Genomic DNA, 72,089 nt, shown 5'->3' with positions numbered 1-72,089 from the left:
ATTAAAGTTCTTTTCAAATGTAACGCCTTGTTGAATACAATACATGTTCTTTGATAGCGTCAACATGGTTATCATCCAAGATATGCCACATCATTTATGTGATGAAGGAAGTAATCAACAACAACAACAACATGCATCTGAAGTTCAAACATCTATATGTGACATGAATATGATGTGTCATCATAGCATGATGTCGATATAAAGAAGGATCTAGAGGTCGAAGCCGCGATGTGCCAAATGTATGTATGAACTCGACAAATGATATGTGACTCCTCACCTGAAATGGCAAATCAAGATAACGACAATGAAGCAAGAATGATAGGATACGAGCAGATATCGCACGATCAGCGTCTGGGATGATGGAGACATAGTGATGTCGAGACGACAAAGATTGTGGGTAGCACGGAGATCGTAGGTGGGGTAGAAGTAGTAATGGGAACTCATGTCGACCAAACATGCATGAACAAGGACTAAGATGCACATGTGAGTGCCCAAAATACACCAAATGGCCTAAAATGTGCACGTGAATGCTCAAAATACACTAAAACGACCCAAAGTGTGCACGTGAATGCCCAAAATACACTAAAATGGCCCAAAGTGTGCACATGAACAACCCCAAAAACATCAACACATGTGATGCACCTCACATGTGTGAACAAGATTCACCAAATATGCCCACACTACTTACAAACTATCTCAACAAACTCAAGGCATGAGGATGAACTCCATCACTATATGTAAACACCTCTAACTCAATGGTATACTAGCATGCGTGGGAACTACCACTACCACTAGCACAAGCAAGGCTATGGCAAGGATCAGAGTGTGGAATGGCCAAAAGAATCCAAAGGTATTGAGGGTGTGGAATGGTCAAAAAATCAAGGGTTGGGGTGTGAATGGCCAAGGGGTCTAATGGTGTGAGTGTGAATGGTAAAAACAAAACCCTAAACAAAAGGGTGTTATGCCCACTCCTCTATTGTTGTGCGTTTGTTGCCAGGCTGTGCTTCTCTGTTGTTGTCTGCATATATGCATTTCATTGGTTTCTTCATGCATGCATTCAAACTGTCTGTAAATTTGTCAATCTTAGACTGATTCAGACCATTCTTGCTAAACATTCATCAAGATTTGCTTGCAGAAGCTGTCTTGATTGTAGAAAGATTCACAACTGTTTGGCTTGTTTGCTGAATATCTAGCAAGATCTGTCAATCCCTGCAACTCTGAATGTATAGCAGTAGAATCCCTTGGTGTAAATGGTAACACATTGGCTTGCCAATGACCTCAGTTCAGTTCTGAGAGGGATTGCTATACCTTTAAACTTTCTTGCAAAGATCAATTTACTGGACACTTTTTTCTTGCACAAAAACAAGAAAATCAAGAATAGAATGAAGTTTAGGGTAAAGATCACTTATTGATGTAAAGTTTTGTACCAATCTTGCTTAAAACACTTAAGTTCTTCACTCAGCACTATTTTCTTGATAATCTTTATGTGGATTTTCTTCATAATCTATTAACTGTCACTGTTTCAAGGAACTCTGTAGTACATCTACATAAAACTTTGCACAAACTTCAAGAAAGTGCACAAACTTCAATGAACTGGAGTAATCTTCAATTTTCTGTATAGAATTTGCAACTGTTATAATAATCTGCACTAGAACTCTGTTCTGCACAGCAATCTGTACTCTGCACAATAATTTGCACAAAAATTTAAAAATTGCACAGCAATCTTGATGTCTACACAGTAACTGTACTCTGCATAAACTTTGTAATCTGAATATTCTGTACAGTCTGCACCAGTCTTTGAAACTGCAATGAAATTTTTACAAAATTACTTAAGAAACCAAGCTTCTTGTAAATCTGCTCCAAGAACCTCAAGATTTTGGAAAATAGAACAGAAATAGAGGCTTAATGGATTATTAATTGGAACTGCAAGCTCTCTAAGTAGGATAATGCAAGAGAATCTCTCAATTTTGGTTGCAAAAATCTATGTAAATCCTAATTCAAAAATCAAGAAAATCAAGATCAAGAAGATCAAGAACCAAAATCAAGATCAAGATCAAGAAGATCAAGAACCAAATAGTAAACTGGATTAGGGTTCAAAAAATAATGTTTAATACAAATTCAAAAATGATTTACAGAAATCTCTGCTAATCCTATCAAACAAGAAATTAGCAAATCTAAAAATTATGTGAAAATCAATTTAAAAAATGATTAACACAAATCACTCTCTAAGCAAGGACCTAAGCCAAGGACTCTGATACCGTTGCAAGAAACTAGGGTTGGCCACTCAAAGCATGGAGTGACATGTGTGTAGGTCACCATCCTAGGGCAATAGCCAAGAAGGCCATGGAAGCTTGGGCATGAGCACCAAGAAGACATGAATGTCTATAGAGTGAATATGATCAAAAAGGGTACAATGTCCATGAGTTCTATGTCGCATATCGGATCCCCTAAAAGTACACATGTAAATGTCCCTAAGCCCAAGTGCCTAGGCCCCATTCCCCATGTGCATGTGCACCCAAACCTACTTCATTACAATTATGGTACTTTAGCACAATTCTTTTTAGTTGTCCTGCATTAGTTTCATGCTGCTATAAAGCGGATTGTTGCTAATATAGCAGTGCTATAATAGTTTACCTTAGTAGGATTTGTCTATGTAGCACTGATAAGGTAACTACCAAAACTATATAGCATCTCTATGTGCTATGTAGTAGTAGTTTGAATAAGCTACATAGATGCTCCCTGTGCTTTATGGCACTTTGAGTGTGAGAATCTCTCATAGCAGTTAAGGCAAATGTTAGTGCTATATAGTTGCTCTCTATGTTATATAACATTCTCATGGGGGCTACTAGCACTTTAGTATAGCAAAAAATAACTAATATGTGTCTTACAAAGGCTTTGCATACAATTACGTCTTTTGAAGCTTGGAATGGTAGAAAGCCCTCTGTGGCTCACTTCTGCATTTTTTGTTGTCTTGCTTACGCACTTGTGCTTGAGAACACTTGTAGTAGCAAGGTTGATGATGATAAGGTTGTTTTAAATGTATTTTTTGGGGGTACATCTTGGAAAGTAAGGGTTACCGTGTCTATTATCCTGCTCTACCAAGCGGATTCTTGAGGAGAGATGTATTTGTGGAAGATACAATGCAGCTCTTACTTTCATGTTAAAAACATCAAAATGTATGTTTGCAGGAGGACATATTTGACACACTCTACTTCCATTGTTCAATGCAAGACACATTGATGTAGAGAGTTTGGGTAATCGAAGAAATACTGAAAATCAGTCCACACAGGTACAAATCAGCATGTTTTTTAACCCACAAATCTATTGATGAGGCAAATGTGGATGATGTAGTTGATGAGGAAAGAAAGGAAATTGAGAAGTCTAAAAGTATGCCAAAATGGCTTGTACAAACAGTACATGAGAGCAAACTAACAACTTCTTTGCCTAGCAGACCATGTGCAGGCTCTCATCATGCATCTCTTGTTGATGCATGTTATGCTTTTATTGCCAGTTTATGTGATGAAGAGAAACCTGTCTCCCTTGACAAAGCAAAGAAATCTGAAAATTGGATGAGTGCTATGTAATCTGAGTATGATTAGATACTAAAAAATGATACATGGGATTTAGTAAACTTACCTCTTGACAAGAAGGCCATTGGTATGAAATGGGTTACAAGCTCAAACGTAAGGTGGATGGTAGTGTTTGTTGAAATATACAAGTGAATAGGGTGTGTGCGGGAACAAGTCCTTAGTGTTTGGGAGCGATGTGTATGTACATATTCCGAAGAAGGAGAGGGGGAAGCTTGACCCCAAGTCCCGTAAGCTTATTTTTGTGGGCTATAATTCTCTTTCCAAGGGATACAGATTGCATGATCCAGAGAGGGATGAGATTATTGTCAGCCGGGATGTGGTTTTTGATGAGCATGTTCCAGTATCCACTATCGAGGGGCCGCCACTTCTTGGAGACCCAGAGGAGTCTGATGATGATTCCCAGTCCATTGTTCCAGTTGGACAACCACAATCAGCATAGGAGGTTGAGCCCGCAGCTGGAGTAGAGCCCCTCGCAAACAGCAGGAGGCTCCGCGGTCTGTTCGAGCATCGAGGTGGTTGATAGACACCCTTCGGGAGTGAGGTGTCATGGAGCTTCCCGCCGAATGGACCATAGAGGACGGCCCTCGAAGAGGCTGTAAATGTGAGAGAACCTATGAAAAGGTGAGAAGTATCTACTGGGAGAGAATAAAGGGTAGCATGAGGAGATTTAGGAGATGTGGAGATATCCTGGGAAGAGGTGGAGAGAATCAAGCAAAAGAGGTGGAGTGAATCAAGGTAGATCAGTGGGATTGGAGAGAGGGGGAAGCTTGACCCCAAGTCCCGTAAGCTTATTTTTGTGGGGTATAATTCTCTTTCCAAGGGATACAGATTGCATGATCCAGAGAGGGATGAGATTATTGTCAGCCGGGATGTGGTTTTTGATGAGCATGTTCCAGTATCCATCGACGAGGGGCCGCCACTTCTTGGAGACCCAGAGGAGTCTGATGATGATTCCCAGTCCATTGTTCCAGCTGGACAACCACAATCAGTATAGGAGGTTGAGCCCGCAGAGCTGGAGTAGAGACCCCCGCAAACAGCAGGAGGCTCCGCGGTCTGTTCGAGCATCGAGGTGGTTAATAGACACCCTTCGGGAGTGAGGTGTCATGGAGCTTCCCTCCGAATGGACCATAGAGGACGGCCCTCGAAGAGGCTGTAAATGTGAGAGAACCTGTGAAAAGGTGAGAAGTATCTACTGGGAGAGAATAAAGGGTAGCATGAGGAGATTTAGGAGATGTGGAGATATCCTGGGAAGAGGTGGAGAGAATCAAGCAAAAGAGGTGGAGTGAATCAAGGAGAGATCAGTGGGATTGGATACTTGGATGTAAACTCTATAAATTGAGGCATTGGCCTAATGAGAATATGTTGGTTTTTTATTATCCATGCCTACATTAAGCTATCAGCAGTTAATTACTCACTAATTACATCTTAATTATCATCTAATCTCTTTGTTAATGATGTTGATTTTAGCATTTGATCCACCATAGCTCATCACATTGCTGCAAATTTAACATGGTATCAGAGCCTAGCCTAGAATCCATCAAATTTATGAGCCCATTATCTTGCTAATCACCTAGCTAATGAGGATTAGTAGATAATCAAATTTTACCTCTTCTTTTCAAAGAGCTTCTGTACCCCCATGTGGTGGAGGGGCTTGATCTCCCTCCAGGCTTAATAATAGCCTCCAAGCTCTTAGCCATACATAGTCATACTCCCAAGGCATCAGCCCATTAAAACAAATCGCCAAACCGCCGTCTACATCTGCTGATTTTCGCTAATTTTCCATTCTCATTTTTCTGAGGAAAAAATGAGATCTTGTCTGCTCCATATGAAATAACTCTAATACAAGCTGGTGAAGATAGATTTTGATTTGATCAAGTCTACAGTGAGATCCAAGCTCTTCATCAAATCTGCAGAGCAGCAGGTGACTTTGGTAAAATAGAGATTAAGCATTCAATGTTTGGTCAAATATTGTGTTTCTTGGCGTAATCCTCTACTAGACTAATTACTATTGATGGCTTTGAAAGGATTTGAGATCATTTGAACTCTAAGGCCTCAGATCTGGACTCCCCGCATACTCTGTTTTTTGCACATAAAATAGAGAATTAATTTGCTAATCAGTGATTAATAAATACTAATCACTATTTTTTGGTACAATTGAGGGTTCAAATTAACCATTAGGTATCTGATACAGATCCCTATAACTTCAGATTGTGATTCGGAGATGGTTTGACACTCCAACCATTCCGTACAGATTTGTTACGCTTGGTTTAATGTAATTTTTGGTAAAATTATGCTGATAAATTTGTGGTAATCATCATCTTTTAACCCACACAAAAATTCAAGCTATTCACAGCCAGAGTTGCATTTGGGAATGTGCATAAGAATGAATGCTATATGCATTATGTATTGGGCACATTACATCATTGTAAAAATGGGATCAAACACTACCCTTTTCCCCAGAATAAGGCAAGAGGCAAGACCTCCTGCATAGATTTGGGTTTGCATTGCATAATGACACAAGATAAACATCAAAAGCCCAAAAGAACTGTCAACAATACATTAAAACATGTTGCTCACATGGAGCAAGAACTGACGGACAAGCTTGTGGCCCCAGCCACCATGAAAGAAGAAGAAGATCTCTTACCAAGAGGAGGATCAACACCGAGAAGAAGAGCTAGAGGAAGCATTGAAGGAAGACATGGACGCGTGAAGAGAAGCTGCTACAACAAGAAGACTGAAAGAAGAGGAAGACATGGACGCGTGAAGAGAAGCTGCCACCCACGACAAGAAGACTGAAGACAAGAGAAGATGTGAGGCTCCAAGAAGTTAGGAGCCATGTGAAAATCTCTGAGAGAGAGAGAGAGAGAGAGAAACCCCACAACCCAATGTAACTTGCCCCAACAGAGTAAAGCCACCTCTGAGTCACCGACGATGATGCAGGTCATGTGGTAGATGTATGTGTGAGCACTTTAGTCAAGGTCGCGGGCACTTGTAGTAGCCTTGGACACATAGAGAGAGAGAGTGTCAAGGACTGTGAGTTTAGGGACTTGAGGCATTGGTCACGGACTATCAAGTAAGAGGAAAACTTGGTATAGGGTCCATGTGTGCTAAGAGTATTCACTTGAGGGGAGGTGTGCTAGGCACTGGTCGTCACTCACGGACTATCAAGTAAGAGGGAAACTTGGTATAGGTTCCAGGTGTGCTAGGAGTATTCACTTGAGGGGAGGTGTTGAAATATACAAGTGAATAGGGTGTGTACGGGAACAAGCCCTTAGCAGCAAGAGGCTATAACAACAGAGAATCTGTAAATGTAGGAGAACCTGTGAAAAGGTAAGAAGTATCTACTGGGAGAGAATAAAGGGTAGCATAAGCAGATTTAGGAGGTGTGGAGATATTCTGGGAAGAGGTGGAGAGAATCAAGCAAAAGAGGTGGAGAGAATCAAGCAAAAGAGGTGGAGTGAATCAAGGAGAGATCGGTGGGATTGGATGCTTGGATGTAAACTCTATAAATTGAGGCATTGGCCTAATGAGAATTTGTTGGTTTTTGATTATCCATGCCTACATTAAGCTATCAGTTAATTGCTCACTAATTATATCTTAATTATCATCTAATCTCTTTGTTAATGATGTTGATTCTAGCATTTGATCCACCATAGCTCATCACATTGCTGCATGTGTTGAGCGATACAAAGCTAGGAGTTGTTGCAAAGGGTTACGCACAAGAGAAAGGCATTGACTATGGTGAAACCTTTACACCCAAGCAGACTATCATTGCATTTGTAACACATAAAGGTTGGAATGTACGTCAGTTGGATATCAAAAGTGCTTTCTTGAATGGAGATTTGCACGAGGAGGTATATGTATCTTAGCCTCGTGGTTTTGTTCAGAGAAGTCAGGAATCAAAAGTATGCAAATTGAAGAAAGCTTTATATGGTCTTAAGCAGGCTCCTAGAGCATGGTATGAAAAAATACATGCATACTTGGTTGCACAGGGTTTTTGTAAAAGCCAAACCGACAGCACCCTCTATATTAAGGGCACTAAGGATGTTTTATTGGTCATCGTGTTATATGTCAATGACATGCTGCTCGTAGGCCCTAATGATGATCATATTTCAACTTTTATAGCTGATTTAGAGAACTTCAAGTCTTTTTAGATGTCAGATCTTGGACCAGTGCACTATTATTTGGGCATTGAGTTTTGGCAAAGTAATGATGGTATTGTTATGCTGCAGAGGAAATACATAGATGCATTGTTGAAGAGGTTCAATCTTGAAGATTGTAAACCTGTGGCTATACCTATGGAGCTAGGTTTACGACTAAGTCTTAAAGATGCAAGGGAATCTTTTGATGCTAGTTTGTATCAAAAAGTTATTAGATGCCTTATTTTTTGTGTAACACCAAGCTTGCTATTCAATGTGTGGTCTCAATATTGAGCAGATTTATGCATAGCCCAGGCAAAAAGCATTGGTAGTTTGTCAAACGGGTGTTATGTTACCTAAAAGGCACTAAACACTTTGGGTTATTCTACCCCTAAGGGGGGTAAATCACAACTGCATGCATTTATAGACTCAGATTGGGATGGATGTTATGACACATGAGTGTCCACGAGTGGTTTTTGCTTTCGCCTTGGTGATTCATGGCAAGTCCTCAACCACTATCATCTTCACCGACAGTTAGAGCACTATGCAAGGAATCTAGTTCTTCATGCTTGCACATTGAGGTGCACTATCATTATGTCAGGGAGAGATGCTCTGCAGGGGAAATCAGTGTGGCTGATGTGTCAACACATGACAACTTGGTAGATTTGTTTATGAAGTCTCTCCCATAAGAGAAGTTTGAAGCTTTTCATAAAGCTTTAAAGTTACTTCCCTTTGGGGACTCATCTACATTTCAAAGAGCCTGGCACATCTCTGTACTTCTAGTGCCACCTCACCCCTTATTCACATCATTACTCCTAGGGGAGATTTGTAGCCATATTTGGTAGTTGTGATGTGTGTGAACACACTAAGACTAGCCCTGGCACTTTTTCCCTCTTTAGGAGGTTTTTTCCCCCACGCTAGTATACACCTATCTTGGGGTATACTTATCTTCTTTGTACAACACATTCATTATCTGTCTGTCTATCATCTCATTGTGTGCTCCCTTGAGCTTCTCCACTGTGTGTGTGTGTGTGTGTGTATGTGTGGGTGCATTCCTGCAACCCTATTTCCAACAAACATTTATTATAAGTTGCCTTGCCTTATGGATAAATGTAGTAGGTGTGTTGTGAAAAAGTTAAAAATTTATATGGTGAGTGCAGAGAGGGCAATATCTTATGTCCCGTTAAGTTATTTGAGTACATTGAGAATGTGGCTAAGATAGCAAAGAGAAAAAAGTATGTTGAGTTGTTGCTCAAGGAGTTGCTTGTGTGTAAGGTATTGAAGATAATTAAATAACATACACAGAAGTTTATCATCCACAATTTCAGATACAGGTGGCAATCCGAGTAGTTTCGAACATGTCGGATCATTTCCTGGACGATGCGATTGTTTCGGTTGTGGATTTTGCAGAGAACTCATTCTAGGAGTAGAATGAGATTCAGTCACAACATTTCTCTCTCTCTCTCTTCAAAGACATGATATATGGACCAAGACCAAAAATGGATCAACAACAATGAGACAAAACACTTGTGGTAGAAAAGCCAAACTTTGTATTAAAGGTGGCGGTACAACGAGAGCATTGATGCTCAATGGGCATCTGATAGCGGTAGAATAGCTTAGGGAATATTGGTAGGCTAGGCTATGTCTTGGGAGAGAGATAATTGAAACCTCCACTCTCTTGAAAGATTAGGGTGCTATACCATGCGGGTTGTTGTCACTCGATGTTCTCAACCTCTTTCGTGGTGTCTTCATTGACCCCTCTTGCCCCTTCTGTGTCATCGTCTTGCTAACACCTATCCAGGTTAAAGATCATTTGCATGAGTTTTTAGTATTCACAGTATCTTTAGCATACACCCCAACGTAGTTTGCATGCAATGTGCATACCTTGGGTTGCCTTTTTAGTCGTCTTTGGCTTCTTCTTCTTTGGCAACCACTAATATAAATCACTCAAGAGAGCATCTTCATCCTCAACCACATCACTTTCCAACATGTCATCAACTTGCTGCAACATGGTCCTCTCTCCATCATTTGGTGAATGTTGGATGTGGTAGGCATAATGGTCAAGTCCAAGTCAGTGGTGATGAATTGAAGAAGGAAGTCCCACTCACACACTGATCACAAACTACACTTAAGTAAAACCTCGACCCCAAGAGCCAGTTGGTACATGGTCCTCTCTCGATCATTTGGTGAATGCTAGATGTGGTAGGCATAATTGTCAAGTCCAAGTCAGTGGTGATGAAGTGAAGAAGGAAGTCCCACTCACACACTGATCACAGATTGCAGATCCTAATGTTTTGACCTCGATTAGCCGATCGTTAACGTTAACCAATCCTAACGTCAGATCGCATCTTTTCAAATTGCCATCGAGACGGACTACAAATCCTAAAATTTACCATTCAAATTACCGATCCCAAAATCTCTCATGACCCTAAATTTTGTATAGCTATTAGCCACTCCCATCATCTCGTCACTCTTTTGGATCGCTGGATTTTTTGGATCGCCCTTCTTTCTTAGATCGTCATCGTCCAAGTTTGGACCACATCACTGGCCGATCCAACTGAGAAATCTATATAATCTAGAAGCCCTAACCCGTTCATATTTCGTCGAGGATCTCGACTTAGCTGTGCAGAGACTGCTGCTAAAATTACCTCCAAACATCATGATCGGCTCTCACAGAGCATCCTCTAGAAACTGTCAGAACCTGCAATCGATAGTTTACTTTGCTTCAAATCGTTGATTCTCATATAAAAAGTATATGCAATTTGGGCACTTCTCTTACAGATTCTTTGCATTGGCATAGTGCCCACATGTGCCGGGATACTTTTAGGGTTTCTGCTGGTTTCTTTGCTCTCTGCCAACTTCAAAGGGCTGGCTCCCATAGAGAGGAAGCTACATCCAAGAAAGTTAAGCCAAGGGCCGAAAGAAAAAGCTCAAGCTCAATGGAATTGATTTAGTAATGACCTTAGAGTCTAATACAGATATGGAAAGAATCCCTTCTCTGAGACCACAACCATATGCAAAGGGCAATGTCAAAGAGCCTGAAGGGTCTTCTAGTCAGCAACTACCAAAAGACAAGGCCTACAGGAGAGCACCGTGCAAGGACCAAGTGAGTCGGAGAGGATGCATGCAGTGCCATAGCTCATGGGACCAATATCCAAATTCGATTTAAGGGAGGCCCAAATTCATGATACTCTGAGGCCTAAAGAGGCATTGTTGGCAACCATAAGGGAGATGGAACGAACACATTCAGAAGCCCAATTGACCCATGAAACCAAACTTGACAAGGTCACAACCCAGCTCTTGACAGGGTCACAACCTAGCTTTTAGCCATCTTAAACAAAAATGATAAGGCCATCACAATGCACATTATAGAAGAAGAAAGAGTAGGTCCTTCAAGCCTTGCAAGAGCAACAAGCAGAGGTTAGCCACCTTGAGGCCAATCACAGAAACACTAATGCCTTGTGCATGCAATGGAAATAAGTAAAAGGGATGCAGTTATTAGAAGTCGATAACGAGAGTTGGCCAAGGGAAGTACCCTAGAGCCCGCGAGCCCGGACTCACCCAAGTCGATCGAGGCCAATGCTGAAAAGAATCAATTGATCCTAGAGTTGGCAATGCATTTGCCAAATCTAGTGCTGCAACACCATAGCCCCAACTAGTACCTCATAATCTCTCTCTAAGAAGTATCCCTCGTGTTCATATATCAAGGATATGCCTTAGACCAATCACTAAACATTCACATGCTTACAGAACTACTCTGTGGATTTCAAAATTAGTAAATTTTGAGGTCCTAAAAAATAGAAAAAAATCATGATAATTCCTTTTTCTCGAGAATTTAATATTTTCGCCAGTAGAATACATGCACCTAGTGAAACATGATGATTTTCAAAGGCGACATGTGCCTAGAGCAACTAGCACATATCCATAATTAAAGGATGTGTCCCATTATTTCGAACTATCATACATGGTGTGCCATATTGAAGAACCCATGTGCAGATGAAGATGCAAAACCAACAAATATCCATAATTAAAGGGTGCATCCCATTATTTTGAACTATCATGCATGGTGTGCTATATTGAAGAATCCATGTGTAGAGGCAGATGCAAAACCTATTATCATAAATACAGATAAGTTTGCAAAGCATCTACCATGGTAGATGCCATTATGGATCATGTAGAGACATGGATTCACAAAGAAGGCCTTGCAGATATTCGGGCCACATATAGAGCTCTCTAAGAAAGACCATTGAATGCAATTTATGACCCGATCGGTGTGGTAATCCTTTACCTCCGAATTGTGGCCCAAATCAAAGAGCAGAAAGCAGCCAATGCACTATTCTTTACTACACTGAAAGTGGCCTAGCCTACTTTTGACAAGATGGAGAGGGATAAGGCCCGAGCTAGAGAGGTAGAACTTAATAGCTATGGATGGGAAGTCATGAGGCTCAGGGCCAAAGGGATGGATTTCCCAAACGGTAATGTTGAATCTTTTGAGAAACCACCACAACCGTCCATAGGAAGAAAGCAAGTCAGAAAGAGGAGGTGCGGTCATCCCAATCATCAGAGAACCACACTACAGTGGACCTGCTTGTTGGCAATTTTAATCCCACCAATTTATTCTTTTTGAGGCAAAAGAGAGATTGCTAAAGGAGATTCCCAAGAACCTCTCCCACCTGCTAGCAACCCACAATTATGATGATGAAGCCATCATTTACAAGCTCGCAAGGAGGAATCTCCCTTGTAGAGAGCCCTGATCCATGGTATTCACAAGCTCGAGATCCCACTCATGCAACTCGACCTCGAGCAACCTGTAGAACACGAATGTCGAAGATCACAGAGGATACAAGAGACTGGTAGACAACAAAGCATTTCACAGTGCTACGGGGATAAAGAACCAGTCCAAGAAGTGGTGGCTCCGCTACCTTCCACTTATTATGACGTGTCAAAGTTGATCAACAAATTAATCCAATCTACATGCCATTACATAAGAGTTGGAAGGCGTATGAGGCCAAAAATAAGGTTAACCCTCTCCTCTTCGACTTCCTTGAATTCAAATCTCTACCATTCAGCATGATCCCAATGGAAGAATGAATGTGCACAGTAATAGCACAAACACGACGTCCCAAATGTCGCCATCCAAGCTTCCATAAGGTTCCTCAACACCATCTACATCTATTTATTATAGGACTTCAAAGAAGACAAGGGCCTTATGCAATCGCATAAACACGATGAATCACATGTACAAGGCCTCGTCTTCGACATCAACCTTGGGCCCACACTTTGCCAAATCTTTGGCCTATTCGCATGTGTCCAGATTTTTGGAAGTAATAAGGATGTGAGTCTTCAAAGAGATGTTCTCCTCTGAGTTCATCTTTATAAGCTACAGTTTTTTGTTCACCCACTGGTGGGAAACCACTCCAACATTTAAAGACAGTGTAACACTTCCATATGATGCGATCATCTCGTAGAGATAATTTAAAGATCCTCTCATCGACATGTCCATTATTCATAGAGATAATTTAAAGATCCTCTCATCGACATGTCCATTATTCATAGCTTTCGAGGGATTAATAAATCTTTTTCATACTTCCAAAATCCTTACACCTAGTCTAGATTTGTTCACATTATGTATGACCGTGGTCCTACTTATATATCAAAGACCAAGCACAAGCCTTATAGATATGGATAGAGATAGACAATAAACTCCCACTTAAGTTGGGCAGCCGGATAAAGTCCATTTGTATATATACAACTTTTGATAACGTGAAGAGAAAGAATTTAATCATTTCTCAAGTGCAAAGCTTTCTTTCAATGCAATCTTAGTTTACCTTTAGCTTCAATGCTTTTTTTTTATTTTATCTCACTTACCACGTATCATTCTCTAGCCATCTTTCTTTCTCTTTCTTAAATTTGATTTTTTTAAATCTCATATCATTTCAATTTTTGAAAGGAGAGCTATCTCTTCTTACCTAATGATTTTCTTGAGAGAAAAAATAGAAACCTCCCTCTTAAAAGGTGAGCTTCATGATGAAAACTTCAACATGTAGGTATCTCTCTCTTTCTCTCTCATTGTAAAGAAAAGACAAAAGACATTGTATATAACATACATTTATTTAAGAGTAAGCACGCCTCACCATGCATCTCCGCTGATTAAAATTTAATATTAATTAAAATTAAAGAAATATTTATTTATTTTATAAATACATATGTATATATAAGTATATATATCTAAATATAATAAAACATAATATTATAGATAATATATATTTACATGTGAGAAAGTACACGCACGCATGTGAGACAGAGAGAGAGAGAGAGCATGTGTATATGTGTGTGTACATGTATGTAAGAGAGAGAGAGAGAGAGAGAGAGAGAGAGAGAGAGAGAGAGCATGTGTATATGTATGTGGGCACATGCGCATGTCAGAGAGTATGTGTGGACATGCATGTATATCAAAGAGAGAGAGAGAGAGAGAGTGTGTGTGTTCGTGTGTGTGTATGTGCACGTGCATGTGAGAATGTGTCCATACATATGAGTGTGTGTATATGTATATAAGAGAGTATATGTACGTGTGCACGTGAGTGTACATGCGTGTATGTGTAAGAGAGAGAGTTTCTATATGTGGGAGTGTGGGGAGAGAGAGAGAGAGAGAGAGAGAGAGTGTGTATGTGTGTGTGTGTGTGTGAGACAGAGAGAAACAGACAAACAGAGAGATAGAGACAGAGACATAGAAGTCTATGTGTGAGTATATGTGAGAGAAAAAGTGTGTTTGCATTAGTACATGTGCAGGTGTGTACATGTGTGTGTGTGCGTGTGTGTGTGTGTGTGTGTGTGTGAGAGAGAGAGAGAGAGAGAGAGAGAGAGAGTTTTAACATTTGAGAGTGTGTAAGTGTATGAGAGAGGATGCATATGCATGTGTGTGTGTGTGTGTGTGTGTGAGGGAGAGAGAGAGAGGGAGGGAGGATGCACGTGCATGTGTGTGTGATATATATATATATATATATATATATATATATATATATATTACATGTAAGATTTAATTAATTAAAATTATGTGTATTTTTTTTTGTGAGAGTTTTTGCATGAGAGTGTAAGAAGAGAGAGGGAGTGTGCATGTGAGAGAAATAAACAAAGACAGAATTTCTATGTGTGAGTGTCGAGTGTGAGTGAGTGTGAGTGTGTGCATTTGCATTAGTGCATGTTCGAGTGTGTACATGTATGTGTGTGCGCGCGCGCGCGTGTGTGTGTGACGAGAGTGGAGGAGAGAGAGAGAGAGAGAGAGAGAGAGAGAGAGTGGTGTGACGAGATTGGAGGAGAGAGAGAGAGAGGGGGGGGGAGAGGGTGAAAAGAGAGCGAATAAAAGTATATTTATTAAAATGTAAATATAAATGTGTACACGTGTGTTTATATAAATAAAATACATATATGTACGTGTATATACATGTGTGTTTTTATTTACATTCACACACACACTATATATGTATATATATATGTATGTATGTATGCGCATGCGTGCATGTATAATATATATATCTATATCTATACTATCTATTTTGCACAAGCTTTTGGGAGGGAAGGGGACACATGGCATTTAGAAGAGCGTCAAGAATTGGGGAAGGAGAAAGAGAGGTTGTGTGATGGGGAAGGAGAGGAGCCACATATTGCGGGAGAGAGAGATAGAGAGAGGAAGAGAGAGGGGAGTGGAGTGGAGTGGAGGCCACATATTAGGGAAGGGGGAAGAGAGGAGTGTAAGGGTAAGTTGAGAGAAGAAAATTTAAATAAATAATATAATACAAAACTATAAAGATATATATATATATATATATATAAAAGTATAAAATAGTGTGTGTGTGTGTGTGTGTGTGTGTGTGTGTGTGTATATACATATATTCACTATTTTATATATACAATAACAAAATTAAAGATATATATAGTGAATATACAATAGTATATTATAATAATGATGTATAAATCCATATGCATATAGGAAATATATAATAGTATTATATTAATACTATTAGATATAAACACATTCACACACATGTATGTGTGGAGGGTGTGTGTGTGTGAGAGAGAGAGAGAGAGAGAGAGTTTCTGTGTGTGTGTGTGTGTGTGTGTACGAGATGGGTGTGAGAAGAGAGAGAGTGTATGTGTACATGTATGTGTGTGATAGAGGGTTGTGTCTATGTACATGCCAGAGACATAAAGAGAATGCATGTGAGAGAGAGACACAAATATGCATCTATATGAGGGGGTCGCACATAGACACATGCACACACATGTACATATGCATACACACATGCCCACATGCATGCACATATGCATATACAAACACACACCAAACATAAAAACACATGCACACACACTCATCCGCTTGCACATATATACATATATACATAAATGATACACGTACGCACACACATATGTATGCACATATGCATACAAGCAAAAACTTTATGCTGCAACAACGCACACGGGTCACCTACTTGTAAGACTTCAATAAATACATCAAATTCTGAAGACATAAATGCTCTACTAGTTTGAAGAAAAACCGTCATTTGAATTTTAATTGATTTCTTTTGTTTAGCAAAAGTTTAGATCACCACTGTCCTACCTTTCGTCCAAAAAAAAAAAAAACAACAAAAAGTAAGTAAATAACGTAATGCCTCATGCTTATGAAATGCTACCAAGAGTTGTAAGAACCTAGTAGAGGAAAATAATAATTTAAAAAGATTGTTGAAGCTTTAGAAGCAAAATGAAAGGCAAATGGCACACATGATGAAGATGAAGCCTTCTTGGGATTGGTAGAAGGAAGAAGACAAGCCTATATGAAGTCTTACCTACTGACTTCAGTCTTTTAAGTTCAATGAATTAAATAATTAACAAACAAAATACCATTTTATCACCACTCCATGCAAATCCTAGTGTGGTGTCACATGTGCTTTGCAGAGTAATCTAACAATATTTAGTATATTGGTGGGGCTAAGCATCAATAAAAACTGTTCTAGAGCTAATTTATTTTCCTTTCAGCACAATTGAGCAGGTGGGTACATGAGTTATCTCAATGAATGTAGAGCTTCCCCACTTGTTGAGGGGTTGTTTCCAAGGCTCACCATCCACCTGGATGTAGGCTTTCTCGTTGGACAACTCCATTTGTACAGCACTACCCTACACAAGAATAACAAACTTACTCACTAATTACTTTAACATCTAGCTTTCAAAAACTCTTGATTGCATAAATGAGAGTCTTTACAGACTTCCCTACCATGGGCAGAGTGTGGACGGAGAGAATTCCCTGCCCACCTATCACCAACTGGAAGCTCACCTGAGCAAGTCGTTTGGCTGAAGAGACCTTGAGCATGACAAGTGACAGATCCCAACCATCGTGTATACCCACTATTTCCAGCAAACCATCATTTGGCCTTCGTTCTACAAAACCCATCTGCACTCAAGAAGCCTTAATGGCATCACACACATGCAAGTTGGCATTTTTTGTAAAAAAATTTGGGTGCAATAAAGGTTCAATCTTAAGCAATAAAGGTTCAAAAATTTGGGTGCAATAAAGGTTCGATCTTAAGCAGATGCTTTTATGGTGAAAATTCACCTAGAGTCTTCCCTTCATGCCCTTGCATTGCATTTGGTGCTTAATGGATTCATGTCAATGCAGCGTTTACAGAGGTTCGGAAGCAGTGATGCCCTATTTGCGTTGTGGCCAGATGTTGGATCACCTATCACTCCCTAGGTTTATATAGCTCAATGGCTCCCTCTATGTTTCAGCTTCCCAGGAGGTGAAACATGGAGGACCTCCTTACAAATTACTAGTGGAAGACTTTCCCAAAGGCTTGTATGGACACATCAGACAAGGATTATGGTTCTTAGGGACTTTGCCACACATCGTTGGTGCATTGATCACTTGGAATGTACGTGAATCAGAGTCTCAGACGAGACAGGAGGAACGCTGGTTGCTTTCACTCAAGGTAGAACCAACAATTGTGTCTAAAATAAACTCTAGAATGACTCCCAAATAAGTCAGCAATACATACCTTAACATTGTCTTCATGACTAGGGTGGCCCCATGGATTTCTTCCACCAGCATAGCTTTGGATGTTCAACATGATGACCGCCCGCACACTACACACCTCATTAAGAAGAACCTTGCATATTAGACTCCAACATAAATCTGAATAGTGAAAAAATAGGTGAATGTACCTACACAGTTATCTCTGGTCAATATTATTGTTTTTTACAGCTTTAAGAAAGTGAAGATCAAGTGCATTAGAACAGACTTGGGAGGAACTTCTACAAGCTCCCAATCAGCACTTGGATTCTTTCGCACATGAAGGCGCATAATATTGCGTAAACCCCTGTCGACACCAAAAAGTTGTATGATAGTGGCAATATCACTAGCCCACAGCTGCACACTCAAATGATAGAGATTGCCACCCACCTTGAATGTGGATCGCTCGAACATGATGCGCAAAACCAGCCTTGAATGCAACCATACCCACAATAAATTATCTGTAATAAGAAATAAGGCCATGTGTGTGTGTGTGTAGCACAGAGTGAGCCATATATTATTCTTGAAAAAAATCCATAGAAGCATTAAGGACACCCAAAAAAAAAAGAGTATTGCATTACTTTAGACAAAGTGGGGTCCCGTGCAATATGGGGTGCTTTGTGTCTAAAATGATGAAATCCATAAGCCACCTCTGCGTCCATTCCTGTAAATCCAATGAAGTGATTACGTCATCCTGAGGAGTCATTGGCACCTGACAAAATAGCTGGTTATGATGAAGAAGCATCAAAATTACAAAGAAAATCCATGGAAGTGTTGGCTATGAAACCTTTTACTAAAGAAAGATTCAAATGTACACTTGCTTGACTATTGAAGGGATCTTTTTTGTGGGAGGGGGGAAATGGGAGCCCTGCATGCACCAAAAGGGATTTCTTGGACCAAAATTATTGATCTTGCAAAAATGTGTTGCAGCTGGGTAGTCCCAAAGATAATGTCACTAGGACTCCCATGCTGCTGCCCATCTGCCAGGCCCCAGCGTGGCCAGCCATGCCCCCACTGCAAAAGCTCCATGAGCTGTGAGATCTTACAAGGCTAGAAAAAGGCTCCACAAGCCTCACTTGGACTTTGAAAGGAAAGGGCATGAGCTACCCAATGCTGCTGGGAATTAGGGATGAGGCCTTGCTGGTGAAGCTAGATCCAACATCCAGGATGCAGCAGGCCAGTGTGCCCAGGGACTCATCGAGCTTAGCTCTTTTCTGCACGCTGCAGCTTTGACACGGCTGGGAGAGATTCGCGAGCGGGAGCATCGGCTGAGACGCAGCCTTGCCTCGCTTCAGCGCCTTCAGGAGCAGCAGCTTGCATGTGAGTGGTTGGCGTCACAGCTGAGCCAGGCACGCCAGGAGGTTAGAGAGGCAGAGGAGCAGAGACATGAGTTTTACTATCGTCGTCAGGCCTCTCAGTGGGACGCAGCTTGGTGATAGAGTGACTGGGGAGTTCTTTGAGATCACTGGACCCCGCCATGCTCGGGTAGGAGTCCGTCAGCTTGGTAGACCGGATGGTTCGGTAGCTACTGAGCCTGGGGAGATCAGAGCCATTGCCACTGCATTTTATAGAGACCTGCTTTCAGCGGAGTCAGCCACTGAGGACAGAGATGCTTGCAGACAGACTGTGTGGGCCCATGTGCAGAGGAGGGTCACAAATCGTATGCGTTCAGTTCTTGGTGCGCCTCTTTCAGAGATTGAGCTTGCCGAGGCCTTGAGGGTCCTGCCGCGACATAGTTGCCCAGGGGAGGACGGTTGACGCCGGCCTTTTTTATGCGCTATTGGGACCTATTGGGGCCAGGCCTCCGCAGGGGCTTTCAGCATGTTTTGGATACTGGGGTGATGCCGCAAAGCTTTTCAGAGGGTTTGATTTATCTTATCCCCAAGGGGGAGGGAGTATCAGATGATATTCGGCATTGGAGGCCTATTACGATCCTCAATATTGTCTACAAGGTCTTAGCAAAGGCCTTGAGTTTGAGGATCCAGCCCTTCTTGGGGGAGTTGATTCATGCTACTCAGACAGGATTTGTCAAGGAGCGCAGTATCCTTGACAACATCTTCACTTTCTGGGAGGCGACGGCCCGAGCTAGATTTCTTGGCGAGGACTTGGTCGTGATGCTTCTCGATTTTGAGAAGGCATACGATAGAGTTGATTGGGGTTTCTTAGAGGGCACTATGCTTCGCTTGGGCTTTGAGCCAGGATGGATCAGAGGGGTGGCGGCTCTGTATTCCACAGCTCGCAGCCAGGTGTTGATTGCAGGAGGACGGGGGCCGAGTTTTGAGTTGACCAGAGCAGTCCGTCAGGGGTGTCCCCTTGCTCCTTTTCTTTTTCTCTTCTTTGCGGAGGCTATGAGCATGTATTTGACAGCAGAGGAGGTTGGTTTGAGAGGACTCCAGCTCCCAGTCCGGGGGGAGGACCTGCTGGATGCTGAGTTTGCAGACGACACGGGCTTATTTTTGCATGGCCAAGAGGCCAATCTTCTTCGGGCAGAGCAGTCGCTCCAGGTTTTTAGTGCAGTCTCGGGAGCATTGATCGATTGGCGCAAGACAGTGGCCTTTTGGATCAGTAGTGCTCCTACTCCGGCATGGAGCCCGGACCCCGGTTTTAGATGGATCCCTCCAGGCACAGCAGTGCGGTATTTGGGATGCCAGATTGGCCTGGATTTGTCACCTGAGCAGCAGATTGCCCCGCTTCTTCTGAGCATTCGGGAGAAGCTTTTGTATTGGAGTACAGCTCGACTATCCTTGGCCGGGAGGGTGGTGGTGGCAAATTAGGTGCTGTTAGCGACCATGTGGTACATTACGTCTTGCTGGATCTTCTCGAGCTCTTGCATTAGCCAGGTACAGAGGCTGATCAGGAACTTTTTGTGGTCTGGGCGGGACGGTCAGCCAGCTCGGGCAAAGGTTGCATGGGCAGTTATTACATTTCCGCTGGCTCAGGGAGGTTTGGGCATTATAGATCCAGTCGATCAGAGTAGAGCCTTATTGGGGAAGCTTATTGTTCGGGGGTTGCTTCCAGGCGCTGAGCCTTGGAAAGAGCTCCTCTTGCAGCGGCTGCAGGCTCGGGCGCCCCCAGCAGGGGGCACTTGGGCACCAGAGATTCGCTGGATCTTCATAGAGATGAGGAGGACAGGCCTCAGTAGAGGATGGGAGGACAGATTTGCTTTGAGTATCCTGAGAGCTTGGGAGCTGCTGAGACCGGGGCTCTCTCAGCGACCTCCTTCTTGTGTTGAGGAGCGGGCTAGACAGCCGCTCATCTGGAGCCCTGCGGTTTGCACAGAGCAGGGTCATATGCTGGGTTCTTGGCCTCGTCTAGCCTGGGGGCCTTTAGCGGCAGGCCCAGTTCGTAGCTTTGGAGACTGGCAGGCCTTCTGTAGTCTCCCAGAGGAGATTCAGGTGGAGAGGCTGAGTCACTTCAGAGGGGGGTTGATTATGAGGGATGATATCCAGGAGGCACTCACAGAGGAGTGGTTCACGCCTCTCGAGCCAGTGGACCCACGGTGGATAGGAGCCTTTACTCAGTTGGAGATCCTGATTGCGGTCAGAGCTTGCACTGAGGATGGCAGTTGCCTCTACTATGAGATTCAGGATGAGGGCAGACTCCAGCGAGTGGAGGTGGAGTCGCCTTTGGTTGCAGAGTGCACTTTTCAGAGGATTCGGGTAGTGGCCGCCGCTTCTCGGAAGTGGCATATTGACCCCGACCCTGCTGATGTACTCCCGGATTGGCGCATATGGGCATATGCAGCGCGCCCCTTGGCCCGGCTACAGTGGGACCCCGGGGAGTACGAGTGGCATGATCCTTATGCATCCCTTGAGGCCACAGAGATTACCTTTTTCCAGTATACTGTTCGGCTGGGACGGCATATTTTGACAGCGAGGAGGACGGTCTCTCCAGCGGCAGAGCAGGGCATTGGCGGCTACAGGGACTTTCACAGGAGTTCCTGGAGGATTTTTGGGCTCGGCTCTGGGCTAGTCGACAAGCCCGCAGGATCTCGACTTTTCAGTGTGGCTGGTCGCCCACAGGGGCTCAGCAGTTGGCACTTGGCTTGTTTACAGCGGTCTTCCGGCGACAAGCCCGCAGGATCTCGACTTTTCAGTGTGGCTGGTCGCCCACAGGGGCTCAGCAGTTGGCACTTGGCTTGTTTACAGCGGTCTTCCGGCGGCCTGCGTCCGATGCGGCCACCCTCTGGAGACACAGAGACATTGCCTTTGGGATTGCCCTCAGGCGCAGCAGATTTGGCTGCGGATGCTGCGTATTCTGGCTCCCCTCTCTCCAGAGGGTATGTTTACGTGGGGTGCCGCTGCTTGGTCGACTTCGTCAGGGCCTGCTATGGGCTATGAGATGGAGCAGGGCAGTCAGGCCATCAGATTTATTAGGGGCCAGCCTCGCCTGGTTCCGGCACCGGATTTCTCGTCCGCCAGCTGGACACAGGAGAGGGATTTACGATGGGAGCTCCTCAGTAGCCTCACCATCTGGTTCACCTGGAGGGCCCGTTGCTTTACGGCCTTTAAGGGGAGATTGGAGCCACCAGCAAAGACAGTACGGGGGATTTGGCAGGAGTTGATCCACACCCTGCGAGGACAGTACGACCGCATCCGGGGTGACGGACGAGGCGATCTTACGGCGCCAGGCCTTTCACACCACTTGGCGCTGTGGCCCCTTCTACACCTTACACACGGGATCCCCCCGCTGGCACTACAGGCCACCGGTTTGGCTCTCCCCCCCCCCCCCCCTGTATGATTTAGCCTCTCAGTCCTTTGTACTGATGCTTGTATTCTGCAGCACCTAGGGAGAGTCTCCCGGGCTGCCATGCTGTACTCACTGCTCTGTCTCTCTTATGAGCAGGAGCGATCTTTTGTAGCCCTACGGGCGTTGTTTATATAACTAATGAAAGGATCTTTTCTCGGAAAAAAAAAACATGATTAAGGCAGAGGAGAGACAAGAAGAGAGAGATTGGTGTCAGGGTTTTTCTTATATGGTACAAAAAGGTTGCTTAATGAATGTACATGGCTTAGGGGTTGACCTCTGGCCTACATAGCTTCTACTGACTACTATGCTGATGAATGAGGGAATGAACTGATTTATGGCTTTTGCTTATATATCATGCTGGAGTGCTGGTCGGCCATCTCTTGGACAAGAAAATCAATGTTTTTCTTCATTAAATGCAGTGACGACCTCATGCCTTGTCCAGGCAGCTATCCAACCCCTGATGCCTGGCCGACTGGCTATTGGGATTCTCCAGACAGCAGCCGATTGGGCATCCAAGTCCTCCATGATGCCGGTGTTGATGATGTGGATGCTGCTGATAGTGATGATGGTGGTGCGACGATGATCCTGCTCCTGGTGATGATGAAGATTATGACACTGACGATGACCTAACTGCTGTCGTAACTAATGGACTAAATCAGGGATTAGGCTGTCCATGCTAAGGATTAGCCATGGCATGGCGTGCACATGACAAGAAGAGAGACAGAGTGGGAAGGGCATGCCAGAGTCCTGCCATGGCCGCTCCCCAGGTCCCGCTTTTCAAATCCGCTGTTGCCCAGGGATGTCCGATGCTCCCATGGTCCAAAGGGGAAGGATCAATGTGGCAGGTGCGGCCATGAAAACTGGGATGTGCCACAAGGAGCCCTAGGATTCTCCTCTTTGGTGTCCTGGAAAGGGTTAGGCAGCCCTTGTGTCCTATCAAGAAAACCACTGGGTGAAGGTCTTTCCCGGGGCTGAGGAGCCACAAAGGGATGTCACGGGGGAGAAAAGATCGCCATCCAAAAATGTGAGGAGGATAAAAATCACTGTTGACCATTCTCTAAGGATGCCTCAGTCCACGATGGCAATGAGCCCTTGGCCATTACAGTGATATTGCTGATCTGCTAAAAGTTCAACGAAGAAGTCCAGGAGCCAAAGACTGAGCAGAGGCAGCATCCCAGGCTTCCCTAGGAATATAAGAGCGCCAAGCAGGTGGAAAACATAGCAAGCTGCTCCAGATCAAGGGCTGTAGAAGCCGTTCTTCCTCCATGTTGGGAGGGCTGTAGAAAAGAGCAGAACTCAGCGAGAAGGCTAGCTGCTACTCTGGAGGAGGATGGATCCAGCTGGTGAAGATTGGCAAAGCTGAAGAAGATCCACCAACTTCCTGACAGACAACGTTGTCCCTCCACGGGGGTGCTAGCTACCCTGTGGGTGCCTTGAGATCCTTGAGGAAAAGAGACCGCTTACACCCATCATAGACCCTCTCACATGGGAGACTTGTGCACACCCGCTATATGACATGAATGCCCTCATAATTATTTTTTCTGCCAGTTCTGCAAAAACAATATAATGTTTCCAAATCATCGTACAGCATTCAAACTGTCCATTTGATCACTCTGCCACCATACCAACCCATGTAAATAATCTTCCAGAAGAAAGCAGTCCTGCAAAACTAATTTTTACAACAAGGTCTCAGGATTGACATTCACCCTGCTGCGGCCTGTGTATGAACAGCTTTTCACACCTCATTTTCCTCTAGTTACCAGCCTAATGTCAACCTGAGGTGAGTGCACTGTTTTTCTGTTCTTTCCTTGGACTCTCTTAAGACAGATTGGCTCAGCCCCTTGGTTGTCCAGGAGTTGTCATGGCCTCAGCCTTCAGTAATAAATCCACTCAACCAGCTGATTCCTTTATGAACTCTTGTGATCTATCATCTCACGGTCAGTAGCCAGACCAGTAAAGCTTTACAAAAAGGGGAACCCGAAAACAGAACTTCTGAGGGGGCTGAAACAGGAAACACTGTCAGCAAGGATGACAAAAGCAAGGGGGATGGGAGGAGGAGAAGAGAGACAATATAGAGAAAAGAAAGGGAAACAGCTTGTAGGAAAAAAAAGGAGAGGAGAAGAAAGGAGCTACTTGACTAAATTGAACTTAAAATCTAGGTGCAAGGGGGGAATGGCACGTGTTGTTGGGTAAATGACTAAAACAAAGGAAAAACAACTGAAACAAGGGAAACACACCATTTTCAACATGGAAAACGGGAAACGGTTGAAAAGGCGTAGGACACCACAAAAAGGGTATTTAGGCTCAGAGACTGTTTCAAAGTGTTTCCCATAACTATAACATGTACACAATCAGGATCATAGAGTTACATCCCAAGCCCAAGGTGTATTAATGCATCTAATCTACGCACTTGGATAAGACATCTAAAGGGGAAGTTTAGTGGTTAAAAGAGGCATTAGGCTAGTTATAGCTCCTAGTTTATAGGAGGACTATATAAGTCAATTATTCGCACAATTCATGGGGAAAATTACCATTCTAACCATGGACTCGTAGAGACTCCATGTGACGACACCTGAGGAATGTGTCCTAGTAGTATGAAACACCAAGGCTTACTGCATGTGTGAGGCTTGAGCTATGTCTCTAGAGGCCTCTTGACCTCCAGCTCGGGGATGAGCCTGAGAAGGTCAATGTTTGTATGGTGAGGTAGATGCCAAGTTCCTTGTGTGGTCAATGTTTGTATGGATAGATGCCAAGTTCCTTGTGTTCCTTTGTAAGAAAGCTAACCACAGGTCTTCTTGCACGACATAGTTGTTACACTTAGTCACTTTAATTAGTAACTCCACTACTGGATGCTGTCCTCCTAATCTCGCAGAAATTGTCACTCTCCATGAACATCACTTTCAAAACAAGTGTGGCATACACTATAGGCCTGCCATACCTTTTCTAAGGTTAGGCATTAAAAGACCAAAACAATGAAATATCCAACATACTAAAGAAATGTAGGCACAAAGATATAAATATTTGGGCATCACTCTTTAGAGTCTAGACTCCCAACAATAAGGCTCATTGGGTAGTGGGCCTCAATCATATATGTAGCACCACTCTTATTCAACAAATAGGAAAATCTTTTAGTTTTTTTGGTGGACAAACTTATTTTTGCTCATTCACACTAAGGCCTACCCATGGCAGGCCAACCACCCACTAACCCTTGGCTCTCTATGCTCTTACCCAACTTGGCGGCAAACCCACCCTCAGCCATCACTACCTTTAGAACTAGACTGACCTGTCCAGCTGCCTAGTTCTCTTCTCACTCCGGAGCCCTTTGTGGTCCTTATCTCTACCACTCTCAACGTTCCATATGACATTGATGACAGGTTCCATAGTGTAAAATGGGCCACAGTAGTATGTGGCATGCCAAAGATGCGTAGAATGGGCTATGGACTGCATAATACAGAATAAAAGTGCTATTTAAAAAAGGGGGGGAAAAAGCGTACCAATGCTAAGATAGTTGAAAAAAAACCCTCTGGAGGAGACTGCATTATCATCATCCGTATCACCATCCTGTACCACACTCTCATAATCACAAGAATATGACTAATAAGAGCAACGGCATGAAAGTGGACCATGTGTTCCTACAACTTTTTGGGTGTAAGAGGTCTACTTAGGCATTCATGATTGATCTGAATAGAGTACACCTTTCTCTTTCCTACCATTCCTAACATCATCAACTCCATTTTTCTAAAACTAGTAGAACAAAAAAAAAGAGTTATTTCCAAGTGCGTATGAATTTTCATATTCATAGACTTCCCTTACCTGTTGAGTGGGGGAAAAAAAAAGATGTGATTTCTTAAGAAAGAGACCGCATACCAAAGGAAAGTTCAGATTGTTCTCAAACTTAACAAAAATTAAGTGTGATCTTGACTACATGAAAGTCTACTCACAAAGCTTCAAATCATCAACTCCATCATGCACAGCATGGACTACGTGCTATAGCATCCCCGCTCGCAAGAGTACGTGCATGTACATGCATAAAGATATGTCACCATCAGACAAATCTTCATAGATAAACAATCAACATGACTTTCAAAGACTTGTCTAAACGTGAAGGGCACTGATGGTGTGTGCATACCAACAACTACTATGACCCTCCTGTGCCAGTTGTCTAGAGGACTCCAAGGCAAATCGTGGAAGGCAATCTCTATGTAGTGTGTAGATGTGTTGTATGTATGTGATGGGATGGAACATGGCAGCTATGACGAGAGGGGCTAATCAGAACTTGGCCAATACGATGGCATGTGGTATTGACGGCTTACTCCTCATCATGTGTGAGCACATCATAACTTGGAGTCTTGGCCAATACTATGGTGTGTGGCACTGATGGCTTACTCCTCATCATGCGTGAGCGCATCATAACTTGAAGTCTTTCCACGTCTCTCCACTCTCCGCCACCAGTCCTCCTCTCCCACATCTGGACCCAGAAAGACGCCCACATATCATTGTAAACAAAAACATGGGGTTTTAATGTGGTCACAGAAATAACCACATTGATATCTGCTTCTAAAAACATGTTGTCCGAAACTGGTTGGTTCATTATTCCAAAAATCTTCCTCCTGTAGTGAAGCCTCGTCTTCAAAATATCTTCTCCAAATGCTCCATTTCTAAAAGTTTTTCATCTTGGTGTTCGTACTTTAGAGATTCCGTTTTTTGAGTTTTATCGCTTGCAGGTAGCTCTGTGCGTATGAATTACCTGCATGTTGAGTATAAATATGGAAACTTAAGTCCTCGAGGCGTGTGTGCATGTATACCAGAGTCCACAAGGTTGTCTATGTAGGTGTATTTGTGTGAGCCCATGCGTGTGCCTCCATACATATGCAAAGTGAGCTGCACAAGAGTCGTGACATGTATCTGTGTAAATATATGTAAAATAAACCATCAAACCATGGATGATGTGACCTGGCTGCACTTTACTGTACTTTGAAGTTCAACATAGCAGATCATAGATGCTGCCCCAGAAAAAGAGCAGGTGGCCTATTCAATGGAGAAATAGGGAAGGCTAAGATATACACTTCATTGACATTAGCTTCTTCACACAAATCCATCAAAAAAATGCAGAGCTAGAGCCTTGAGCATGGCCACAATGGCTAAAGGGCAAGTGGTGAGCCTGCTGATCTGCAAACGTAGCCGAGCAGGAGAAACAGCAAGGACCAACAGCTGCTGCTGCTTGACCAGCAGTAAGTTGAGCCTAAGGCTGTAAAAGGGTATCCAAATTCGTACATTTTAACAGCCCACTTTTGAGTCAGCAGTCTTCAGCTTTACCCTGCATACTTACAGCAACAGATTCCGTGCCTTCTTCACAATTGAGAGAAAAACAGGTAATCTGGGTGGGTGCATGTGTGTCCGACTACCTGCAGCTATATGCTTTCAGCTTGTTTCATATCCCATAGCATAGGATTGCAGTAACCTTGAGAGGCAATTGAGTGCAACGCGGTCATCCTCATGTAGATTGGTCAAACAAATAAAGAAAACAGGCAGCTTAGTCTACTTTGGTTGGCATCCAAGGAATCGGTACTGCATAGGCACAAGGGGAGAACATAGTTTCTTATCATAGGAAGGTGTAAGACATCATTGGTGATGAAATTTTTTTTGGGATACCTGTAATGTAGCAGGAATTTTCTGTGGTGGCTGAAGAGCATGTGGGAAATCCACCTCCAAAGCAGGGTTCATCTTCACAACTACTTGCCAACTGCAAAATTACATGACCATAAGGAAGAGAAGACAATGTTCAGGCAAATGATGAAGTTGTCTTTTCATCATTACCTATCAAGTTCACTAGTAGTACTTTCTCCCACTTTGATAAGGTACTTTTTCACTGCTGACTGTGAGGTACAACGAAAAGAACCTCCCTGAAAGAAGCAACTCTAGATGCATTAGAAAATGTTGTCTTATGAGCTGTCATGTCTTATGAGCTGTTTTAAAAACTGAAGAAGGAAAAAGGGGGCGGGTTTGGGTTGGAGGGGTTGGGGCCTTAAAAACATTCAAGATTGCATGTGGGTTCAACATAAGGGGTTCTATAGGTATCCTTACGAACGCACATACTATATAGGAGTTTTAAATAGTGAATCCCCCAAGTGCCCTTAAGTCTATCAGATAAGCCAACATGAATGAACATCGATCATAGCAGCATGGAGTTTAAGATGCAAACATACCCACCCGATGCTTCGAGCAAGGTCGTTGCCTGTGCCGAGAGGTATAACTCCAACCGGTGGAACATGTGCATGTAGTTCTTTGTGTAATGTTACTAGGCTTCCAAGCACCCAAGCCACTGTACCATCACCTCCTGCAACCTATAAAATCTCTGGTATGCTTTAAATTTTTTAATTCTCTGTTAACCAAAATATTCACCAGAAAAGAAGATTAAAATCTTGATACTTACAATGACACGTAGATTGTTTCGTGTTTCTTTTGCACAGTCATCACCACTGTGAGCAAGCCTCTCCAAACACCCTACTCCATAGCGAAAGAAATCCACAGGTTGAAAACTGGGCAGATCATACACCTAGTACACAAAAAAGTGACAATATCACCACTTAAAAAGTTTAGCACAAGGAAGATCACGTGCTACACTTTTATCCGGATGCACATGGACGTGACCTACAGGTGCAGCTGCCTAAAAGGCATATTTAGGGGCAGAATTGGGACAGTATGAGGCAGATTTGACAGTCCATAGGCGCCCGTAAGTGCCCAGGACATGGAACAATGGTTGGGACATATATTGGGTGCAATATGAACATGTTAAATGACATTTATGATTAAAAATTTTGGTTTAAAAAGGGCTAGCCGTCAAGCATACGACCAGCATATCAGATGCATATTTATAGGAAGATTCATGTCCATTCAGAGATCTTCTTGCATATGGGAGACGTGTGTTAGTTCCCAAGCAGAAGACAAGACATCTCATCACAGCAGAAGCCTCTTTCATGAGCGTTAGATTCATGCTTGGGAGGGAGGACAGCGGTTCATCACCAAGTAATCAGTAGTTCATGCATAGGATCATTGTTTGCATAGCATGTCAGTCTTAGATCTGATTTGAATACGAGCAATTCATTGTACACGCGCATGTTTTGGCAATATACATTAGTTTAGGTCATGTTTTGGTAATATACATTAGTTTAGGTCAAATTTGGTTTCTATTGTGTACTTGCAAAGTAGATTGGCATTAATCTCTATTTGTTTAGCATTAATCATCATTAATTATGCTTTCACATAGTTAGCATGTTACAGTCTTATAGGCCCATCCTTTTATAGGAGCATGTGTCTGGTCAGCTAGTCTAGATTTAGAAAGCACCACACATCCCTGTAATTGGCACTTCCAACTGGCCAACTTGCTCCATATTTGGGTGTGTGGTTCTAGCTCTCTTAGACGGCTCCTTGGGCGCTTGTTCCAATCCTGCCCCTAAAAGCCTAGTAACACTAAGATTTATGTCCATGTGCATTCCATTAACTGTTGCACATGACATCCCCACTTACTTAACTTGGGGAGCACAGGGGAACATCTTTCGCCTTTACTCCACTTCCATCTCGGCCAAACACTCCCCGATCGTGACCTTGTTGCACTTTCCTATCGAAATTTGGAGCGATCACACATGATGGCACAAAACATGCCAACCATCACATAACCTATGGAAAACTGGTCAAAATTGTCTGTTAAAACGGACAAAGCTGAGAAATCAAAATGAACATCTTCCTCCTTGTGGTCCAATTGTAGGCATGGGGCTCTCTTTAGGTTCCTTTTTCTAAAAGTGGATCTCGTTCTGCACCCTCCCCTAGAACAAGTGATATGGTATCCAGCTCGGACTCCCCGCATCCCCCTCCCTCCTCTTGGCTCCTCAGCTTCCCCCACCACCTACCTCGCGGGGGGATATCCTCAATGGACTCACCAAGGCCTCAGCCTCGCAAGCCGATCACGCCTCTCTCCCATCATAAGTCTTGGAAGAAGGCGAAATCCCAGAGCCCCCCATCGGAGAGCAGCAGCAGATGTTCCCTTCACGTCCACACAAAGTACCCTAGTGGGGAAGATACCTAAGAGCCATGCCCACTATGCTATTTATAGAGCTCCATCCAAGTGTTAGAATTTTGTGCATCTCTGTTGTGGGATCTGGCTCTTTTATTGGCACTTATATACTTTTCCATGTTTATGGGTCGTGGGCTGCTGTTAACCAGTTCATGTGCAGTTGCCCACGTCATGGCCTTCATATATAAAGGCCTCTCTCCCACTTGTTGTAATCAATCAATCCGAGTGCATATTGTTCTACATGTTCCTATATGCTGCCCATATTTGTTTCCTTTTTATGGCCCTTGATTGTGAGCTGGCCACCCTATTTTTTCCCCATTTTTCCCCTATTTTCTGGCATCTTTCCCAGGTCAGGTCTTCCTATCCAGTCGGCCAGCCCCTTACCTATATATAGATGGGCTGGCCTCTCCCATTCCATATGTTCATTCATTGAGTTGTGTGGTTCATGTGTTGACACACTTGCTCCCTTTTGTATCCTTCACTTATGAGACTATTAGGTCTCTTGCTCGGGATTGTATTCACTGCACTATATTCAGCCTTTTGGCTTCATATCTCTCTCTTACTATCAGTTCACCACATTCTAGTGCTCCCTTTTCTTCAACTCTATGCACACAATCACAATGCCCATCTGCTGGCTGTACAACCCCATTGTAATCTCATGCTATGATAATAGAACTCGATCATTGCCTACTCTCTCCCTCTCTTTGACACTCTCTACTTTTGTCTCTTGTGATCACTTCTTCCAGTGCATACTTTAACATGGTATCAAACGTCTAGGTCCTGGCTCTCCACCTCTTGGTGACCCCTTCCCCCCTCATTCTACGTTTTCTGGAGCAAGAAGTGCTCCTGCGTTTTTTCATCAGTTGCTGCATTTTCTTCTCCTGCACCCTCTTCTCATCAGCGTTTTCATCTTGTTGTGCTCCTGCCTCTGCATCATCTGCAAGGCGTCATGGTGCAAACCTTGGTGGACTGCGTTTTTGGCTTCTTCGAGCAGTTTTGCAGTGGCTGGTGGTGTTTGCACTGTGTTTTCTGTTGTATCACCCCTTCTTCATCAAGCGTTTTCACTTCTGGTGCTCCTGATGTTAAATATTAGTAGTGATTAATGTGGGAATAAACAAGTGCTAGGTGGTTGTGTAAACTAGCACTCAATGTAAGCCTTAAATAAATGTGTTTGAACAACCTCTAGTCTGTATAAGTCTCTTGTGTAGGAGCAGCCTCTTAAAAGGCATATGTGGTGGCATCATATTTGGCATATGTGGTGGCATCATACTTAGAATATTTAGTGGAATCTTATCTAGCATATGTGGTGGCATCAAATCTAGCATATGCTTAGAATATGTAATGAGGTCTTTCCTATAAAAAGGACCTACTTGTATAATGAATTTATGCCTTCCACTACATCTTGTCTCCCACAATCCCTTTAGTATTGTGCTGATTATCTTGTTAATGATCATCTCTCCCTCTTCTCCTCACTATTGTGTGGCTACACTATTGATATTAGCCATCAATTGGTATCAGAGCTAGTGTTGTACAGCCCATGGAGCTTTGCACCCAGAGCCAGGCGCTGCCCATCTCTGCCGCCCTAAAGCTGTACGCCACCATCTCAAGGCCAGTCGCCGCCATCTACCGCCATTCAAAGCCGTGTGTCGCCAGTTTAGAGCCCGCTGCCGCCAGGCGGCGCTAGTGCCTAGCGCACCACCTCCGTTGCCTCAGCTGATGGTGCCCCCGGTTTTGCCGCCTGTGCCTGACGTCGCCTCCACCGCCCTGCTCAGCTCTGTGACCTAGACAGCCTCTGTGACCTAGACAGCCTCTGTTCTCGGCTCCAGCTCCGTGGGTGTCTAAGGAAGGGAAAGAGGGGAGAAGCAACTCAGCTCATTAGCATCTTCTTTGCTAAGGTACACACCTTTTTGGGGCTTTCATTTTCATACATTTACTGTCAAATTCAGGGCCTCTTTGCTGCATATTTGGGGATTCTTGTTCATAAGGGAAAGTTTTCTAAGGTGGAAGCATCCATAGGCACTCTTGTTCTTGTGCACTACTCCCGGAGTCTTTTTTTTTTTCCGAGAAAAGATCCTTTCATTAGTTATAAAAAAACGCCCGTAGGGCTACAAAAGACCCTCTCCTGCTCATAAGAAAACAGAGCAGAGATCCAAGCAAGGCAGCTAGGGAGACTCTCCCTAGGTGCAGAAAAATACAAATATCAGTACAAAGAACTGAGGGGCTATATCATACAATAGGAGGAGGGAAAAGCCAAACAGGTGGCCTGTAGTGCCAGCGGGGGAACCCGCGTGTAGGGTATAGAAGGGGCCGCTGCGCCAAGTGGTGTGAGAGGCCTGGCGCCGCAAGATCGCCTCATCCGAGTCGCCCCGGATGCGGTCATACTGTCCTCGTAGGGTGTGGATCAACTCCTGCCAAATCCCCCGAATAGTCTCTGCTGGTGGCTCCAGTCTCCCCTCAAAGGCCCTGAAACACCGGGCTCTCCAGGTGAACCAGATGGTGAGGCTGCTGAGGAGCTCCCATCGTAGATCCCTCTCCTGTGTCCAGCCGGCGGACGAGAAATCCGGTGAAGGAACGAGGCGAGGCTGGCCCCTAATGAAGCTGATGGCCTGGTTGTCCTGCTCCGTCTCGTAGCCCATAGCAGGCCCTGACGAAGTCGACCAAGTAGCGGCACCCCACGTATACATGCCCTCTGGAGAGAGGGGGGCCAGAATGCGCAGCATCCGCAGCCAAATCTGCTGCACCTGAGGACAGTCCCATAGGCAATGTCTCTGTGTCTCCAAAGGGTGGCCGCATCGGACGCAGGCCGCCGGAAGACCAAAAGTAGACAAGCCAGGTGCCAACTACAGAGCCCTTGTGGGTAACCAGCCACTGGAAAGTCGAGATCCTGCGTGCCTGTCGACTAGCCCAGAGCCTGGTCCAAAAATCCTCCAGGAACTCCTGTGAGAGTCCCTGTAGCCGCCAATGCTCCGATGCAGCTGGAAAGACCATCCTCCTCGCCGTCAAAATATGTCTCCCCAACACATGTATGTTATCACTCACACGATCAGCCACGATTGCAGATCAAAATTTCTGCCAACAAAATAATCTTTTGCGCTCGGAATGCTCTATCTGCTACCCTCAATAAGGGGATTTACCATAGACTAGAGAACCAAAGCTCTGATACCAGTGTCACAAATACGGAAGCGTGTACATAGAAAACCTTATCCCATACATAATATCATGGCATCATACATAGCATCTGACATCATCATCATCATACTTTGTTACCACCAAAACAACAATATAAAAATCTGCACAAAGACACAGCACTAGGGGGGCTGGTGTTGGGGTAGCCCCCCCTGAGGTATCTTTATTACCAACAGAGTGTTTGTGAGTACAAGAATGCGCCAATCAGAGTCCACATCTGCAGGGTCTGGATCAATATGCCACTTCCGGGAAGCGGCGGCCACTACCCGTATCCTCTGAAAGATGCACTCTGCAACCAAAGGCGACTCCGCCTCCACTCTCTAAAGTCTGCCCTCATCCTGGATCTCATAGTAGAGGCATCTACCATCCTCAGTGCAAGCTCTGACAGCAATCAGGATCTCCAACTGTGTAAAGGCTCCCATCCACCATGGGGCCACTGGCTCGAGAGGCGTGAACCACTCCTCTGTGAGTGCCTCCTGAATGTCATCCCTCATAATCAGCCCCCCTTTGAAGTGACTCAGCCTCTCCACCTGGGAGACTGCAGAAGACCTGCCAGTCTCCAAACTACGTGCTGGGCCTGCCGCCAATGGTCCCCAGGCTAGACGAGGCCGAGAACCCAGCATATGACCCTACTCTGTGCGTACCGCTGGGCTCCAGATGAGCGGCTGTCTGGCCCGCTCCTCATCACAAGAAGGAGGTCTCTGAGAGAGTCCCGGTCTCAGTAACTCCCAAGCTCGCAGGATGCTCAAGGAAAATTTGTCCTCCCATCCTCTACTGAGGCCTGTCCTCCTCATCTCTATGAAGATCCAACGTATCTCTGGTGCCCAAGTGCCCCCTGCTGGGGGAGCCCGAGCCTGCAGCCGCTGAAAAAGAAGCTCTTTCCAAGGCTCAGCGCCTAGAAGCAGCCCCCGAACAATAAGCTTCCCCAATAAGGCTCTACTCTGATCAACTGGATCTATAATGCCCAAGCCTCCCTGGGCTAGCGGAAGTGTAATAACTGCCCAAGCAACCTTAGCCCGAGTTGGCTGACCATCCCGCCCAGACCAAAGAAAGTTCTTGATCAGCCTCCTCTGTACCTGGCTGATGCAAGAGCTCGAGAAGATCCAGCAAGACGTGATGTACCACATGGTCGCTAAAAGCACCTGATTTGCCACCACCACCCTCCCAGCCAAGGATAGCCAAGCTGTACTCCAATACAAAAGCTTCTTCCGGATGCTCAGAAGAAGCGGGGCAATCTGCTGCTCAGGTGACAAATCTAGTCCAATCTGGCATCCCAAATACCGCACTGCTGTGCCAGGAGGAATCCATCTAAAACCCGGGTCTGGGCTCCATGTCGGAGTGGGAGCGCTACTGATCCAAAAGGCCACTGTCTTGCGCCAATTGATCAATGCTCCCGAAGCTGCACTAAAAACCTGAAGCGACTGCTCTGCCCGCTGAAGATTGGCCTCCTGGCCATGCAAAAATAAACCCGTGTCATCAGCAAACTCAGCATCGAGCAGGTCCTCCCCCCGGACTGGGAGCTGGAGTCCTCTCAAACCAACCTCCTCTGCCGTCAGATACATGCTCATAGCCTCAGCAAAGAAGAGAAAAAGAAACGGGGTGAGAGGACACCCCGACAGACTGATCTGGTCAACTCAAAACTCGGCCCCCGTCCTCCTGCCATCAGCACCTGGCTACGAGCTGTGGAATATAGAGCCGCCACTCCTCAAATCCAAATTGGCTTGAAGCCCTGGCGAAGCATAGTGCCCTCTAAGAAACCCCAATCGACTCTATCGTATGCCTTCTCAAAATCGAGAAGCATCACGACCAGGACCTCACCGAGAAATCTAGCTCGGGCCGTCGCCTCCCAGAAGGTGAAAATGTTGTCAAGGATACTACGCTCCTTGATGAATCCTGTCTGGGTAGCATGAATCAACTCCCCCAGGAAGGGCTGGATCCTCAAACTCAAGGCCTTTGCTAACCTTGTAGACAGTATTGAGGATCGTAATAGATCTCCAATGCTGAATATCATCTGATACTCCCTCCCCCTTGGGGATAAGAAAGATCAAGCCCTCTGAAAAGCTCTGTGGCATCACCCCAGTGTCCAAAACATACTGAAAGCCCCTGCGGAGGCCTGGCCCCAAAAGGTCCCAATAGCGCAGAAAAAAGGCAGGCGTCAATCCGTCCTCCCCAGGGCAACTATGGCACGGAAGGACCCTCAAGGCCTCAACAAGCTCAACCTCTGAAACAGGCTCACCCAGAACTGTGCGCATACGATCCGTGACCCTCCTCTGCACATGGGCCCACACAGTCTGTCTGCAAGCATCCCGAGCCTCAGTGGCTGGCTCCGCTGAAAGCAGGTCTCTATAGAACTCAGTGGCAATGGCTCTGATCTCCCCAGGCTCAGTGGCTACCGATCCGTCCTGCCTCCTGAGCTGGCGGACTCCTGCTTGAGCATGGCGGGGTCCAGTAATCTCAAAAAACTCCCCAGTCACTCTATCCCTCAGCTGTGTCCACTGGGAGGCCTGGCGACGATAGTAGAACTCATGTCTGTGCTCCTCTGTCTCTCTGACCTCCTGGCGTGCCTGGCTCAGCTGGGACGCCACCCACTCACATGTAGGCTGCTGCTCCTGAAGGCGTTGAAGCGAAGCAAGGCTACGTCTCAACCGATGCTCCCGCTCGCGAGTTTCTCCCAGCCGTGTCAAGGCTGCAGGCTCCAGGGTTAGTTCCGTACGTCGTACGACTGAAACCGTACGTACCTGCTGTACGGTACGGTACCATACGGATTCGTACGATACCGTACGAGTTTTTTTTTTTTTTTTTTTTTTTTTTTTGGCGGTGTTGTTGTTGTTGTTGTTGTTGCGTGGAGCAATTTCAGTCTTCTAAAGAGCCATTCATCGCCCTTTGCAGCCTATAGGAAGCTGTTTGTCAGGAGCGTGTGCACTTGCCATTGCCATATTAGGCAAGCGATCATATTGCCTGATGAGGAGGAGGAGGCAATCTTCATGGAGCTCTATAGTGAGCTTCCATTGCCCCCTCATGATGATACCCCACTGCCTAGAGAGCCCTTGTTTGATGATGATGGCACCCTACTTAGCGAGAATGATCCCCAGAGTGTCTCGTCCACCTTCGAAGAGTCCTCTTCAGAGAACTCTCTTGATGGACACTCTAGTAGTGATCATGTTGATGATCATGCAGATGTTGGTGATGATGTAGACTTTTGATATGTTATAGATCTCTAGGCATTGGGCATCTATCTCCTTCTAGACCATCGATGATGTATTGTAGTATGTAGTATACTGTATCATGTATGTACGCATGTTGGCGGTCGCCCATGCCATGAGTTTTTGGCCTATCCTTTTGTAGCAATTTTGTACTCTAATGGCATGATGACATTATGTTCATGGTTCTACTATTTTGTAACTTCTTGTCTACAATTTTTAAGTTTAGGAAGTATTTAAAAAAAAAACGTACTAATATCGTACCGTACCTCAAAAAATTTTAAGGTACCAATTAGTACCGTATTTTATCGTACCGTACCGTATCGTACCTTTCGTACTAACTAACCATGGCTGCAGCGTGCAAAAAAGAGCTGAGCTCGATGAGTCCCTGGGCACAATGGCCTGCTGCATCCTGGTCTGAGCTTTGGCTGTCATGCCAAATCCTCTCAATGTCCTCAGCGAGACTAGGATCTGTAAGTACCCTCTCTGGGATCCTCAACTGCAAGCTGGTCTCCCGTGTCCTCTCCTCAAGTGTCAAAATAACTGGCGCATGGTCTGAAAAAGAGATGCCAGCGAGAATGCTGACGGAGCCCCCTCGCTCCCCTAACCTGTCGCCCACATAGAAGCGGTCAATCCGTGATAGATTAGTCCCTCCCTGCCGGCGATCCGACCGAGAGAAACTAAGACTGTCCTGAGAGCAGGAGAAAGCCTCATGCTGCCATGCATCAGTGATCCTCAGTGTCATGCAAAATCGCTCCCACGCTGGAAGCTCCGTGCCGTGCACTGTAACATGACTACCTCCCACCCTATCGGCCGGGTCCTCAAGCATGTTGAAGTCTCCCCCCCGACACACCAATGTGCAGCCTCTGGCAATGCATCCTAACCTGGGTCCAGAACTCTGCTCTGGCACTAGCATGGTTGGGTGCATAGACATTGAGCACGCCAAAGAGCTCATCATGCATCCTCAGAATGACATACTGTGCTCTACCAGGCACAATGATCCCGCGATCCACAATGGCTTGCCGCCATACATCCGCAATGACCATACATACTCCTCCCTGCCCACCCAAGGGGCCAAACCCTGCAGACCAAAAGGTGTCCCATCTACCAGGCATCACCGAACCGTATCTCCGGATCCTACTCTCACCCAAATGGTGCTCCTGCATCATCAGAATATCAATACTGCCCCCAACCAGGCATCTCTGAAGCTCCTGCCTCAAGCAACCACGATAACGTATATAGTGTGCGCCGCCAAGGCCCTGTACATTCCATGAGATGATCCTCATGGATGACCTGCTGAGGTGGAGGCTGTCTCAGCCGTACGGCGGGCCTTCGCAAGCGGCTTGGATGGAGAATAGTCCCCATCCAAGCGGCTACGAATCTGCCCACCCGGTGTGCTGCAAGAATCTCGGATCAGGCGCCAGTGGCTGTGTCCCATGGCGACTGCCTCCCGCTCAGACAGAGCAACCTTGTGTATGCATACATATCCAGGGTCGCGTGCTAAGTTTGCCACTATGCGAACCACCAAATGTCGAATCCGGGAGGCATCCACACTCCCGATATCAAAGAAAAAATGAGCCAACTCCCATAGTCGGCCTATCACGTCTGTCACCTCCAGATCGCTCACATGATGAGAAAACTCAACTGCCTGAGTCTTCAAAATGCTGAGAGCGAGATCCAGAGTCTACTCCCGGTCGCTAGGGCCACAGAGAGGGAATGAGAAGGCCCCCGCTGAATCAAGTGCCTCCTCCCCTCAGGCCGGAGGTATCACTACATGAACTCTGATGGGTGTTGGCTCATGGGGGCCCTCCGCTCCAAAAAGCCGTGTGAAGGAGTAATCAAAAGCCTCCGAGCGCTGTCTAGTGTCGAGACGACTCAGCCGACTGCGGATAGAGGATATCCGTGAAGCCCGAATCGGCATGGTAGGTCTCCTCTGCGGTGCTCGAGCAAGGTCGGTGCTCAGTGTTCGCCGGACTGCAGGTGAGCGCCAGGGAACTGCCAGGGCCTCCCGAGGAGATGAGGCGAGCGGGGGGGGAGGAGGGGGGGAGAAGGGGGTGGAGAAGGAGCCACTGCCAAAACCGGAGCGAGAACGGGAGGAGGCGAAGGTGGAAGCGAGGCGGGAGGGGGGGACGGGGGACGGGGGGGACGGGGGCGAAGGAGGGGGTGCTGGCATCTCCTGGTCCTCAGTCGGTGCTAGGGTCTCCTCCTGGAGGGGAGCAAAGCTGCTCCTCACGGGAACCCAGTGATGCTGAGACTGTGACTGCTGCTGCATCGGTCTCTGGGCGTGCTGCTGTGGCTGTCTCCCTCGACGGCGCCCCTGTCCAGGCTGCCACTCCGAGGTCTCTATGGGCTGAGCAGGTGTCCCGGAGGCTGCCTGCCAAGCCGCATCTGTGGGCGGGCCATCGGGGGCCTGCTGTTGCGGTGAAGGTCGGGGTCTCCTGCGAGGGCAGCAGGCCTTGGCCATGTGGCCAACCTACCTGCAGATAAAGCACTGGTTTGGGAGCCCTGAAAACTCCACTCTCTGATCAATCCATCCCCCCCCATCCTAGGTAGCTGAATGACCTTCGGAAGGGAGGAGATGTCAGGAACCAAAACTCTGATCGAAGGTAGCCCAGCTACTCTAGCTACCACTGAAGCTGTTGTGGGGCCAGTCTCAAGCACCGAGCCCACCAATGCTCCTAGCTTAGAAAGGAGCGGAAGGTACTCACGGCGGAGTCCAGGGAAGTAAACCGTAACATGGAAAAGGCGCTCTCCCTGCTCGGCCGCTGCTGGGTCAAAGCCATGCTGCCAAGGTCTGAAGAATGTCCGAGCGCCCCTGATGTCAAGGGGACTCATGGCTAGGACCTGGGCCACACTTTGGGCTGTCCTGAACTCAATCTGGTAGTGTCCACGGCCCAGTAGCTGAACGTCCAGGATCTTGCCCACATCTGCAAGAAGGCAGGCCTGGAGAAGATCTCGGATCTCCCCTCTGCTGGGACGAGTGCCGACTATACGGCAGATGGTGGAATGTGCCTGGAGGCGTTCCACCTCTGCGGCGAGGCTCGCTTCCTCTTCTAGCGAAAGAGAAAGCCTGATGGGGGTATCCTCAGGGGCGGGCGAGGGGGCTGCGGAAGAGTCCCTCTCTGAGGTGGGGCGGGAGGAGCCTCCATCAGAGTCTAAAGCTATGTCGAAGGCGGAGCGAATGCGGAGAGTCCTGCAAGAGCTGAGCTGCACACAAATGGCGGAGGGGGAAGGCGGAAGGCAAAAAAAACCCCAGGGGACGGAAAAAACAGAAAGAAGGGGAGGGGGGGGTAAGGCGGTGGCGAAGAAAAAAAAACCGGGGGGGGGGGCGGAAGCAACGCGAAAGGGTGAGAGGGCGGAGACTGGCGGAGGGGGGCGGGGTGCTGAAGAAGGGAGGGGGGCGCGATGGAGAGGAGCAGGGGGCGGGCGCTACAGCGCTGGGGCGGGGGGCGCAAGAGAACCAGGCGGGGGGGGGGAAGCAAGTGCGAGGGCGGCAGAAACAAAAGGCAGGCGGGGGGGGAACAGACGCGTGGGCGGGAAGGGGGAAGGGCGTGGAGGCAGCAGCGCGAGCAAGGGGGGGGGGGGGGGGGGGGGGGGGGGGGGGGGCTTCAGCGAGCGATCCGGGGTTGACCCTTCCAATCTACATGGACTGCATACTCCCGGAGTCTTGTGTTTACTCATTCAAGTATACACCTTGTTTTTGGTATACTTCAGCAATCGCACCTTCAATCACGTCATATCCTGGTGCCTTGTGTGCACACTCCTGTAACTCTCTTTTTCTCGTATTTTTCCAAGAGCTCACATCAAAGGGGAGGCTTCTTGTTCCTAGTTCTCTCTCCAGCTAGCTGGATGAACTGCTGTCCCACTGTCTTTCCCTTGTCTCCTGGGAAGGAAACGCTGAAGGGATGGCGTTGGGACTGATGAAATGCTGATGCGATGCTGAAAACGCAGATGTTCTCCTGTTGCCTGGGAAGGAAACGCTGAGGAGATGGATGCGTTCGCTGAATCTGAGGGACTGAACTAGATGAGATGTGCTGTGCTGAACTGGATGCGTGGATGGGCTGAAACGCTGATGTCAGATGCCATGATGGACTGAATATGATGCGCCTCTATTTATATGAGTAACTGGTGCTGGTCAGCCAGCCTTGCTGCAATCGGCCAGATGCAAATGCCCACGACTGCCATAAAATGCCATAAATGCCATAAAATGCCATAAATGCTATAAAATGCTGGTCGGCTGATGTAGATATGCTGTCGGCTGATGCTGACAACCCTGACTTGATGCACATTAATACCTTATATGCTCATGATGACTTAAAACACCCCCATATGATGCTCATACTGATATATGCCTGAATGAATATCCTGATTATATGTCTGATGATGCCATGCCACTTGTACACCTGATGGGTGTGCACGTGACAAAGCTAAAGGAGGAAGTTTACGTGGAACAGCCCCCGGTTCCTAGCTCCAAAGGTATGGTCTACAGGCTGAAGAAGGCCTTGTATGGTTTGAAACAAGCCCCCAGAGCTTGCTTTCTTTCAGCAGAAGGGTTTCAAGCGTTCGGCGGCTGATCCAAATCTCTACATCAGCCTTGAGAAAGGGTTATATACTCTTTTCATTCTTTATGTGGACAACTTGATCATCATAGGCAGCCATACAGCTGACATTGCTCAAACAAAAGCTACCCTCAGTAGTAAGGAATTTGAAATGATAGATCTTGGATTGGAGACTTTCCAAAGGCTAAAAACCAACCATCCTTCTAGGGACAGGAGTCACACCGAAAGGGGTGATCCTCCGGAGTCTAAAAACCAACCATACAAGCAAAAAAAAATCTTTCTTTCTTTTTTCTAGGTTTTCTAGCTGAATCTTCACACTTGAAGGAGGGTCTAATACCAATGTAACATGCGGAAGCTTGATGGGTAGAATCGGTGTAACTTTAATAGACAGAATCTAGCAATCTTTCACAATGAAGATAACACACAACATAGAGAAAGATGTGTAGAAAAAGAGAGAGAGAGAGAGAGAGAGAGAGAGAGTTGTATTAACATCTACAAAAGGCCAAAATGACCTATGAGACCAAAAGGTTACATCATGGAGAGAGAGAGAGAGAGAGAGAGAGAGAGAGAGAGAGAGAGGGAGTCGGACACAATATTGGGTCCTGAATACCCTCTGTAGGGCACCCACCACGAATGGTGTATTTGCTTTATTAGAATGATGCAAATATGCAAATAAAATCTGGTTCTTGACCTTTCACCTTCAACTTGGCTGAGAGCTCCCTTGGCTGTCCTTGCCCTTGGAATTCAGCAACCCCTTGTGAATGTTCAGATAAATGAATGATTCTATGCTTGGCTATTTATAGCCCCTACTCATGCTGGTCAGTTTGCTCTAGAAGCAGATGGCCTGCATATTTACTCTACATGATTCTATGCTTGGCTATTTATAGCCCCTACTCATGCTGGTTGGTTTGCTCTAGAAGCAGTCGGCCTGCATATTTACTCTACATGACTTGGAAAAGATTCCTTTAATCCATGTGCTTTCACACCTGCTTGCTGCCGCCTTGCGCATGCTGTCCAGGCTATTGTCTAGGCCTGTGCTAGTTGTTGGGCAGCCAATGTGCCTTGGCTGCCTGGCACCTCACATCATTCCACAGGGAGACTCACAGTACCGACTCGCATTGCTTCATGCGCAGGACAATGCACACCTAACCAAGACCATGTAAGGGACTTGTACACTTGACCTTGGACGCTTAGAGTGGAACCGTGGTTGACTCGTCCCAGACTGGGTGTCACATGCAGAAGCTTCGGGAGTCTTCTCTCAGCCCTAAACACCATCCTGGAACATGTTTGATGCAAAACACATACAAAAGATAGAGAAGAGAGAGAGAGAGAGAGAGAGAGAGAGATGAGTATTCAGTATATTCATATGGTACAAAAAGGATGTACAATCTTGCAGCCCTTAGTTGGATCATGAAAAAAGTAGAAGCCCTAATCTAAGTCCTAAATATGTGACCCAGTCCATGGAGGACTGAATGAATCAAAAGATCTCAACAAGATGCTATTTATAGCCATGAAAAAGCCCATCTGGATTGGCCGACTTATTGTCGGCTAGGTCCCTGGGCCTTTTACATGCTGCAGCGGACTCAGATAAAGCTCCACAAAAGCTGGCCAACAGCCCCTTGGGTTCCTCCAATGCCTTCCCTGACCACACCTAGCTACTGTGGTTCCTGAATTAAGTCCAAAACTGGTTCTAATCTTATTCTTTATCTTGCTACCCTGCAAGGAAATAGCTATGGGTTAAGCCTGCACGAGTCTTGCACATGGGATGCATATGACATGTCCCCTGCCCCCATGCACGTAAGTTTACACAATGCACACCACACAACATGGTGGCACTTTACTGGACAATGCAGCCCGTGATAGCCTTTCTAGGCCCTAGAGGTGCCCACTGCCACCTTCCTAAATCATGTCCTAGACTGCCAAGACCCACACGCTTATGAAATCGCTGGCATTTGAACCACATTGGGCGCCAGGGCATTCCAAGAATCAAGTCTGGACTCTATAGACTCTACATTATGTAGTATGGGGCTTGGCATTGGTCAATGTCCCAAATGGAAGTCCAATGTTCCAATTTTTGGGACATTGACTCCGAAATTTGAAAAATGAAATTAGGGAAAAAAAATTCTATGCTCCAATACCCAATTTTGAAAAAGAAAATTGGGGATTTTTTGTTGTACTATATACCTAGATGAATCCAGGAACATGCCCAAATTCACCTTTTAGGAACGTGCATGTTATATACTCATGGTAGTCAACCCACAAGACTATATAACTATCAACTCCATTATGCATAGGTATGGACTAGATACTACGACATCCCCACTAACGTCATCAGTGCCCAATAGTGGGTGTAGAACTCTGTATCATGATATGCTCTCACACACGCACTCCACACACACACACACAAATAAGAGCATATATTCACACAAAGCCCTTCGTACTGAGTTTCTGTCAAACCTCCAGAGATGCAGGGCAGACCCAGCCATAATGAAGCCTAGCACTAAGAGAAGTAGCAAATAGAAAGAATTAGTACAGCAAATAAGTAGTTGATAGGGCAAATGCACTGCTAAAGATAGAAAGAATAAGCACAATATCAACTGGCCGCTGCAACTCGGACGAAAACTTCACAATGTGAAATCTGCATGTCCGCTAATACGGCTGAATTATATACTACTCCAGATTGCTTTGCGAGAGCTCCATGAGCCGAAGGAGGATGGGGGCATTGGGGGGGATGCACGGCCCATAAATGCTCAAGTGGAAGTTGATAGTGAAGAGCTTGCAGAGCATCATCTCCCTCTCATGCAAAGGAAGAGGATTAGGAGGAAGAATGAGCCTGTGATTGTTTGTGGCTCACATGACATTTTCTTTGGTTTTCTTGTATTTGCAAATTGCTAGAAGCTAGACTCTAGTTATCAGGCTTGTGTTATCAAGCTTTCTTGAATGTCAAATTTATTTCAGCCTTCAAGTTTCAAATTCTCAATGGTTAATTGTTTTTAAGTTCCAATTCCTACAAGCATATATAGCCCCAAATTTAAGGTCATGTATGAAACTCCACCAAGAGCTGAATCATACTTTATCATACCTATCATACTCCCTGAAGTATGGTAGTATGAAACATATGATTGGAATTATTGACACATCCACTAACATGTTCTCTTGTGGTGGCATCTTAAAGAAGAAACCATAAAAATTGCTTAAGAAATTGAAGACTCTTCGACCAACTCCTCCAATTATTGTGAGAAATCCTCTAGAGGTGCCTACTGCTTTGTAACTACTCCGTAGGCTATCCATGAATCGATCCTAGATCTCCTACAACTCAGCCTTGAGCTGGGTAAAGCTCTTCCTCCCCTCCCAATCTCAAGCTCTTCCTCCCAATCTCAAGCTGCAACAAGCCTCCTACTTTGTTCTTCAAATTGACCATTGTCTTGCTCAAAATTGTTCCATATGTGAGATGGTAATTACCGGATAACTCATGGTGTATGAATTGTGATTTGTATATCTTTTGAGCAGCCAATTAAGCTAGAATACTCATTTCTATTTACGGGTGGCCATTGGCCAGAACGCCCAAAGTTTTCAGCCAGGTGGTCATAGACCAGATGCCCAGATGATCGGTTTAGCACTCCGGTGGTCGAATTGACCAGAACACCCAGATGAGTGATGAGTGGTTTTGAAGGTGAAACTAGATACTCAAATCATTTGAACAAACCATGAATAGATGAATCTTTACAACGAAGCCTTCTTGGACCTAAAGCATGCAATTCCTAGAATCTAGGAGAGTTGCTATTTTTGGCAGAGTCTGATGGAAATTCCATTCGCGACAAAACCTTCGAATTTTTGCAAGGATCAAGAGTTACTAAAGCACCTTTGTCAAATTCTTTACGAGTTGAGATATTTTAAGCATAGAAGGTTATGGAAGAATCACCTCTTAAATTAAGACATGTGGCATCTAGAATGGGATATGTGGCTTCTAGAATGAGACAAGTGTCCCTACACTTGTCATTTTAGCTTAACACTTGTCAATTAAAGTAGCCACTTGTCATTTGGAGCTTACTCTTTTCATTCTAGAACATGTCTCAAATCTATAAATTGGAGCACTCTCTCTTCATTTGAAAAAAATGCACTTCTCATCTATTGTCGTAAAGGTTCAGGCACTTGGTGCCCATGGTTTGATTCAATAAATTCCTGCATAGGGGGAGGGGCCTATTTCCCTCTCAGTGAGGTCTCGTTTCTCTTTTCTCTGAATCCTACTTTCTTTCATTATTTGTGATTGTTGATGGAGTGGGTTTGTTACAAGTAGTTCATCAATTTTGTCACTTTCACGCGTCCCTGCGTTACATGGTATCAGAGCTAAGTCTTCTCTTGTGAGAACTTTCCCAAGGTGACAGAATTTTTGGCCAACCCACAGATTACATTCACCATGTCAACAGAAGGAGAGAAGAGTATTCATCAACAATCTGGAGGTTCTCAACATTCTTTGACGGTGTCTTGTTCAAAATAGGAGAAGATCTAAAGAGCTCGAAGCAAATCCAAAGATTCAAGCTTTAATGGAGAGAGGAGCTAAAGCTAGAGCTACAACTAAAGTCTTTGAAGACTTTCTTACTGAGAAGACTGGTGCGATTGATGGTGTTGCAGCAGCAGCGAAAGCTTGCCTTAGCATGAAAGGAGTCTCTACTTCAAAAAAGTCAAAGACCATGAAATTTACTCCACCCACCATCATCAAAGGAAGTCGTCAAGCTATAACCTCAAAGTCCCACCATACCCAAGCCGTCTCATGTTTTCCTAAAAATCCTCAGAAGGACAAGGAGAAAGCCAAAGAATCACAAATGTCCATGGTGGCTGATTCGCCTAAGGCTGTTATGGCGAAAGGAGCGGTTCATGAAGTAGCTTCACAAGTAGCTGCCAAGTGGGAGTTCAAGCCCGGAGAAAAGAGAGTCAAGTTTTATGTCACCAGCCTGGACAATTCCCAGTATGAAGGGGGTCTGGTGGACTCCAAGATGTCTAAATATTTGGAAAGTACAAGCTTTGGGAATGGGGGATTATCCTAGAATAGAGAGGACCACACTCCTAAAATTTAGGAGAGTTGCGATTTTTGGCCCGACTCCGATGGAAATTCTGTTCGCGTCATTACATCTGGAATTGAGCAAATACCAAGAGTTGGCAAAGTGCCTATTACAGAATGTCTACCAGTTGGGATATTTTTAGAGATAAAGTTTATGGAAGGACCCATCTCTTAGATTGGGACATGTGGCAAGAAAGTGGACCAAAGTGAGACAAGTGGCCTGACACTTGTTAGAAAGTGGATCAAAGTGAGACAAGTGGCCTCACACTTGTCACTTCAGCTATTGTGTGGCTCTCCACTTGTCATTGTAGCCTTCTCTTGCCATTTTAGCTCATGGGAGGCCCAAATCTATAAATTGGAGTCCTCTCTCTTTATTAATAGAGGCTCTCTTGCTTCACACTAGCCTCTACCACCGTTGAAGGCTTCCCTAATGATGGCTACTCTCTTTCTCTCTCTCTTGAAGGCTGCCCATGAAGAATACCGGCTGTTGGGGACTGTTTTGGAGGCTTCCATCACGATGAAATACTAAAGGCAAGGGTATTTAATCATTTATTATGATTTCTAGCCATTGTACTTGTTGTACCAGCATTTGTACTTGCTGTACCAGCCATCATACCGGTTGTACCAACCACTATACCTGCTGTACCAGCCACCGTACCAACTGTACCAACCATCGTACCTATTGTACCTGCCACTGTACCGACTGTACCAGCTTCTGTACTTGCTGTACCAACCACTGTACCCGCTGTACCAACCATTGTACATACTATACCAGCATTTGTACTTGCTGTACCTACTGTACCAGCCATTGTACTTACTGTACCAGCCACTGTACCAGTTGTACCAACCATTGTACCTACTGTACCGGCTGAATGGAGAGTTGTACTTGCTGTACAAGCTCTATTTCATGAAGACCCGTGGTTTTTGGGGAAGAATCAGTACCCACACGGAGGTATATGGATTATATTGTTGGCTCGGCATTTCTACAACCTATGTTCCGGCTTGGTAGCCTCGTGTTGGGCTATGTTATGGCATTTGTATATGGATAATCCGGCATCTCCCGTGGGGAGAGTAAGGCCCTCAAAGCTTGTACATGATATTATTCTCCTTGGGTAATAAAATACTCCAAGGGGGGGGGGGGGGGTCGGCCCATTCCGCTTCCTTTTATCAATAAGGAAGAGAAAAGATCTCAAGTGGGGACCACACTTACCATCATTGCTATTAAGCATGGCCAGCCACTTCATGGCCTATGAAGCAAGAGCATGAGCAATAGTCAGCGTGGTCTAAGGATTTATGAATTCATAAAATTTATCTTGGAAGTATGGAGTTGGCTTTATGTGCATACGTTTAGCACTCTTTCCATATGGATATTGTGGATTATATTATCAAGCTTACAGGCAAGCTATATGGAGATATATCTCAGGATATCTTAAGGATATGGTGAGGAGATATTTCTTTTGGCTTCATGACCAACCTGGCAAAGAAAAGCTAAGTATACTTTGAGTTTGCAAAGTTGGTGCTTTGGCTATTTACTATGAAGTATTTTTTGTTCACTAACCCTTGTATAGCCATGCAAGGAGAAAGGTGGTGTTGTTTGCCTTGAGATGGTTTCAGGGAAACATTGTTTATGGCTCCCTTTATTGGGATGGATTATATCTATGGAGATTTCTTTCTTGGACAAGATTTATATAGATATTGGGATGGATTATATCTATGGAGATTTCTTTCTTGGACAAGATTTATATAGATATTGGGCTTGACAAGCAATTTCTATGGACGAATTTGTCCGAGTTTATAGAGAAGAAATCTTTGGATATCTCATGGATATGATGCTTTTATGGATAAAGTCCACCTCTACTCCAAGGTGTGTGGTTAGCACAGAGTATGTGGTAAGAGTTATGGTATACAAGGATTATGGTATACAGGTCTATGGATTCTTGGACTTCTTTGGATCTTTATGCCTACGAGTGATTGTTTTATCTTGTTACTTGAGCCCACCTCTCATCCAAGGTGTGTGGTCAGAGTACCAACACGGAGTGCAAGTGGTAAAGACTAAAGTGGACATGATACCTGATTGGCAAGGGACTTATGTGTACGCCAAGGGTCATGTGGATTGGCACATGTTTGTGTGCTTTGAGCTTGGATTATGATATCTCGACTTATGGGACTATTTTGTCTCGCCCATTTATTTGGGACATAGATTTATTTATTTTTTAAAGCCATATTAAAATCACTATCTCCCTATACAGAGGCCAAGAGGTTCATTGTTCATCTCACCATGCATGTGGATTCATGTTGGGATTGTGAGAGGGCAATTCAAGGAACACTCCACCATACACGTGGATTCGTGTTGCGATTGTTTCCACACCATGCTTGTTGATCAAAGTTGGGATTGTATGGGAGAACATGGGAACTATTGGGATTGGGAGAAAGGATTGCCAGAACTATGGAGAACCAGCTTTTCTGTCACCATGGTTTGTGCTCCTGAATGGCATCAGTTTGTGTGCATAGCACATGTTTCTGTGTGAGGCACTAGTTTCTTGTGCATGGCACTTATTTAAGTGTCTTAGCACCTCATTGGTAATTTTCATTGGCATATGATTATCTCATTGATATTGGTGATTGAGACAGAATTGGCTCTTGTGCCTGTGTCTAGCATATCTTCCATGGAATTCTCACCCATTTATTTTGGGACATGATTTTGATATTGGTATTATGGAGACTTATTTAGTCTCACCCATTTCTTTGGGACATGGATTCTTCAGTTATATTGGATTTTTGAGACTGTCTCGTCTCACCCACTTGATGGGACATGATTATATCTTGGATATATGGCTTCAAGCTTAAAGTTGCGGACAACTTTTAAGAAGCTGGGGAGGATGTCACCAGCCTGGACATTTCCCAGTATGAAAGGGGTCTGGTGGACTCCAAGATGTCTAAATATTTGGAAAGTACAAGCTTTGGAAATGAGGGATTATCCTAGAATACAAAGGACCAGACTCCTAAAATTTAGGAGAGTTGCTATTTTTGGCCCGACTCCGATGGAAATTCTGTTCGCGTCATTACATCTGGAATTGAGCAGATACCAAGAGTTGGCAAAGTGCCTATGACAGAATGTCTACCAGTTGGGATATTTTTAGAGATAAAGTTTATGGAAGGACCCATCTCTTAGATTGGGACATGTGGCAAGAAAGTGGACCAAAGTGAGACAAGTGGCCCGACACTTATTAGAAAGTGGATCAAAGTGAGACAAGTGGCCTCACACTTGTCACTTCAACTATTGTGTGGCTCTCCACTTGTCATTGTAGCCTTCTCTTGCCATTTTAGCTCATGGGAGGCCCAAATCTATAAATTGGAGTCCTCTCTCTTCATTAATAGAGGCTCTCTTGCTGCCTATACCACCGTTGAAGGCTTCCCTAATGATGGCTACTCTCTTGAAGACTGCCCATGAAGAATACCGGCTGTTGGGGACTGTTTTGGAGGCTTCCATCGCGATGAAATACTAAAGGCAAGGATATTTAATCATTTATTATGATTTCTAGCCATTGTACTTGTTTGTACCAGCATTTGTACTTGTTGTACTTGTTGTACCAGCCATCGTACTGATTGTACCAACCACTGTACCTACTGTACCAGCCACCGTACCGACTGTACCAACCACTGTACCTACTGTACCTGCCACTGTACCGGCTATACTAGCTTCTGTACTTGCTGTACCAGCCACTGTACCCACTGTACTAGTCACTATACATACTATACCAGCATTTGTACTTACTGTACCTGCTATACCAGCTATCATACCAGCTGTACCAGCCACTGTACCTACTGTATCAGCCACTATACCGGCTGTACCAGCCATTGTACCTGCTATATCGGCTGAATGGAGAGTTGTACTTGCTGTACCAACTCTATTGCATGAAGACCCGTGGTTTTTGGAGAAGAATCAGTACCCACACGGAGATATATGGATTATATTGTTGGCTCAGCATTTCTACAGCCTATATTCCGGCTTGGTAGCCTCGTGTTGGGCTATGTTATGGCATTTGTATATGGATTATCCGGCATCTCCCGTGGGGAGAGTAAGGCCCTCAAAGCAGCTTGTACATGATATTATTCTCCTTGGGTAATAAAATACTAAGGGGGGGGTCGGCCCATTCCGGCCTCTATGCGGTGTCACACGCGCATGCTCCATTTTTAGCATTTGTGGATGTTTTGTCTAGCTTTATGTTTTATGCAAAGTGATGATGGATACGTGTTAAGGTTGTGGCCATGTTTAAATGTTTTAATATGCATTGATGGTATCAACAAGTGTGTCAAAGGCCCTAGTCCCCCGGACACCCGCCCCGAGTTTCATTTGATGCTTTTTATGGTAAGAGAGATTCTCAAAAAGCAGTTTCTTTAATTAGGCAATTCGATGCTACTTTTGGTGGTGAAGATTATTCAAAAAAGTCAAGATCAAGATGGCGAGAATGTACTTGAAGGATACTGCCTTAAATTGGTGGCTCAAGATTATCCATGAAGAGAAACCAAAGACATGAAAGGAGTTCAATAAGAAGTTTTTACCTTCATCCTTTGAAGCTGATGTGCAGCAAGAATGGGATGAATTGAAGCAAAATCAAAGGAAGAAAGTTGAAACTTATATCAATAAGTTTGCTGCAAGCTCTCTTAGATTCACATCTCTCAATGAAATTCCCTCAAACATGGAGATGAGGAGGTTATCCATGGCTTACATCCAATGCTTCGACGGGCAGTCAAGATGATAAAACCGAACACCTTGGAAGCAGCTCAAGATACAACCATAGAAGCAGAAACATTGTGTATGCCTTGTTCAATTGGGAAGCCTTACAAAGAAGAGTCCCAAAAGAAAAAGGCCAAGGTGTTTGATCAAAAGAAGTCAGAACAACAAGAGAAGAAGTAGAAGAATGGTGGTAAACCACCTCTGCCATCCGCAAGGAAGCTAATGTATCAACAATTGGTAGAGTATACCAAGGAAGAAAAATGCCTCAACTGTGGAGAAAAAGGACATATGGCTGGACAGTGCCTTGACAAGCCAAAGAAGAAGAATCAGCCACAAAAATCACCTCAGGTGAATGCTCTCCTTGAAGAACTCTTGCAACTGGATGATACTCCTTCAGAGAAGAGGAAGATATTTAGGGCTTGGGACAAGGTTGCCAATCAGCCTGTTCTTGTCCACTTTGATACTCGTGCTACTCACCATTATATCCATCCTCGGATCATTAAAGCTCTCAAACTGCCTAAGGAGAGGTTTGGCACTCCGGAAACATCAAGTGTTGCCTTTGAAGGATGCAATCTCAGATCATGCCAATCCTCAGGAAACTTAGGATTGAGATTGGGGAGTATGTAGATCATGAGAATTTTGTTATAGGAAATCTAAGCCATTGTGATGATGTACTCGGTATGCCACCCTAGCATAGGAGATATACCTAGATGAATCCAGGAACATGCCCAAATTCGCCTTATAAGAAAGTGCAATTTATAACCTCATGGTATTCATCCACAAGACAATAAACCATCAACTCCATCATGCATAGTATGGATTAGATACTACAACATCCCCACTAACGTCATCGGTGTCCTATAGTGGGTGTAGAACTTGGTATCTGTAACTCGCGGCGGGTGCCCGGGAGACTAGGGCCTTTGACACACTTGTTGATACCATCAATGCATATTAAAACATTTAAACATGGCCACAACCTTAACATATATCCATCATCACTTTGCATAAAACATAAAGCTGGACAAAACATCCACAAATGCTGAAAATGGAGCTTGCACATGTGACACCGCATAGAGGCCGGAATGGGCCGACCCCCCCCTTGGAGTATTTTATTACCCAAGGAGAATAATATCATGTACAAGCTTTGAGGGCCTTATTCTCCCCACGGGAGATGCCGGATTATCCATATACAAATGCCATAACACAGCCCAACGCGAGGCAACCAAGCCGGAACATAGGCTGTAGAAATGCCAAGCCAATAATATAATCCATATACCTCCGTGTGGGTACTGATTCTTCCCCAAAAACCACGGGTCTTCATGCAATAGAGCTGGTGCAGCAAGTACAACTCTCCATTCAGCCAGTACAGCAGGTACAATGGCTCGTACAGCCAGTACAGTGGCTCTGGTAGTACAGCTGGTACAGCAAGTACAAATGTTGGTACAGCATGTACAGTGACTAGTATAGCAGATATAGTTATTTATCCAGACAACGTAATTTCAATCGGTTGGTACAAGTACAGAAGCTGGTACAACCAGTACAATGGCTGGTACAGCAGGTACAAAGGCTGGTACAACAAGTACAATGGCTAGAAATCATAATAAATGATTAAATACCCTTGCCTTCAGTATTTCTTCGCGATGGAAGCCTCCAAAACAGTCCCCAACAGCCGGTATTCTTCATGGGCAGCCTTCAAGAGAGAGAGAGAAAGAGAGTAGCCATCATTAGGGCAGCCTGTAATGGTGGTAGAGAGGCTAGTGTGCGCAGGAAGAGAGCCTTCTTTAATGAAGAGAGAGGGCTTCAATTTATAGATTTGGGCCTCCCATGAGCTAAAATGGCAAGAGAAGGCTACAATGACAAGTGGAGAGCCACACAATAGCTGAAGTGACAAGTGTGAGGCCACTTGTCTCACTTTGATCCACTTTCTAACAAGTGTCAGGCCACTTGTCTCACTTTGGTCCACTTTCTTGCCACATGTCCCAATCTAAGAGATGGGTCCTTCCATAAACTTTATCTCTAAAAATATCCCAACTGGTAGACATTCTGTCATAGGCACTTTGCCAACTCTTGGTATCTGCTCAATTCTAGATGTAATGACGCGAACAGAATTTCCATCGGAGTCGAGCCAAAAATAGCAACTATCCTAAATTTTAGGAGTCTGGTCCTTTGTACTCTAGGATAATCCCCCATTCCCAAAGCTTGTACTTTCCAAATATTAGGCATCCTAGAGTCCACCAGACTCCTTTCATACTGGGAAATGGCCAGGCTGGTGACAGTATCAATATATGCTCCCAGGAAATGGCCATGCCTATCTTGTTCCACGAACGGTGGGAAACGACTGCAGAGACATACACGAGAAAGACAAAATAAAAGTTATAAACGTTACCTATTGGCATATATGCTATGAGTTATGCCACATATGCTATGTGTAGTGCCACATGTGAACATGGGCTAACCAAGAGCACTTTTCTCCCTTTGGCTTTTTCCCCTTGGATATTAGGTGTGAAAGGACACCACATTTGTATTTTGATATTGTGGAGTCAACCCTCTTGCTCCACACATTGTATCTCATCTTCTTAGTGTGATCATCAATCACCATCTCTTTCTCTTGAGAGTGCTTGCTATTGTACTTCTCAGTGTGTCTCATTTTTGTGCAACCCTAACCTAACAGTGGTATCAAAGCAAGGTTCCCTCTTCTGCTCACCTATTCGCGGGGTTCCGCCGCCAACGGCTCTTTCGTCCATTGTAGATTTCCATCGACTCTGTGCGCTTCCGTCGACTGCAAGTTTCTGTCCGAGCTCCCTGCCGCCGCCAGTGCTCCACGCCCGCCTGGCATTTCGCCGCCCGTTTCAGCCACCAACTCGGGCGGCACTAGCGGCGACCACCCGGCTGAGCTCGCAGTGCAATGGGCAGCGGTTATCTGAGCCCCGCCACACTTGTGGCTTACGTGGCAAAGCCCATATTTTGGCAAAAATCTTATACTTCTCTGTGTCCCTTTGGGTTTTTCCCCTTGGATATTAGGTATGAAAGGACACCACATTTGTATTTTGATATTGTGGAGTCAACCCTCTTGCTCCACACATTGTATCTCATCTTGTTAGTGTGAGCATCAATCACCATCTCTCTCTCTCTCTTGAGAGTGCTTGCTGTTGTACTTCTATGTGTACCTCATTTTTGTGCAACCCTAACCTGACATTACCCAACGTGTTTATTTATTAAACGCTACCCACATTTTAGCATATCGTTGCCCAACCAATAAAAATAACATCGTTTAGAAAAAACGTCTCAATCAAAATTCAACAAGTACATTTTTTGGCTCGCTCCTCTACTCCCTCGTCGAGTCCTTCTCTCCCTCTCTTCCTTCTTCACATGCAACGAGCCGCCTCCTAAAAAAAGAGTCTATGTGCCGTTTCCTATCCGTTTCCATTTGCGATTCTGAGGGGTGCCGATTTCGTTCTTGTTTCTCGTTTCTCGTGACTATGCTCGCTACATGTGCATGGACTATAGAGCCCTCAACAAGATTACTATAAAGAACAGGTTCTGTCACATGTGGAAGCTCTGGGAGTCTTCTTTCAGCCCTAAACACCATCCTCGAACAACCTCATGCAAAACGTAAGCAAGAGAGATGGAGAGAAGAGAGAGAGAGCTGAGTTTCAGTATATTCTATAGTACAAAAAGGAAGTACATCATGGCTAGCCATTGGCTGCCCCATCAAAAGGTGAGAACACCTAATCTAATGTCTAATCTATGACTCAACCCACTGGGGACTGAATGAGTAAAACAATGAGCAAGTGTGCCCTTTTATAGGGCATGACATTCCTTATGGACTGGCCGACATGCTGTCGGCCAAGTCCTGGACAAATATCCCATCGTTTGCTGCAGCCGACAGAAGATGTTCTTCATATAATCTGCCCGACAACCTCCTGATTCTTCCATAAGGTCTTCCTACCCACAGCTCCAAAATCTAGTCCAAGTCTTGTTCTTTATCTGTTGCCCTTCGAGGATTAATCCTGGACAAATATCCCATCCTTTGCTGCAGCCGACAGAAGATGTTCTTCATATAATTTGGCCAGCACCCTCCTGATTCTTCCATAAGGTCTTCCTGCCCAAACTAGTATTATATACCTAGATGAATCCACGAACATGCCCAAATTCACCTTATAAGAAAGTGCAATTTATAACCTCATGGTCGTCATCCACAAGACAATAAACCATCAACTCCATCATGCATAGTATGGACTAGATACTATGACACCACTAACATTATCAGTGCCCAATAGTGGGTGTAGAACTTGGTATCAATATATGCTTCCACACACACATACCCCACACGCGCACACACACACACATAAGAGCATACATTCATGCTGTCCAAACTAGTAGACCACCTCCAAAATCTGGTCCAAGTCTTGTTCTTTATCTATTGCCCTTCAAGGATTAGTCTTGAGATTAGCACGTACATGTGCATGCACATGATAGGTTCTTGATACCTAGGATTGATGATATCCTAGACAGGTTGGATGGATTGAAAGTGTTCAACAGGATAGACTTGAAGAGTAGCTATCATCAACTAAGGATTGCTCCAGAGGATGTGCACAAAATAGCATTCGGGACTACCTTTGGGCTATACGAATTTCTTGTGTTACCCTTTGGTCTCACCAATGCCCCTGCCACATTTAACAAGATGATGGATAGAATTTTCAGAGTCCATTGAAAATTCACAGGTACTTTCTTTGATGTTATCTTAGTACATTCTAATGATGAGGAAGAGCATTAAAAAAAGCATTTGGATATTGTTTTCCAAGAATCGAGAAAGCACAAGCTTTATGCAAGTGGCAAGAAGAGTGAGTTCTTCCTGTCAAAAATTCACTATTTGGGCCATTTAGTGTCCAAAGATGGGATTTGGATGGATCCAAACAAGTATAATGGAATGGCCAGAGTTGACCAACGTGCATGAAGTTAGAAGTTTTGGGACTATGCTCTTACTACAGAAGGTTCATCAAGTGGTTTGCAATGGTTTGCCGGACCATTGCATGATCTGACAAAGAAAACAGTGGGGTTTAGGTGGGCCAAGATGGAGAAAGAAGCTTTTGAGACTTTGAAGTTTTAAGCCAATAAAGCATCAGTATTGATTGTTCCAAATTTGTCAAAGCTGTTTATTGTAGAATGTGATGCTTTAGGAGATTATATTGGTGCAGTCTTAAACCGAGAAGGGCATGTAGTTGCTTATGAAAGCAGAAGATTACAAAATTTGAAAAAGAATGCTCCCACTTATGAAAAGAAGTTAATGGCTGTCATCCATGCTTTGAAGATTTGGAAGCATTACCTCGATGCACGCATGGGTGCATCACCTGGTCAGAACCCTCTAGGATCCTACTTAGGTGTCCTAGCACTTCACTGAGGGACCGCTTCATCGGTCTGTGATGGAGTATATGTTGTAGTAATCTAATTTCGAATGCCATAAACCCTGCAATATTGCTAAAACTCTTGGGATGTAAACTCACCCCCTTTGTCGGTCCTGAGAGCCTTGACCGAAAACCGGTCTCTTTTTCCACCTCAACCCTCCAATCACAAAAGTGCTGAAAAGCCTCATCCTTGGACTTCAGAAAGAAGACCCAAGTATATCTGGAGAAGTCATCCACCATCACAAGCATGTACAACGCCTTACTCAAAGACGCGGTACTCATACGACCACATAAGTCTGCATGAACAAGAGTAAGTGATGTCGAAGATCTGTGTGTCGCCTCCTTCGGAAAGGCGGCTCGGTGTTGCTTCCCTTGTAGACAAGAGGAACAAACATTAGATGGAGCCTTGATGGTCGGTAAACCCTCAACCAACCCATCCTTCGAAGCTCGCTGTAGAAGCTGATAGCTCAAATGGCCAAACTGAGCATGCCAAAGAGTTGAAGAAGAACCTGCATAATGGAGGGGAGAACTTCCTCCCAAGTAACTGAAGCAGGACGAGAAGAAACAAGAGACTGAAAATAAGCATCAAACCTCTCTGGAAGCTTGGAGAGAAGCAGAATAGCCATATCCTCTGTAGAGATATCCTTGCCACAAACACCAAGCTCGTCCCGGAGATCTTTTATCTTCGAGATGAAAGCAGATAAAGATGGAAAGGCAGAAATTGACAAGTTCATAAGCTGCTTTTCCAACGCCAGAATCCTACCCGGAGACTTAATCTCGTAGAGATCTGCAAATGCCTTCCAAACTTCATGTGCAACGTGCGCTCAACTGATTGCACTTGTTCGGGCTGAAAATGCTCCTCTTCAAGGCTTGTTCCCTTGGCTGGCTGCTCAAAGGGAGAGAGGTTCCATTTATATGCCTCCATAAAGTAGGCCAACTTCCATTAGCGTGCATTAATTTCGATCTTTGCATTGATTGCATACACACTTGCACTAGTTTGATAGGAACCAACTGTTGCTTGTTCTGGCTGTTCAGATGCCCTGCCTTACTCAACCCCTCTTTTGCCCCTTCATAGAATATGTCTCACAACATACTAAACCTTAACCTAATCCCTAATGGTGCCTAGTAGTCATAATACGTGCATCCTTGTCTGAAGTTGATGTTGTAGGCCCAGCATTGGGGTGCCATGTGAAGGCACTCAAATCAGAATGGGGGTAATGGCTTATGATAAAGTTTGACAATTGCCCTCTGATGAACACCGGACACTGGCTGTCAAACAGGTGACAAATCTATCGTACAAAAAAGTAAATAAATTGACCCCTCCCAATGAAAACTTGAGGCCAACGGAGACCTCATTGCAATCACAAAAGCGGTCTCGTCCAACAAATTGGCCAGCTGATTCAGCCCACCTCTCACTTCTGTTGACTAGCCTGACCTGCCTACTCTAAGGATGAGAATTTCGAGAATTGCCAGCTCCTTTTCTTGTAGCTGAAGACTTCAAATGTCCAAAATCACTATTGCATGCATAAAACTGAAAATTACCACACACTTTAATCCAGCTATCTACTTTACTACTATGAAAGTATGTCTACAACTATATGAGATGATTGGAAAAAGGTAGATCTCGTTGTATTTGCTGATTCACTTGCTGAATCTGCTGCAAGACTGATGCAAAGCACTAAATTTCCTGCTGGACACAGGCTGAATAACATGCAAGACCACTGAGGCAAAGAGCTGCAAAACTGCTGCTTATGTATTCCCCAGCGGACGAAAAAGTGGGCATGAAGAGAGAATGACTACTACCAGACCGAGGTTGGGCTAATTAAGAAAGAGCATATCAAATATTGATGTGAACCTTACCAAGGTGGAAAAGATGGCCCTGAGAGAACATTGAAGATCAGAAACAAAGAAAGTGTTTGCATGCCTCAATGGAATGTACCAAAGGGAACCCATGTCTTTTTTATGCATCGAACCCCAAAACTCAGCTTCACATGGATGCTAAGCTATATGAAACTGATGCAACATATGAAGTGTTGGCTGCAACACGGCAACACTTGCATGGGGTCATTTAATGGGATGCATGGCTTGCAAGCCCAAACATGCCCAAACTGTCAAAATATGCAGCGGAAATGATAACCAAATCTGAGACCACAAGAGCAAGTAGAGTGCAGAAAATAGACAGCACAAGAGAAGGAGAGAGATAGGCGTATAACTCTTCTCTATACACAAGATTCCGAGGAAAAACTGAATGAATACAATGTGGGGCAATGGGGCCTATTTATATGGCCCCATCATGCAGTCGGCCAGTGCTAGCATGCGCCGCCAGCCCTCACGACTGGGCACATCCAGTCGGCCAACAGAAAAAAACACCACGACTACTTCTGATCAGGTCGGCCAGCCCACGTGTCCAAGAGTGCAGTCGGCCAGCATCAAAAGCTCCTGCCAGCCTGTGGCAAATGATAAAACACCTATACAGGGCGGGCACACCCACAACAGAGGCCCTGGTGTTTGATAAAGACAGGAGATGACTTCTAACACCCCCTCTCAGCTCCTGGCTGTGAAATCAACCCAAGGGAGCTGGAGTGCCACCTGAGCGTAGCCTGAGGTAGAGACTTCATGACGAGGTCCGCCGCATTGTCCTCCGTCGAACAATAAAGTAGCAAGATGTCACCAGCCAAGATCTTCTCACGTACAAAGTGATACTGTATCTCTATGTGCTTGGTCCGGGCATGGAAGACCGGGTTCCGAGCAATAGCTATACAACTCTGGTTATCGCACTGGATGACTGTGGGCTCCTTCTGTGGAAACCCAATCTCGCCTAGCAGCCTCCGCAACCACACAACCTCGCAAGCAGCACCACAAGCAGCCCGGTACTCTGCCTCTGTCAAAGATAGGGCAATAGTTGACTGCCTCTTATTGCTCCAAGAAACTGCTCCTAAGCCAAGGGTAAAACTGTAACCTGAAGTAGATCTCCTTGTGTCTAGATCTCCTCCCCAATCTGAGTCACTCCAACCTTGGAGTTTGACTCCATCCCCTCCTGTGTAAAAGAGTCCTAGATCCTTCGTACTATGCAGATATCGCAAGATACGCAATCCTACATCCCAATGAGACTTCAATGGCGTCTGCATAAAAGAGCTCAACAGTCCCACGGAGAAGCTCAAGTCCAATCTGGTGTTCAGCAACCAGATCAATGAACCTACCAACTTCAGATCCTGCGAGGCATCAACCGGCTCACAAGGATCATTAATGGTTAACTTTGTGTTTGGGTCCATCGGCGAAGTAATAGGCTTGCAATTCTCCATCCCAAAGGCCTCAAGCAACTCATGAACATACCGCTGCTGAGAGACAAAAAACCCCCTTTGGGTCTGCCAGATCTCCAATCCCAAGAAGAAGTGGAGTAAGCCTAAGTCGGTCATCTCAAACTCCTTTGACAAGGCAGCCTTCGTCACGCCAATGTGCTCCACATGACCGCCGGTGAGAATGAGGTCATTCACACATAAAGGATGATAATCGTAACCATGCCGCGTTCCCGAAAGAGATATAGGTTAGGATCTGCAACCGATCTTTGAAATCCAGTCCGAACAAAGAAGGAATCAATCTTCTGATTCCAAGCCCTGGGAGCCTGCTTAAGACCATACAAGGCCTTACGTAACCTATAAACCATCCCTTCTGATCCTAGAACAACAAAGCCTAGAGGCTGCTCAACATACACCTCCTGCAGGTCACCATTAAGGAACGCAGATTTTACATCCATTTGATACACGGGCCACCTCTGAGAAGAAGCAAGGGCAAGAACGGTCCGAATCGTGGACATCCGTGCTGTCGGTGCAAAGGTATCCTTGTAGTCGATGCCTGCCCGCTGAGCATAACCTTTAGCCACAAGTCTGGCTTTGTGTTTGTCCACCGACCCATCTGACGCATATTTGGTCTTAAAGACCCATTTGACACCAATGACTGACCGTTTCGACGGCCTCGGTACCAACTCCCATGTGTTGTTCTTGTTGATGGCATCAAGTTCCATCTGCATGGCTTTCCTCCAAGTATCCTGTGAGAGCACTTCCTTGACGGAAGTGGGCTCCTTGTCCCGCATAATACGAGACATCAGAGCATAGTTTACCTAAAGAAGCTCCGTTGTATTGCTTTTGTCTCGGACTCTGTGTGATCTTCGAGGGCCGTCCTCTGTGGTCCACTCGGAGGGTAACTCCGTGACACCTAACTCCCGAAGGGTGTCCAACAACCACCTAGGTACTCGAACAGATCATGGAGCCTCCTGCTGTTGCGGGGGCTCTACTCCAGTTGCGGGCTCAACCTCCTGTGCTGACTGAGGTTGATGAACTGGAGCAATGGTCTGGGAATCATCATCAGACTCTTCTGGATCTCCAAGAAGTGGCGGCTCCTCGACAGTGGATACTGGAACATGCTCATCAAAGACCACATCCCGGCTGACAACAATCTCGTTCCTGTCTGGATCATACAATCTGTATCACATACGCATCACTCCCAAAAACATGGAAGTGCGAGACATCAGGTTTCCTGCCAAAGAATGCCTCAAACGGAGTCATTTTAGGTACTGAAGTCGTTGGAGACCGGTTGAGGGTATGGACAACCGTTGACACAGCCTCTTCCCAAAGTGGACAAGGAAGATCACGATGCTCCAGCATGGTCCTCGCCATCTCCACCACAGTCCTGTTTTTGCGTTCTACAACTCCATTCTCTGAAGGCGATCCGGTATTGGCCAGTTCCCTCTTGATGCCATGGTCTGCACAAAATCTCAGAAATACAGTGGAGGAGAAGTCACCCCCTTTGTCAGCCCTCAGAGTCTTTACCTGCAATCCAGACTCTTTTTCCACCATCACGTGCCAATCCTTGAACCGTGCAAAAGCTTGGTCCTTTAATGAAAGAAAGTAGACCCACATGAATCTGGTACAGTCATCAACAAGTAGCATAAAATAGAGAGCTCCTCTTAATGATGGTGTCTGCTGAGGTCCACACAAGTCAGTGTGAATCAACTCCAATGGTTTCGAAGCCCGCCTAGAAGCCTGCTTCGGAAAGGATTCCCTGTGCTGCTTACTACGTATGCAAGAACTGCAACGTCCTTGCCTACTGCAAACATCTAGCAAGCCAACCACCATTTGGTCTCGGAAAGCTCGCCGCAGCGCGTCCACATTTAAGTAGCCAAAACGAAAGTGCCACAGATCTCCGACTTGAGAACCTATCAACGAGGAGAGTGCAGAGAGCTTGTAGATACCATTCTCCATACCACCTTCCCAAACAAATTGGCCAGTCTCACGGTCCCGTAGAGCAACTGAATGCTTCTCAAATTCCACCCGAAAGCCAGTCTTGCATACTTCATGCACTGACAGAAGATGAAAACCCAGAGCAAGGACATAAAGAACACGGGAAGCATGCTTGCCCCCCTTGCCGTCGGGAATAATCTCCATCCGACCCTCACTGTGTATCGGAATAGTGAAGTTGTCGCCAATAAAAAATGCGACCTGACTGCCGTTTCAGATCCAAAAAGAAGTCACGGGACGGAGTCATGTGCCTGGAAGCACCACTGTCAAGAATCCATTCCCGGGTATCCTTTGCGGTGAAGCCAACTGCCTCCTTGCTCGAAGACGATGAAGCATCGGAGTTCATCATCTCTAAGTGCACAAATGCAAGAGTCTTTGCAGCTGAGGCTGAAGAATCAACACTCTTCCCAGTCCGCTTAGAACACTTCCTCCAATAGTGGCCTTTCTCGCCACAATCATTGCAGGATCGTTCGGCCTTCAGCTTCTCTCGTTTTGTCAGGCTTCTTCTCACAAGACTTCTCCAGTGAAGCCTTCCCTTTGTCCTTGTTGTTATTCCGGCCTTTCGAGTGTTGTTGGCTAGTTAAGGCCTCCGAACCTCCGCTGTGAGGAGGGTTCGAGAAACGTTCCTCCTGGTCCAAGACCATGGGTACAAGCTCCACCCACGTAATGGTGCTGAGCATGCCACTCGTAATCAAAGAGGAGTAGAAAGCGGAATACTGAGCAGGCAAGTGGGACAGCAAAGTAATGGCCATGTCTTCAGATGATATCTCCTTCCCAGCCTGGAGGACTTCCTGCTACTGGACCTGCAGCTTGTTAATGTGCTCCCGCATTGTCGATGACTTTGCAGGGTTCATAACCCGCATCTGCACTTCCAAGGAGATCCTCTTCATGGGTGATACCCTGTTATAAAGAGAAGCCAAGTATTGCCATATGCCTCTGGCCAGCGTCATGTGCTTTACGTGATTGTGGTGTGCAATTGAGGAAAATAAATGACCGAACCCTGGCGTTGACACGATCCCACACCTGTGCATGTGCCTCGCGGTCCTTCTTCATTGAGAGTAACTCCCCTTCCTATGCTTCCAGCCTTGGAACCCCGATAACGATGAAATCAGCAAGGTCATATTACTCCAGCACTGACTCCATCATAACCTTCCAGATGCCGTAATTGTTCCCGTCTAACTAACGATCCACCAATCAGCAACGTAACTATCCCCCTCTTACTCAAAAAACTCCCAAGATCTTTCAAGAGCCTTGGTCTCTGATACCATGTCAAAATATGCAGCGAAAATGATAACCAAATCTGAGACTACAAGAGCAAGTAGAGTGCAGAAAATAGACAGCACAAGAGAAGGAGAGAGATAGGCGTATAACTCTTCTCTATACACAAGATCCCGAGGAAAAACTGAATGAATATAATGTGGGGCAATGGGGCCTATTTATATGGCCCCATCATGCAATCAGCATGCGCCGCCAGCCCTCACGACTAGGCACATCCAGTCGGCCAGTAGAAAAAAATACCACGACTACTTCTGATCAGGTCGGCCAGCTCACGTGTCCAAGAGTGCAGTCGGCCAGCATCAGAAGCTCCTGCCAGCCTGTGGCAGCCACCCACATCATGGAAAAATGGAGAAAAAATACGGGAAGTGAGGAAAAATGATAAAACACCTATACAAGGCGGGCACACCCACAACAGAGGCCTTGGTGTCTGATAAAGACAGGAGATGACTTCTAACACAAACATGCCCTCTAACCTAACAGTTGCTTTAACTTAAACGAGAACCCTGACTACTGAAGTTAAGTGGAAACCTTGGCGATTCATGGTCTGCTCCATCTTGCCTTTGGCGGCCAATGCCGTGGTAAACCCCCTTGTGCAAACCCTCGAGATGTACGTAATGCTCGCATATCTGCCAGGGCCATCTTTCCTCCTTGTCCAACTGCAAACATTAAAACACAAAAAACCTAACCCTGACCCCATCTGCCTGAGTGCGTTTAGAGGAAACCATGATGCATCTTATCTTGTATCGCCATCACTGCATCTCAGAACAGAGACTGCAATGTAGCTCTGGCATTGCTCTTCTTCTTGTTCAAAGTTTGCCTCTCCTTTCATGGGGACAATACCATGACTGAATCCTCTTGTTTTTGGTGTTGATCATTTATTTAGCCATGCTTTTCAAAAAAATATATATATAGATATGTTTTGATTAGTATGTATTATTTTACAATGACCTTGGTGTGGAGATTCTGTTAGCAAATTTGTTTTTTAAAGTTTTTGTATTCCATGTAGATACGTTTTAATTAGCATTGTTGTTTGTGTAAGTATAGTTATAATAAAAACATTACTATAGTGGAAAGACACGTTTCGCAAAAGGGTATTTGCAACTTGCTTCTCTATTTAAATATCAAAGGCTTTAAACCTTTGTAGGAATTTCAATTGCCTCGCATCCTTACGCATGTCCCTCTCTCAAAGGTCAAAAATCGTGTCTTGAACAATCTCTCTCTATGTGGCCCCACATGCACGAGGTGTCATTAATGAGCTACACAATCCCTTCTGAGAGCCAGATGCCCCAAATCTTAGAGGCCTTATCACTCCAGCCCCCGACATATCCACCATATCCTTTGACGATATGGATCACAAATGGAAGATGCTATGGCTGTTTTGTGTTATATCCTAGAGGAGGGTGGTATCATTGTATGACAACACATTGTCATTATCACATGGATACTTTAGCTTATGTAGCTAGTTCTGTACAATTATCTATTTTCCATGGTTCAATATTCATCGTGGATATATTGTAAGACCATTTTGGTCGCATAGACCCTCTGGTATTTTGAAGATCTCTCTCTCTCTCTCTCTCTCTCTCTCTCTCTCTCTCTCAAAAGCTAAGTTGTTACTATTAAGTAGAGGAGGTGGGACCACATAGCCACATGGTAAATGAAGAAGGCTCGGGCCACCAAGAAATTGCACCAATGTGTCATTATGGTGTATGGTGGTGCCATCAAACTAGCAACCTGTTCATTATATGGTGTTCTGCAATAAGCATAAGGGCCTTTCCCATGGCCATGCAAGTTGAAAAAACATTAAATGCACAAAAAAGTTTTGCATTCTCATAATCATTTGCTCATGTAATGGTGATCATAATTGCTAAAGGGAACCCTATTGTGCTACTCTTGGTACATATAGCAAAAGCTTTGCCAAGGCATATTTAATGCAAAAGCGTCGCCAATGTATATTTAATACAAAAGGCCAATTTAATTGTAGCCTATTGGAGTTTGTGTGTTCATCACTACATATTCTATGTGCTCTCAACCAAAGGAACCCCTTATTACCTAGATATTTTCCATCTAGATCTCCTTAACAATTGGCCCTATGCCCTTAGTCCTTATCTTGGACTTATCAAATTGGAGGGCATATGTGTGATTTTAATTGGAGTATATACTCAATGGGACATGTAATTATTAGATTCTTTATTATAATACAACACCAAAAGAAGAGGTAATATGACTAATCATGCACCTTAGAGCTCCTTGAACTACTTATTAAACTCTTCCTCCAAAGCCCAAAACTCTTCCTCCAAAGCCCAAAACTTTTGATATTATAATTAGTATGCATACAAAGAGTGGGTAGTTGGCATCCTATTTTTATGAAAGAGAAACAAGTAAGATATTCATAATAGCCTAACGAGAGAGAGAGAGAGAGAGAGAGAGAGAGAGAGAGAGAGAGAGAGAGGGGGGGGGGCGAGGGAGGGAGGGAGGGAGGGAGATAGAGAGAGAGAAAGAGAGAGAGAATGGTATTATCTTAAGAAGTTGAATACGATGATGCATTACGCACGCTCAAAGAGAAGAGCAAATAGAATGTGTTTGACTAAAGAAAAGAAAAGGTTTAGGGAGTGGCTTTCTCTCAATGCCAAATTACCTTTGTAATAAAGGCAGCAATATCATATTTCTCTTTTGCAAAAGAGAAAAGTGTAGATGCCAATAGAATGTGTTCGAGTACATAAAAGAGAAGAAAAGAAAAGAAAGTTTTAGAATGTGTTTGAGTAAAGAAAAGAAAGTTTTAGAATGTGTTTGAGTAAAGAAAAGAGTAGTAAATAGAATGTGTTCGAGTAAAGAAAAGAGTAGAGTAAATAGAATGTGTTCGAGTAAAGAAAAGAATAGACCAAATCAAATGTGTTCGAGTTAAGAAAAGAGTACAGCATAGAATATGTTCGAGAAAACAAAACAAAAGGTTTAGGGAGCGAGTTTCTCTCAATGCCAACGTATCTTTGAAATAAAGGTAGCAATAACATCAAGTTTCCCTTTGCAAGAGGAAAGTGTATATGTTTTTGCATCCCCGAAATATGTGAGCAAAGCATGTGTAGAGAGCAACATGAGTTCATAGGCGTTTCAAGAAGAGTGTACTACTCTATTTCCCCCACACAAAAGGGAGCAATATGTGAATGTCCTTTATGACTCTAGGCCACCACAACCTCGTCACATGGTAAATGGTGGGAGGTGAGTTCATGATAACAATGGTGTGAATAGTATACTATGGCTACCATCATACAAGGTGTCTTACAATGTTTCTTTGCACATACATGCATGCATATGCAGGCACACGCACATACACACATAGAAGAAGAAGAAGAAGGCAGTAACTAGCCTTTAATGGGCTAAATGGATATGCATTTTAACAAGTCTTTTTAACCTTTGAATTAGAGAGAAACAAAGTGAACGTAGTGGCTACTTTTGCAAGCCATGCCACAATCACTCTTAAGGTCACACGCATGTGTGCATGCATGCACACACATAGTACACTCACACATGACTTGTGCATGCCTATAATGATTTAACATAAGACATTAAATCTGTTGAAAAGCATTTGATAAAGGTGAATTGACTACACGTATGAGATGTGTGATACTTATTTTCATTTTAGACAATTTCTTTGTTTGGTAATCATGACTTTTATATCTCAATCGTGCAAACTTTTGTGTGTTTAAATATGCATTCCAACTATAAAAGCATGCATATGTGTTCTTGAGTACTTTTTTTAACAAGCTTGATGTGTTCTTGAGTACTTTTTTTAACAAGCTTGATGAAAAAGCTTGTGTGTTCTTGAGTACTTTTTTTAATAAGCTTGATGAAACACTCATAAAAGAGTTTCATGGAGCACACATACTCATATATATCATGAGTAAGGTTCATTAGATAATATTTTTACTATTTGTACAAATTTATATACACCAAGACCATGAGAAACCCATGAGCACATTGTTATTTGGGCTCATTACATTTATATCCGTAACATTTGATTCAAAAAAATGCTTGTGAGGATCAAGTATTTAAATGGTGTTAGCTTTAGAAAGGAAATCCTAAAGGTAAGGGTAATATTATGTGAGAAATTTGTGGATGTCATCAAATGTGGGAGAAATTAGAACTCAAAGCCATAATTGATAACATTATCTAGATCGCAAATGATACATAGTGGACATGATGTCTATAAGTGGCGAGTAGGGTCGGTACTATGTGAATACTATCATACATAGGGTACGTACATACCCTATACCATACAAATAGTGATCACACAGTACATGCATACCCTATGTATGATCCATAATCATATAGTAATGTTTTTAATTATGTTCTTCTCACTATCTTATTCAGTCATACTCCATAAATTATATATGAACGTAGTACTATAGGGTATGTATGTTTAATTTTATCAAACATAATTTATAATATTAAACGTGTGTACTCTATCGTACCATGTTCAAGTCCTATCACGGATATTTTATGGGGTTAGAACTAAAGAATAAGAGAGTGAGAACTACATAATAAAAAACACTACTACGTAATTATCAATCAATTTGTGTCATACATAATTTATGGGGTTAGAACTAAATATGATAATGAGAGAGGTACTAAATTAAAGAAGCCTTAAATGATACATCATTTATCTCCGAGTGGTAAGGAGGGGTAATTGTCATCATATGCTATTCTTGGATGAGTGGAAGAGTGATGTGCCTTCACTTGTTGACTTTTTAGAGACTCAATGGGTATTTCTTAGAGGCCATTATGGAGGAGAGCTTAGAGATGAGAGAGAAGACGTTGAAGGAGGACACAAATAAATAAAAGGGATATTAGCATCATGAAATCCCATGTAAACAAAGGAATGGAATCAAACAACTAAACTTGGAGTATAATAGTACCTTATTAAGTGGCGAGGATGATGAAGTAACCAAATAATTATTACAATATGACATATGGCATATAGCCATTTTTACTAGCATGCAATTGAGGGCTACATTTGTATTTTTCAATGTTATAAAGTACATTCAAATAACCAATTTCCCCTTTTCTCTCTAAGTTTCAACTTCATTTATTTTTTAATTCCCAAAAGTATAACTTCTCTCTCTCTCTCTCTCTCTCTCTCTCTCTCTCTCTCTCTCTCTCTCTCTCTCTCTCTCTCTCTCTCAGATCTCTCTCTCTCTCTCTCTCTCTCTCTCTCTCTCTCTCTCTCTCTCTCTCTCTCATAGTCTAGTCCTTGAAATACAAAAGTGCCTCCTGAAATTCATAGAGCTATCCATTTCTTTGGACTACACAGATTAGTTATTAAGGTACATAATCAAGCTCCAACATGCACCCCTAGCAAAGGTTACTCAAACACAAAATCAAGCTCTAACATGTAGCCTGAGCGAAAATTGCCTAAAAAGAAAATTTGCTACCTTTAACCTACCCATAAGAAAGAAAATTTGCTACCTTTAACCTACCCATAAGAAAGAAAGTTCTTGAAGTTAGGATGGACACACCTCCTTCCTAATCCCTCCAACATAGACTTGATTTTTCCCCCTTCCCCCTAGTTTGCCGTTTCTCAGCATTTGACTATATGGTAAATGCAAAATGAATCCAAACACCACTAATCCATAGACTTTTCACATAAATCCCTCACACAAACTCTCATTCTTTCCAAAGGAGGTTGTAGAGTGCCCTACCACATGATAGGACTAGTATCATAGTAATCTTAAATCAACATAGCTGGTGCCATAGACTCTTAGTTTGTGAGTTGTTGTATATGGATGGGTAATGGCATGGTAGATATGTATGAGACATGACATGCAAGGTATGCATAATTCATGGAAATGCTAGAGATTGAGAAGCCTAATTTTATTAAATGGTGTCATGATTTTGTGTCATGATTTTGTTACTATATAAAATGCACATGCTAGCCTCATATCCTTGAGGATGTGTTGGCATTGATCCATTTCTAGAGAAGACCATTACCATTTCTAGGTTTTTATCAAGGAAGTGTTCATTACTAAGAAGTACTTACAAGATTAGACTTCCACACGTAGATGGACACTAGGGTTTCTTTCTCTTACCATTTTTCATAAACATGTACTTCTATGATTGGGGCCTTTCTCTTTCTCTCTCGATTATAGGATTTCTATTTGCTATTTAATATCTATAATAGCATTTTGAAGATTTTTGTGTGCATGCGCATGCGCGGTCATATTTTAGTACCATTTTGGAGATCTCTCTCTCTCTCTCTCTCTCTCTCTCTCTCTCTCTCTCTCTCTATGTGCGCACTTACATGTGTGCAAAGGAGATCATGATTCTAGGGTTTCTATTTGTATTTTAATGTCTATTAATATCCTTTTGGAGATGTCGTATACATCCTCCATCACATCACCATGTATTATGGACTTCTTTGGATTTCTAATGGTCTAAAATTATTAATATAGTTTATGCACGATTTACAACAATAGTACTCGATAAAAATATTCTTTTCAACCAACCAAAATAAGGACAACTCTTCATTTTACCCTATTTTCAAAATGTACACTAAATGTAGGTTTTATAAGCAAAATTATTAAAATAATAATAACTCAAATTTTTTTGTCCCTTATTTCTTGTGGTAAAGAGATAATATACTATCGTTTTTTCAATGTTAGTGAATAAGAATGAAAGAATAAGACACACTCTCTCTCTCGCCTAGGTATGGCCTTGTCAAACAAAGCCAAAATTCTTCTAAGTTTATCACTGGGTTATCATCACCTGCTATGCTATGACAGTTGGATTCAAACAATGTATGAGGGAAGAAAGTGAGTGTGTGTGTGTGAGAGAGAGTGTGTGTGTGTGTGTGTGAGAGAGAGAGAGAGAGTGTGTGTGTGAGAGAGAGAGAGAGAGAGTGTGTGTGAGAGGGGAGTGTATGTACGCGCGCCCACCAATGTATTAAGGGAAAAAAGTGAGCGTGTATGTGTGTGAGAGAGAGGGGTATTAACGTCGGTAGATTGCAATTCACGAGGGCATATACGAACGGTGAGAGGGAGAGAGAGTGTGCGAGCGTGTTTGCGTGAGAGAAAGAGTGTGTGAGCACGAGAGAGAGAGAGAGAGAACCAAACATCACCTGTTCCTCCGTAAGTATGCGAGAAAGGAGAGAATGAAGAGCTGGCCCGGTGCGCGCGCCACTCTCGGGGTTTATCAACACAACGACGGGACAGGGCGGTGCTTCTGCACGAAGAGCTGCAGCTGCAACAACACTATCTCCTGCGATCAATTGCTTGGATCGCACGGCGGAAGCCATCGCCAACCGCAAGTACTCCGGAATCACGAACCGGCGCCTCAATTCTGCAAGATCTGGTCTGTTTGATCTGCGGTTGAAAAGGCGGGCCTTCATGACAGTATTACTCGAATAATTACGTTTGTTGGCCTGCGCAGCTACGGCTGAAGCGACCTCGAAGGAGGTGCAGGGTGAAGACATACTGGCTGCGCTAGAGGCTATAGTAGGCAAGAACGAACGTAACAAGCTCTCGGCAAGGCCGCCTGCGCAGCTTTGTTAATATATTATTGATGTTTTTTTTTTAAAAATTCACTCCAAAGAAATACTTTGCTTAGTATATCACATTAATCACACACTTTCGTAAGGAATATTTCGACTTACACTCAAGGTATGAGTCTTTCAAGGTGGTATGAATCTTTACACACTTGGAGCCATACACTTGTTGTAAGCCATTGATTGCTCTTTCACTTGTTGCACTCAGCCCCAGCCTTCTCGCTTTTGTAAAAATTGATGTCATCATTGTGGTGTTTATTGACTGCATCTACTACATCTAGTCTATTGGCTCTTGCAGAGTTGGACGACATGGGGAATGCAAGGAATTGATGGTGTGTACACTGAAAAGTTGCTCACTGCTTCTTTGTTTTTGGATGAGATGCCAAGCAGAGTATATAGTGCTACCTGAGTTGCTACAAACTCGGGAATAATTTTCTACCACCGATACTTAGAGATTGTTCGGTGTTACTATGTTTAGAGTAGCCGAGGTGGAGTCTAAAGTGCTACCAACCTTGGAGTGATGACTATTGGCCATGATTAAGCCCTCATTATTAATTAGCATGAATTTACAACATTGTTAAGGATCTGCAGTGACATGGTGATGGAACCTGTCTCCACAACCACCCCTTAACATGATTACACTACATCTATGGCACAAGCGTTAAGGTCGGCAACCCATGAATCAATAACTCTTACATTGTATATACATATATATGTAAAAATTCAGCACATATATAAAAATTCCACACACACATGTATATGTATGTATGTATGTATACACTATTCACACACACGTACACACACAAGTACTCACATGTGAGTGTGTGTGTGTGTGTGTGTGTGTGTGACTATAAGGTATACATGGGTATGGCGACGACAAGGAGCTAGCAATAAAAATTACGAACGTCGCTAACCCCTTGTCATCCCTATAAGGAACACATGAGTGAGTGTGTTGTCACTATAAGGTATACAGGGGTTAGCAACAAAAATTACAAATGTCACTAAACGTCGCTAACCCCTTGTCGTCGCTATAAGGTACACGTGAGTGAGTGTGTTGTCACTATAAGGTATATGGGCGGTCAGACAAAAATTACAAATGTCACACTAAACGACGCTTTTAGACTTACACCACCAATTTTTTTTTAAAAAAGAGTCCGGTGTCATTTAGTGACATTTTGTATGTTGCTAAACAACATTCGACTCTCGTTTTATTAAGTTTACCTACAGGGA

At 44.4% G+C, this 72,089-nt stretch overlaps 1 protein-coding gene across 3 annotated transcripts; it reads right to left on the bottom strand.

The window, feature by feature from the left end:
• Positions 1-16,722: 16,722 nt before the first annotated feature.
• On the bottom strand, positions 16,723-70,824 carry LOC147630403 (diacylglycerol kinase 7-like). 3 transcript variants are annotated; one of them, XM_086810262.1, is made up of 12 exons: positions 70,434-70,824; positions 28,969-29,091; positions 28,742-28,879; positions 28,353-28,438; positions 28,188-28,278; positions 26,030-26,108; positions 18,368-18,450; positions 18,177-18,247; positions 18,016-18,093; positions 17,773-17,860; positions 17,055-17,171; positions 16,723-16,897 (listed from the first exon to the last, which is right to left on the bottom strand). In XM_086810262.1, the coding sequence occupies exons 1-12, from the start codon at positions 70,785-70,787 to the stop codon at positions 16,745-16,747; spliced, it is 1,461 nt and encodes a 486-aa protein (XP_086666388.1). In that variant the 5' UTR covers positions 70,788-70,824; the 3' UTR covers positions 16,723-16,744. The 3 variants fall into 3 exon arrangements, with proteins under 3 accessions (XP_086666388.1, XP_086666389.1, XP_086666390.1); XM_086810263.1 differs by having other exon boundaries at positions 26,030-26,096; XM_086810264.1 differs by lacking the exon at positions 70,434-70,824 and adding an exon at positions 63,854-64,185 and having other exon boundaries at positions 28,969-29,039.
• Between the last annotated feature and the right edge of the window lie 1,265 nt (positions 70,825-72,089).

This window comes from Cibotium barometz, chromosome 16 (genome assembly GCF_041138505.1).
Source record: "Cibotium barometz isolate CiBa-2024 chromosome 16, ASM4113850v1, whole genome shotgun sequence".
Classification (NCBI taxonomy): Eukaryota; Viridiplantae; Streptophyta; class Polypodiopsida; order Cyatheales; family Cibotiaceae; genus Cibotium; species Cibotium barometz.
The sequence above is the reverse complement of the archived record's forward strand: the minus strand, read 5'-3'. Positions and strand labels throughout refer to the sequence as shown.

What these genes read in the sequence shown, in the direction of transcription:
- LOC147630403 (XM_086810262.1), bottom strand. Translation starts at nt 70,787, where the DNA reads ATGTCTTCACCCTGCACCTCCTTCGAGGTCGCTTCAGCCGTAGCTGCG. An exon ending in GCATACTTACGGAGGAACAG is followed by an intron (nt 29,092 to 70,433) that starts GTGATGTTTGGT and finishes TTTGTGTACTAG; the next exon opens with GTGTATGATCTGCCCAGTTT. An exon ending in CAGCCAAACGACTTGCTCAG is followed by an intron (nt 16,898 to 17,054) that starts GTGAGCTTCCAG and finishes ATTCTTGTGTAG; the next exon opens with GGTAGTGCTGTACAAATGGA.